This window comes from Nicotiana tabacum, chromosome 10, assembly GCF_000715075.1.
Source record: "Nicotiana tabacum cultivar K326 chromosome 10, ASM71507v2, whole genome shotgun sequence".
Lineage (NCBI taxonomy): Eukaryota > Viridiplantae > Streptophyta > Magnoliopsida > Solanales > Solanaceae > Nicotiana > Nicotiana tabacum.
The window spans coordinates 108,828,700-108,900,788 of NC_134089.1; the positions used below are offsets into that span (position 1 = coordinate 108,828,700).

At 36.8% G+C, this 72,089-nt stretch overlaps 3 protein-coding genes across 3 annotated transcripts; 2 read left to right on the forward strand and 1 right to left on the reverse strand.

Annotated features, from left to right (window-relative positions):
* Window positions 1–28,936: 28,936 nt before the first annotated feature.
* Window positions 28,937–37,344, reverse strand: LOC107822820 (ultraviolet-B receptor UVR8). Its single transcript, XM_016649391.2, has 6 exons — window positions 36,365–37,344; window positions 35,136–35,345; window positions 34,032–34,142; window positions 29,955–30,323; window positions 29,715–29,822; window positions 28,937–29,467 (listed from the first exon to the last, which is right to left on the reverse strand). The coding sequence occupies exons 1-6, from the start codon at window positions 36,701–36,703 to the stop codon at window positions 29,159–29,161; spliced, it is 1,446 nt and encodes a 481-aa protein (XP_016504877.1). The 5' UTR covers window positions 36,704–37,344; the 3' UTR covers window positions 28,937–29,158.
* Window positions 37,345–38,354: 1,010 nt separating this feature from the next.
* Window positions 38,355–47,804, forward strand: LOC107822822 (uncharacterized). Its single transcript, XM_016649392.2, has 5 exons — window positions 38,355–38,653; window positions 45,466–45,666; window positions 45,883–45,933; window positions 46,595–46,646; window positions 47,254–47,804. The coding sequence occupies exons 2-5, from the start codon at window positions 45,538–45,540 to the stop codon at window positions 47,445–47,447; spliced, it is 426 nt and encodes a 141-aa protein (XP_016504878.1). The 5' UTR covers window positions 38,355–38,653; window positions 45,466–45,537; the 3' UTR covers window positions 47,448–47,804.
* Window positions 47,805–58,743: 10,939 nt separating this feature from the next.
* Window positions 58,744–61,874, forward strand: LOC107831864 (nuclear/nucleolar GTPase 2-like). Its single transcript, XM_016659664.2, has 4 exons — window positions 58,744–59,544; window positions 59,811–59,944; window positions 61,198–61,312; window positions 61,414–61,874. Exons 1-4 carry the CDS (start codon window positions 59,298–59,300, stop codon window positions 61,515–61,517), a joined length of 600 nt encoding a protein of 199 aa, XP_016515150.1. The 5' UTR covers window positions 58,744–59,297; the 3' UTR covers window positions 61,518–61,874.
* The last annotated feature ends 10,215 nt before the right edge of the window (window positions 61,875–72,089 follow it).

The following is a 72,089-nucleotide window of genomic DNA, read 5'->3' on the forward strand; positions in this document are numbered from 1 at the left end:
GGAGTTATTATGGACCTTTAAAAGGTTATCAGACTAGTTCAGTATGATTAGAATCAGTTTGAAGTCAGTGGATAGATTTAATGTGAATAATGGCTCTATATCAGGCCAGATGTGTGCATTTTAGTAACGCGGTCCTCATGGAGGAGTAGTTAGGTTGATGTTTCGTTGTCAGATATTTCGCGTAGTGATGCATTGCGCCGTGTGAGTTATGAGACAGCTTGAGAAATTGCTATGTGTTGAGAATCCGCGTAGGAATGACGTTATATGAGCATCTTGGCTCTTGAAATTCAGACTGTACATCGCACCTCAGTTGTGCTTGAGTTTTGTAGCTTATAACGCTATATGTCCCTCAGAGATATTATTATGCACTTAGCATGCTTACGAATGATACTCGGTATTTTGTTGTAATGAGCAAATTTGGCTCGATGTGCATCTCCTTATGTGAGATCTATGTGTGCATCGGGTGGCACGCTACCATGGGTATGTTATCTAGATCGGGTTGCACGCCGCAACAGTGTGATGTTGAGTATAGATTTCTATATGCTATTTTGTATGCCTTGCTTCCTGTTTTCTAAGGAAAGTCTGTATTAGTGCGTGGGATTGGTAATTCCTTCCAGAGTTCGTTTTCTTTTTTGTATCGCGTTCGAATTGGTAGCCTATTGGCATATTAGGGCATCATATGCGGCTTTTGATTATGTCTGGGGTGGCTTACTGCTTGAGCAGTTCGTAATGGGTGAGACGAGATCATTGAATTCGAGATCAGTGCAATCTGAGTATATGAAGTAAATTAAGGGGCTAAGACCATTGTTTGGTTCATAATGGGGTGATAGTTCTTGCCAGAAGTACAGACCCAATGAATTGTTGATTCGGCGGTGTTATGAATTTATACAGATCTCATCCGTCGTATCGGTATTGTAAGAATTTGAACAAGACCTATGTATGTCATGCAGAGCATGGGATGTGTAATGATTTTTATTCTATATGGGATCAATAGAAGTTCTGGACTAGTTGAGTACGTAAACGTTCATGGTTCGGAAAGGAGGTGAAGTCCTCATGTTACCTTAGGATGGTATGGTATATATGATATGTTGTGAAGGGTTGAGATTTGCGTGTGTAAGGTTACAGTTCAGTTCTGAATAGAAATTCATAACATTCTTAGGCGGTACGGGCAGCTTTAGGTGATTAGAGAAATGATCTTCAGATGATTAGAGTGAATGATCTTCAGATGATTAAGGAAATGGTATTGCTAATTGAAAGTGATTTGATGAGAGTATATGTCTTAGAAAAAGGTAATGTGATTAAACTGATGATATTTCGGTAGTATTGCGGCATGTTCTTGGTAGGTCCACTGGTGGTATTCGGGTTTGCTTGGTAGCAGAGGGAAATTTTGAGTATCTGTCGTGGAATGATTGGGTATCAAAGGTGTGCATGTATTCGCACGGTGAAAACTGGAATCAGGTATGATGATTTGTGTGCCATATGGAGTTGGAGACTGGGAGTTCTCATGTACAGGCTAGGTTGTGGTGGTGGATCGTGTGTATTCGGCACAGTTTAGCGGCAATCGGGATTTGGAGGCTCGAGTGATCTTTGTTTGCTAGTATGTTAGATTTTGGATGTGATGTCGGAATTCAGACTGGTTGTCTTAGTGTAGAGTGATTCTGAACTATTGCGCTACGGGCAATACCGAAAATGCCACGGGTTGAGTGATGAAGTGCATTGGATTATGTTCTAGCAGAATGGTTTATATTTCAAAGGACCAGCGGACGGTTGGGAAGGATTGCTTTCTTAATTGGGCATTCGTGATGGATGTTAGTGCAAAGGTTGTCATCATTAATTCAGTTCCGGTGTTGGGGGACTTTTTAGATGAGTTACATATGGCTAGGCATGTCGCCGGGCGAGGTTGTTGATTTCGGTATTAATTTGGTGTCGGGCACCAGATCGTCTGGCTCCGATAGGAGTTGTAGTAGTGGAAGTCGAGCGGGATGAGTAATTGGGTGTTGCTCGGTGAATAACGTCCCGATTATGTTCTATCAAGTTTGCGTGGTGTGTGTTATTTGTTTCACCATGGGTGTAATGATTTTCTTTGGCTCCAGACATCAATTGACCATGGTTGTCGATTTCAAGCATAGTGACTTGAGGTGTTTCCTGTGGAGTAGTATTTGGATAGGAACGCGCGTTGCAGCAAAGCTGTGTGGAAATATGACATTGCGGGTCAAATTTGTGTGTCCTGTTTCTATGATGTGAGACAGGGTCTCAGCCTTGTGTTGTGGCAGTACTGGTGAGTTTGAGGTACAGCTCTCTCAGTTGAGTTATTTTTATGAATTAAGTATGTTCGGTCCGTTTCTTATTGGTGCACATATTATGCAAGTTGTGGCTTAGGCATGTATTGATGTATCATGTCACCTGAGTAGTGTGTTTGGTCAGAAGAGATCATTGAAATCATTAATGAATGGGAACGGATTCGATTTCAGTATGTGTGATGGGTAAATATTGAGGTTCGGTTCAAAATTTGCTATGGTAATTACCAGGAGAGAAATGACTTCATGAATGGTTGACATAGGAAATGGTTATGATTTATTGCGTGTTTCCTTTATCATTGGCAGTATGTGAAAGTGTTGGAATGAGGCATTAGTTGTTAAGAGGTTTCCTATCGATATTCGATTATTATGTGCAGCTACTGTGAATAGAAATTATCATTTCGAGTGTTTGAGTTCTGTGGTATATCAGATAATTGCACCTGATGTTGCAGGTATGGGTTATTACAGCTGGTTCGGGCTTATTCTGAGTATGGATGTGAAGTTCTAATCTTGTGTATGATTTCGGAAGGTGCAGTGTGGTTCTATGGTTTATGGACTAGATGGATTGTGAAATTTCAGCTATGTTGTGTTATCGGACCTATGCGAGATAGGGTAGTGTGGGATCACCCACGGGTATATTCTTGGTAAAGTCGTTCAGCTATTGGTTGGCTTCTAGGACAACTCTGGGTACGCTCGAGGACGAGTGTTTGTTTAAGTTGGGAAGGACGTGACGACCCGACCCGTCGTCTCGTGAGTTACCGCCCCGTTTTCCCCATTTCCTATTTCTTTATGCTTCATTATCAGTGTTGGGTGTGAACGAGTTGATTTGGATTGGTTTTAGTAGGAAATGAGACACTTAGTCTCTTTAAGGAAGGTTTGTTTTGGAAAAGTCAACCGAACGTTTACTTATGTGTTAGAGGGCTCGAATTTGAATCCTGATGATTCGGTTAGCTTCGGGGGATGATTTGTGACTTAGGAGTGTGATCAAAGTAATTTTGGAGGTCCGGTGTAGAATTAGGCAAGAATTGGCGAAGTTAGAATTTTGGCGAATTCCGGTTGATAGGTGAGATTTTGATCCGAGAGTCGGTATGGAATTCCGAGAGTTTTGTAGCTTCGTTAGGTGATTTGGGATATGTGTGCAAAATTTCAGGTCATTCAGACGTGGTTTGGTCGGGTTTTTGATCGAAAGTGTATTGGAAGTTTTTAGAAAATTAGGCTTGAATTCGATGAGTTTTGGGTAATTTGATGTTGTTTGAGGTGTTTTGATGATTGGAAGAGGTTTTAATAATGTTATGAATTATGTTGGCATGTTTGGTCGGGGTCCCATGAGGCTCGGATAAGTTTTGGAAGAGTTTTTGGAAGATTTTTGTCGTTTGAGCATAAGCATGTAATGATCCAAAGGTCCATTTTTAGTTCTAGAGATCGAAATTTTATTTCGAGATTTCCAGAATTTAAATAATGAATTATAGGAGTGATCTGGAAAGTTTGGTCTAATTTCATCAAGTCGCGATTGGGTTTTTGACACGAAACATGAGTTAATTGTTTAACGAGCGAAATGGGTCTTGAACTGAGCAAATGAGCTCCAAATTTAGTTTCGACTAAAGGGCTATGTTTGTATTATTATTTTTGACTCATAGGAACAAGAATCATCGAATTCCGAGGTCCCAGACCCGAGAAATGAATTTTTGAGTAAAATTGCTTTCTAAAGCTTAATTCTTGGAAGAATTCTTGGATTTTAAAGCTTAATTCATGGTATATGACGTTATTTTGGAGATTTGATCGCACGATTAAGTTCGTAGGATGTTGTTGAGTTAGTGTATGTGCTTGGTTAGGAGCCCCGAGGGCTCGGGAGTGTTTCGGAGGTGTCTCGGAGTGATTTCGGACTTAGTAAAATTGGAGAAAATTGTAGAAAAAGTACCACATGAACAGTACCGTGTACAGTACCCCGTGTACAGTACCATGTAGAGTACCCCGTGAACAATACTGTGTACAGTAACACGCGTGAACAGTACTTCCGAAAAATTCTGGGCGGTGAGTTTATAAAACACTTCATCCGCGATTTTGGGTCATTTTTCCTCCATGATTGATCATTTTGAGAGCTTCTTGGTGGAGATTAAAGATGGATTCAAGGGGGAACGACTTGAGGTAAGTTTCTTCGACTTAGAACTTGTTTTTATTGTGAATTCCACCTAGAGATTCATGAAATATAAGCCTACAAATCAAGAACTAGGGCTTGAATTTTGAAACCAAACAATTAGGATTTGATGGGTCATTTGAACTCAGATTTGGGAGTTCTTGGTATGTATAGACTCGTAGCGAGACAAGGAATCCGGTGATGTTAATTTTCTGATTTTTCGAGATGTGGGCCCGGGGCTCGGGTTTTGCCAAATTCGTGAATTTTGGTATTTTTCGATTGCTTTCGATTGGGTATTGTCTCCTTAGTATTTTGTGACATATTCGTTATGATTTTGGGCAGATTCGACGCACGTGGAGGCCAATTCGAGGGGCAAAGGCGTCGCGAATTAAAGAAATAGCCGGTTTGAGGTGAGTAATTGATGTAAATGATGTCCTGAGGGTTTGAAACCTCGTAATTTCACATCATAACGCTATATTGAGGTGACTTGCATGCCGGATAACGGGCGTGGGGTAGAGCACCATTGGGGATTGTGACTTGGTCCGTCCCAAGAGATATTTTTACCGTGTTTTCTACTTGAACTAAATTGAGAATCATCCTTACTTGGATTTAATTGTTACATTTGGGCTTCTTGCCAATTATTTGAATCCTTCAGGGATTGATATCACTACTTTCGCATATTTTGCATATCATTTGACCTCAGTCCAAGGTTTTAAATACTGTTTTGCAAACTCAGTCATCTTTCTAAGATTTGAAAACTTAAATGATATTTCTAAATGATATTTCGGGCTGAGAACTACTATTTTACAAATGCCCAAGGGGCTTATGATGATTTTTGGACTGAGCATGGATCGGGTTGCGCGTCGCAGCAGTGTTATATTGATATTGAGGCCCTGGTTGATTACATTGATATTGAGGCCGAGAGCCTGGTTGATTACATTGATATTGAGGCAGAGAGCCTGGGTGATTATAATGAGATTGATATGAGGCCGAGGGCCTAGATTTGATGCCACGAGATGGCTTGATATTGCACTTGGGCTGTAGGAGCCCCTCCGGAGTCTGCACACACCCCCAGTGAGCGTCATCGACGATAAATAAATAGATGGCTCGGGCTGCACACCGCAGTGGGTACTAGAGTGTACCATCATATGCATTGCATTGCACTCATGCATTTGTTTTTATCAGTTATACCTGTCTTAGTATTTGGTACTCTGATTTAATTGACTTGTTGCTTCACTATTTGTTGTTCTAAATTGCCAGTTATAGTTTACTTTGTATTTTCCCATGATTTCTTATTCTCAGCCTTTATTTATGTTTATTACTCACTGGGTCGGAGTACTCACATTACTCCCTGCACCTTGCGTGCAGATCCAGGTACACTACAGGCTGAGTGAGGATTTGTTTAGCTGAACAGCATTATCCGGGAGTATTGAGGTAGCTGCATGGCATTCGCAGCCTTGATCTCTCCCCTCTATCTCTATTTTTTATTCCGCTTTTTTCCTAGACAGACTTGTAATAGGTGGATATTCTGTATTAGAGGCTCATATTCGTGACATCGGATTCTATTGGGCTATGGTGTGGTATTTTAATTGAACTTCCGCAGATTTTATTATTAATTATACAATTGAATGAAATGACTTAGTAAATTCTCTGTGATATTTATCTATAATATGAATAAGAATTTGGGATAATGTTGTTGAATGGTCGGGCTTGCCTAGCAGTGTGTTGGGCGCCATCATGACCGGGGTTGGGGTCGTGACATGGACCAACACTTGCAACATGTTTCTTCTTACATTGAAGATCAGGTGTAGGAGAAAAGTCATACGAATCCTCTCCCGACTTGTCTGAATGAGTAGGAGTAGGTCTGTTCTCAACATCAGCGCCTATAGGAGGAATATGAATAACGGCAAGATCTATATCGCTTGGATGGATGTCCTTGTAAGCAATCTGAAAAACGAAATACAATCAAAGTCTTACTACAAACATACACATGCAGATCTGGAATCAAACTGAAATTTGTATTGAAATTAAGACAACACTAATAATAATATGCAATTGTATGAAGAATTAATAATGAAGGCTACAGCAGTTGTATATTGTTGTATGCATATGAATGCAAATGTATGCAGTAGCTGTATTTAAATGTATGCAGTTTTTATATGCATTTGTATACAAGTGTATGCAGCATATTTATGCAACTGTATACTGCTGTATGCATCCCCTGCAAATGTATGCAGTCTCCTGTATGCAAATGTATGCAAAATCTGTATGCAATTGTATGCAGCATATATGTGAGAATATGACAGCAAATATTATAGCAGAAACTACATCAGAAACTACAGCAGGTATTAAAGAATAAAAAATGTATCTGTATGCAACTGTATACTTCTGTATGCAAATGTATGCAGAATTAATTATTAATAAAATCTAAACTAGCCATGATACAAATTGTATATTACCATGTTTTCGTTGTCATTGAACATGCCTTTCATCAGATAAGCAAAGTTTGGTTGATTTCTGGTGGTTCTCCAATTGAGTATTTTGGGGACCACGTCATCAAGTCGGAGTGCATTTTTGGGATCAACATACGAACAGCACTCATAAAACCACACTTGCATAGCTAGAGGCTTCCCAACTATCCTGTAATACTTCTTCTGTGCATCCATCTTCTTGCTAATCGATTTTGTCAGCGTTTCAAATGCTTTTAAACTCCAATAATATTCAGAATAACGCCCACTCTCTATCAAGTCAAAATGTAGCCTTGGTATGGTTGTACTGTTCTTCTAGGATGAAAAAATGAAGGTGTGTATGAAATACAACAAAGATATCGTCAAGGCATCACCATCATTGTCGGGACCCCAGTTCTTGTACAAAGCATTTCATCAAATGTTTCTTCTTGACAAGATTAGCACCTCCAAAGTAAGTCTCAATAAGCCGGTTAGGAACCTTTTTTACTAAACTCAAAATCAGCATCATTACCAACACATTTGAGGCCAGTCACAAGCGCAAACTCCCTTAATGTGAAATGTAATGAAGTACCATTGACGTGTATTGCAAATACATTATTAGGAGTTCCTTCTAACTGGAGAGCCATGAAGCATCTGAAGAGTTGATGTTGGACTTCACAACGCTTCATTTGAAGAAAATTTCCAAAGCAAGTATTACCCAGTTATTTGTACTGCTCTGGAGTAAGGTTCTCTTTTAGCTCGGAGACTATGTCAGTGTTAGTATATACACTGATATGCGGTGCAAATATTGGCTGGTGTTTCACAAAAAACTTAATTCCCTGCATTTAACAAGAATAAATACATATAAATACAACTGAATACAACGCATATTTCATAGTAAATTTGACATGAATGCATATGAATACAACTTCAAACACTTAAAAGTATAAATATAACTGAATACACAACATATTTAACAGTAAATATGATATGAATACATACGAATATAACTAAATACACTGACAAGTCTAAATACATATAAAAACAACTGCATACAACACACATGACATAAAATATAACTAACATGAATACATATGAATACAACTAAATACATACTGGAAAATTAAACATTTGCAAACAACAAATAAATACATTGAAAGTAGAATAAAAAATAGTGATGGGAACCTTGAAAATCCTTAAAAATACAACTATAAAAATGCATCAGAATACATATACATACGCATAAATACAACTGAATACATTAATAATAAAGAAGAATACGTCAGAAAATTACCTTTTCTTCAACTTTATCTGAGCTTTTACTTGCTTCAACCTCCTTCCCCTTGACAGATGAAGCTTCAGAGATATGGTTTTCCTCTTTTCCGTTTTCGTCATTCTTGTCTCCTTCATTGATTTCTCGACTTGGGTTTCTTTGAGATTTTCATGTCGAGCTTTTGTTCTCTTCTCCAAAGCCATATTTTTGGCTAAACCTGCATCCAATTCCCCTTGAGTGATTTGCAATGAGAAAGAGGGACCATCGAAATTGAGAATTTTAGTGGGTACACCTTTAGTAATCAACTTGCAGGTTATACTTTCAGATATTGTGAGAATACGACTTGGGTACTGTTGATTAGATACAATTTGGTAAGTAGAGATGTTGAGAATAAACAAAAATGGCGAAAATCAAAAAAATAAAATTGCTTACCGTACTACTTATAGAAACAAATTAGTACAATGAAGATCGAATTAGGGTTTACCCGAGATTGGGGAAGGAGGAAGCAGCGTTGTGGGTGAGGAGGATTCTGATTTTTAGCGCGATTACAAGGGGATTTGGAATGAAAAATATATTGTATCAATTTAGAGAGAGAGCGTGAACTTGTATTGAGAAGTTGTATGGAAAACAGGTGTCTATGAGAGAGAAAATATGAGAATAGAAAGAGGGTAATAAAATATAGCGTGTAAAATGCTTAAGTGTAGGAGATACCCAAAATTAAAAATTTTGCTATAAATCATATAACATATCTATAGGAGGTAATTTATTTAAATGATATCTATTTTAAATAAATAGGGGTTAACCTATTCTATAGGAAGTAGGAAAATATGAAGAAGTAAAAAAAATCACGGTTTATCCCATTTTTATGTGCTTATTTATATTTATTTATTATAACTCGCTCTCATGCTTTACTTGTTTCATATACTCTAGGAATTCACATCAAAATATTTAATTGCTTTTATGTGATTATTTTTTTTAGATATAGGATTATGAATCTACCTAAAAACTAGTTTTATTCGAGCATATAGTACTTGACATCTAGTTTAAAGCCCTAAAATCAACTAATTGATAATTTTACAAAGCTGCTTATTGGTTACTACTTGCTATCTTGAATTACTTGCTACTGTTGGACTTTAAGTCATTGGGCTTTAAAGTAGAAGAAGTGTAAATTGGAAATGGAGGGAAATAAAATGGAGGGAAAATAAAAATTTGAAGAAGTGGACTTTTGTCTTGCACTTTGTCCCTCATTGGTGAGGGACAATCACATTTGTGTGCTTATATATAGATTCACTTCTTAAAGCTCTTAAAAGGAGTTGAAGAGAATGAACTTTCGCGCCGTCGTCGTCGCTCGCTCGGCTTCGGCTTTGGCTTCGGCTTCGGCTTCGGCTTCGGCTTCGGATTTGTCAAATTATCGATCGATGAGATTATTTTTTGGACAAAATTTATTTAATAATTAATTAAATGCCAAGTCACAGTTGAAAATACGCCAGAATCGCGATTCTGTCGTGGTCCACCGCGGCAGGTTTATTTAGAGAGCCTCTCTGACCCTCGGTTCTGCCGCGGTCGCGGTAGAACCGCGGCAGGCCGCGTATTTTCTGAAAAGGCACCTTTCCAGACACCTCTTCTGATATTTGCCTATAAATTCTGAGGCAAGGCTGCATCTTCTAGACATGAAAAAGACTCCAGAACTTCTTTCTTTCTGAATAAACTGCATCCAAATTCGCAGTCTTTCTCTCTCAAATTCGTAAGTGTGATTTTGCTCCGTTCTTTGAGTTTGTTGGTATCCTGCAGTTTGTATTGCCACTGTTGCAGGAAGGTTTATTCCGCTTTATCCTGGGAGGATTTAATCCATTACCTTGGCAACGTTGAGGGGGTTAAAATTCCTTAAGGACACACAAGAAAATTGTGGACTCGGAATAATTCTTTATTGTTCTTTCTAGATTTCTTTGTTATTCTAACAGTTTTATTTTCTGATTTTTTAACATAGTAACGCACACAAGTTTAAGGAATTTTACATTACTAACGTTTCTGTGTTGATTATTAAACTGTTTTCTATATACTTTGTTGGAGACTAAAGCCTTGTTGTTTTCTACTCCTATAATTGTTTCTGTCCAGTTTAAAGTACATAAAAACTTTGCCGGAATAATAAACGTATGGGTTTGAAGTATATAAAAACTTCACCATTGTTACGTGTTGTATGGTTGGTTTGGTATTCAGTTTGAAGATATCAAAACTTCACTGATTTAACAAGTTCTGTATTGTTTTCAACTTTACAGAAATATGACGAATGAAAACCAAACTAATAGAAGTGTTGCGGGAATGGTTGCTACTGTTACGAGTGTTGCTGCCTCGTCATGTCGTTCTACTCCTGCTCATGCTATGGAACCGGCAGAAAAACCCGGAAAGTTTTCCGGTATTGACTTCAAACGCTGGCAAATGAAGATGCTCTTCTATCTTACTACGTTGAGTTTGCAACGTTTCATCAAGGAGGATCCTCCGGTCATGGCTGAAAATACTCCGGATGATGAACGACTTGTTGTAACTGAAGCATGGAAACATTCTGATTTCTTGTGCAAAAACTACATATTGAGTTGTTTGGAAGATGGCTTGTACAATGTCTATAGTGTCATGGAAACTTCAAAAGCGTTATGGAATGCGCTTGAGAAGAAGTACAAGACTGAGGATGCCGGACTTAAGAAGTTCGTGGCTGCAAGGTTTTTGGATTTCAAGATGATTGACACTAGGTCAGTCATAACTCAGGTCCAAGAATTACAAGTCATTGTGCATGACCTCCTTGTTGAAGGTATGACCCGAGTCAATAATTTTATTAATAAGATTTATCTTATTACTAATTATGAGTTTTTTATTGAAGGTATGGTCATAAATGAGGCCTTTCAAGTCGCTGCTTTCATTGAGAAATTACCTCCGTTGTGGAAGGATTTTAAGAACTATCTTAAACACAAGCGGAAGGAAATGACACTAGAAGACTTGATTGTTCGTCTGAGGATAGAAGAAGACAACAAAAATGCTGAAAAGAAGTCACGTGGAAACTCAGCAATTGTGGGGGCAAACATTGTTGAGGAGGCACCACAAAATAAGAAAAAGAAGAAGGCTTCTGGACCAAAGAATTACCCAAGCAAGAAGAAGTTCAAGGGTAATTGCCACAATTGTAGAAGAACTGGGCATAAGGCAGTGGATTGTCGTGCGCCAAAGACTGATAAGAAGAAAAAGAATCAAGCCAACATGGTTGAAGATGAAATGGAAGACTTGTGTGCCATGTTGTCTAAATGCAACTTGGTAGGAAATCTGAAAGAATGGTGGATAGATTCTGGAGCCACCCGCCATGTGTATGCTAACAAGGAGTTATTTTCTTTTTATGCCCCCGCAGGTCTCGACGAGACAATCTTCATGGGAAATTCATCTACGGCCAAAATTGAAGGAGTTGGTAAGATTGCGTTGAAGATGACGTCGGGAAAAATAGTGACTCTAAATCAAGTCCTCCATGTTCCAGAAATTCGCAAGAATCTTGTGTCTACCTCACTTCTTGTCAAGAATGGATTCAAATGTATTTTTGTTTCTAATAGTGTTGTACTTAGTAAGAACGATGTATATGTAGGAAAAGGTTACCAAAATGAGGGCCTTTTTAAGCTAAATGTAATAGCAGTTCCTATCAATAAAGTGAATGTTTCTTCTTACTTACTTGAGTCAAACACTTTATGGCATTCGCGTTTAGGTCACGTAAACTTCAAAACATTGCGGAAGATGAAAAATCTAGAAGTATTGTCAAAATTTGATTGCATTAATTCCAAATGTCAAATATGTGTGGAATCAAAGTATGCTAAGCATCCTTATAAGTCCGTTGAAAGGAATTCAAGTCCTTTAGACTTAATTCACACAGATATTTGCGACATGAAGTCAACACCATCTCGCGGTGGGAAAAAGTATTTTATTACTTTTATTGACGATAGCACGAGATACTGCTATGTTTATTTACTTAATAGTAAAGATGAGGCAATTGATGCTTTCAAGCAATACAAGAGTGAAGTTGAAAAGCAACTAAACAAAAAGATCAAAATGATAAGAAGTGATAGGGGTGGCGAATATGAATCTCCTTTTGAAGAAATTTGTTTGGAAAATGGCATTATTCACCAAACAAATGCCCCTTACTCTCCACAATCTAATGGAATTGCGGAGAGGAAGAATCGAACATTGAAGGAGATGATGAATGCATTGCTAATAAGTTCTGGCTTACCACAGAACTTGTGGGGGGAAGCTATACTTACAGCTAACCGGATAATCAACCGTGTATCTCATAGTAAAACACAATCAATTCCTTATGAAAAGTGGAAAGGAAGGAAGCCTAGCTTGAAATACTTCAAAGTGTGGGGGTATTTAGCTAAGGTACAAGTTCCTAAACCTAAAAGGGTTAAGATAGGTCCAAAAATGGTTGATTGTGTGTTTATTGGATATGTAACCAATAGCAAGGCATATCGTTTTCTGGTTCATGAATCAGAAAATCCTGAGATTCACATTAATACGATAATAGAATCAGATGATGTTGAATTCTTTGAAACTATTTATCCGTATAAAAAGGAAAGTGAAGTGACCTGCCAAAAGTCAAAACGACCTCGGGAGGAAATAACAGATGGTATGCCTAATGAAGAAAATCCAAGAAGAAGTAAACGTCAAAGGATATCTACTTCATTCGGTCCAGATTTTCTGACTTTTCTGTTAGAAAATGAGCCTCGTACCTTCAAGGAAGCAATGTCTTCCTTAGAAGCACAATATTGGAAAGAAGCTGTCAATAGTGAAATAGAATCCATATTGAGCAACCATACCTGGGAATTGGTTGATCTTCCTTGAGGTAACAAAACGTTGGGTTCTAAATGGATTTTCAAGAAGAAAATGAAGGACGATGGTACTATTGACAAATACAAGGCAAGACTTATTGTCAAAGGATTTAGACAACGAGAAGGTCTTGACTATTTTGACACATACTCACCGGTAACAAGAATTACATCCATTCGGATGCTAATAGCATTAGCCGCCTTGTATGGTCTTCAAATTCATCAAATGGATGTAAAAACAGCATTCTTAAATGGTGATCTTGAGGAAGAAATTTACATGAACCAACCTGAAGGGTTTGTGGTTCCGGGAAAAGCAAAGAAGGTGTGTAGACTTGTCAAGTCCCTTTATGGACTAAAACAAGCACCCAAGCAATGGCATGTGAAATTTGACCAAACAATGTTGTCAAATGTTTTTAAGATTAATGAATGTGATAAATGTGTTTACATTAAGAACGTTCCAAATCATATAGTCATTATTTGCTTATATGTTGATGATATGCTAATAATGAGCAAAGACATTGCCGACATTCAAGCTACTAAGCGTATGCTTGCTAGTAAGTTTGATATGAAAGACTTAGGAGTTGCCGATGTAATTCTAGGAATTAAAATCCAGAGGACTCCTCAAGGTCTAGCTTTGTCTCAATCACATTACGTGAAAATGGTACTGGAAAAATTCAAACACTTGGAATTTAGAAGTGCAAGAACTCCAATTGACTTAAACCATCATCTTATAAAGAATAAAGGTGAAAGTACGTCTCAATTGGAGTATGCTCGTGTGTTGGGAAGCTTAATGTACATCATGAACTGTACACGACCTGATATAGCTTGTGCAATAAGTAAACTTAGTCGATTCACAAGTAATCCCAACAAACATCACTGGGTGGCAATGAAACGAGTTATGGGATACTTGGAGTATACCCAAGACTACGCTTTGCACTACAATAAATATCCTGCGGTTATCGAAGAATATAGTGATGCAAATTGGATAACCGGCTCAACAGAAACAAAGTCCACAAGTGGATATGTTTTTATTGTTGGTGGAGGAGCAGTATCTTGGAAATTTTCCAAACAAACGTGTATCGCTCGTTCTACAATGGAATCAGAGTTTATAGCTTTAGATAAAGCCGGTGAAGAAGCTGAATGGCTTCGAAATTTCTTAGAAGACATTCCAATCTGGACAAAGCCTTTGGCTCCTATTTGCATACATTGTGATAGTGAGGCTGCCATAGGACGGGCAGGGAGCGTTATGTACAACGGAAAGTCTCGTCATATACGACGAAGACATAACACCGTTAGACAACTACTTTCTAGTGGAATTATCACCATTGATTATGTAAGATCAAAGGATAATGTGGCGGATCCGCTTACAAAAGGCTTATCTAGAGAGGGAGTTGAGAAATCATCTAAGGGAATGGGACTATGGCCGAGGACAAGTCAACATGGCGGTAACTCTACCTAGAATTTTGGATGTTCCGAGATCTAGGTTCAAGGAGCTCAAACAAAGTTATGATTGACCGGTTCAACATTGTCAAAATAAAATCTTTGGTCCATTCTCGTGATGAAGACAATGTTCAGTAACAAGGATAGAACTTTACACGTTCTTTAATGATTACCAAAGTTTGATGAGGTATCTATCAAATAGTGTCTATCTAAAGGATTACACGTTTAGGAATCACCTACGTAAGTGTGAAGTGTAAGCCGCTTCAAGGAGAATTCTGTAAGGCCAATTCTCTACGCACTTATGAGACCATGCGGTGTTCATGGCTAAAACGAACACAACAATGAGAACCAAAAGACGGTTAAGGGTTGGTTGTGTGACATATGGCTGTCTAGGTATACACTAAAGTTCGATGGTTCAAAGATATCAAATCTACCGATTGACCGAGTATATCCGACATATGTTCACTACGGAAAATTCAAAGGGAAACCTACTTATCCAGATGCAATTAATCCTTACTTGCAAAATCACATAGCTTTCATCTATGATCTTTCTTGATACAACCATTCCCATTCATGTGGGGGATTGTTGGACTTTAAGCCATTGAACTTTAAAGTAGAAGAAGTGTGAATTGGAAATGGAGGGAAATAAAATGGAGGGAAAATGAAAATTTGAAGAAGTGAACTTTTGTCTTGCACTTTGTCCCTCATTGGTGAGGGACAATCACATTTGTGTGCTTATATATAGATTCACTTCTTAAAGCTCTTAAAAGGAGTTGAAGAGAATGAACCCTCGTGTCGTCGTCGTCGCTCGCTCGGCTCGGCTTCGGCTTCGGCTTCGGCTTTGGATTTGGATTTGTCAAATGATCGATGAGATTATTTTTTGGACAAAATTTATTTAATAATTAATTAAATGCTAAGTCATTGCTGAAAATACGCTAGAATCGCGATTCTGCCGTGGTCCACCGCGGCAGGTTTATTCAGAGAGCCTCTCTGATCGCGGTTCTGCCGCGGTCGCGGTGGAACCGCGGCAGGTTCATTCAGAGAGCCTCTCTGACCGCTATTCTACCGCGGTCGCGGTAGAACCGCGGCAGGCCGCGTATTTTCTGAAAAGGCACCTTTCCAGACACCTCTTCTGATATTTGCCTATAAATTCTGAGGCAAGGCTGCATCTTCTAGACATGAAAAAGACTCCAGAACTTCTTTCTTTCTGAATAAACTGCATCCTAATTCGCAGTCTCTCTCTCAAATTCGTAAGTGTGATTTTGCTCCGTTCTTTGAGTTCGTTGGTATCATGCAGTTTGTATTGCCACTGTTGCAGGAAGGTTTATTCCGCGTTATCCTGGGAGGATTTAATCCATTACCTTGGCAACGTTGAGGGGGTTAAAATTCCTTAAGGACACACAAGAAAATTGTGGACTCGGAATAATTTTGATTCTTTATTGTTCTTTCTAGATTTCTTTATTATTCTAACAGTTTTATATTCTGATTTTTTAACACAGTAACGCACACAGCTACGTGATTGTGTAAGTCTAAATCCGTTTTATTTGGATTACATGCTCAAATCCTTATGAAAGTTAAATTGCTTTCTTTCACTTATATATGAAACTGTATAATGTATATTGAGTGGTGTCTGTACCTTTTCCTCAATTGAATTTGAACTCTAACCTAGTTAATAATATAATTAGCATCGCTACTAGAAGAGGAGATGGAATAAGGAAGTAAAAATAGCACAGTATAATCAGTTTTCGGACTAGTCATTCAAAAATAGTCAGCGTTTACGAAGTCAATGAAAAATAGCCACTATTTTGCTGCAACAGAGACCGGTCCAGCATAATATACTGGAGTTCGATGCACCTGTATATGAACTCCAGCATATTATGCTGGAACGGTATACTTTGCTGATTCCAGTATAATATACTGGAGACTGGAGCATTGGTGCTCCAAACTCCAGTATATTATACTGGACAATTATACTTGTTGGAACTCCAGTATATTATACTGGAGTTCTAGTTTACTTTTGCTGGAACTCCATCATATTATGCTGGAGTTCTATCATACTTATCCTGGAACTCCAGTATAATATGCTGGAGTTCAAGCATACTTATGTTGGAACTCCAGTATAATATACTGGCGTATTTTCCGAATTTTGAACAGTATTTTCGCTCAGATTTATTTTTACATAAAAAGTGGCTAAATTTTGATTACTTTTGAAATTGGGCTATTTTTTAATGACTAGTTGTAAATCTGACTATTTTTTGAATTTCAGCAAAAAAGAGTGAGATGGGCTAATACTTCTTGCTATATTTTGCATTTCAATTTCGTGTCATTCTTAGAGAGACAAAAACATTGAGGAGACTAAATTAGTTTTCTCTTCAATTTAGCTGTTTTACATGTGTTAATAATACAATTACCTTACTGCAAATTGTAGACAATGATCTTTTTTCAACAATCAACGCAAGTGTTTGTTGAAACTAAGGGTGTTTATCGGGCGGGCTGGGACGGGCTGAACGGGAAAAATCCCAGCCCGTTCGGTTAGCGGTCGGGCTGTTAGCGGGCTGGGAATAACGGGTTGTTATAGGGCTGGGATTTTTCGGGTTTTCGTGGGCCCGTACGGGTTAGGGCTCACAAAGGCTCGGGCGGGCCGGGCTTAATTCTTTTTTCTTTTTTTTTAATTTAAATTTTATTTTTCTTATTCAATGTTATTGATAGTTAAGTATTTGCAAACTTTTAAGGGTTAGAATTAAACTTTGAAGTTTAAAGTTTAAAGTTTTAAATTTGAAATTTGTATTTTATAATTATAAAATTGAAATTGGAAAGTAAGTGGCTACAAAAAATTATTTAATAAGAGTATAAGACCAATAGGCAAATGTAAGGAACAAACTCTGAAGGCTTTCATTTATATTTTTAATATTTCAAATTAATTTGCAAGTTCTTTTTTGATTTTTTTAAATTTTTGAACTTGCAAATTAAAACTTAAAAGTTTACAATAATTATAAAAAATAAGAAATAGTACATCACATGCTTTCCATCATTTTTGTAAGTTCTTCCATGTCAACATGAGGTTCTTGGTTTCCGGGATTGGTTGAATCGGAACCATAAACCATTATATCTCTAATTTCTTGGTCATCCTCTTCGTCTACCTCGTCACGCCCTTGATTTTTCCGTTCTGATCTTATCCAATCTCTGATGCACACTAGAATTTCCAAAGCGTTGTTGCCCAATGAATGACGGGTATCTCCTAGCTGCTGTCTTGCTTGGTTAAATGCGCTCTCTGATGCGACTGTTGAAATCGGCACATTTAGCACGTCTCGAGCCATGGCCGAAAGAACATGAAATTGATTTGAGTTGCTCCTCCACCAACTCAGCGATAGAAAATCTTTTGTGAGGGGCTCTGGTGACTTTTGCAAGTAGAATTGTAGTTCATCAATATTCCTGCTACTGGTTTGTTGATGCTCTCCTAGTGTAGACCAAATCTGATAATCTTGAACACAATCATCATCATCCATAGTTGTTCCAGATGTTGAAGGATTAGTTGAAGGAATATTTGCATCTACAACCGAAGAAGCATCAACAATGTTAGCATAATAATTATATAAAGTTTGTAAATGTGTGTAGCTCAGAAATACAAGTGTCAATATCAGGAGTTTCAGTTGGGCCAACATCCATATAAGTATATAAAGCTCTAATTAATTGGCGACACTTTATCATTTTGACAGTAGGGATTAAAATAGCACCAATTAGGTAAATATAGGGAATTGGGTAGAAATACTTTTTAAACTTATCTAGCATAGATTCAACAACAGTAGCATATCCTTCTTTCTGCTTCAAATTATGTAGTAAAAGAGAAATTTCAGCAATATGAACTAAACCATTTGAAATGGTAGGATAATAAGCTCCAGAAAACTCAAGTGTAGCCACATAAAAATTTTGTAAAAATTGTATAACATCATGAATGACTTCCCAAGTTCTAGATGTTAACAAACGGTTAGGATCGGTACAATGAGAATTAGCAACTTCAGTTATAGGCATTCTATATTTATAACAACATATTAAGAACAAATAAGTATAATTCCACCTAGTAACTATTTCTTCAGGCATGAGTCTTGGTTTTAGTCCATAGTGTACACATTTTTCCTTAAATGCATTTAATCTAGTACTTCTATTATTTCCTTGAATTACACCAACAGCTCTCCTAATTAAAGTAATTTCATCTCTAAATAATTCAAGGTCACTCTTCACAATCAAGTTATAAATATGACATGCACATCTAACATAAAATATTTCAGGAATTGGTGGGTGTAGATGCAATTTTAATATTGTAATAGCAGCAGTTTTGTTAGAAGTATTATCAAATGACATACACAAAACTTTTTCTGCAAGATTATAAAATATAGCAACTTCATGTATAGTATTACTTATAAATGCACCAGTATGACTTTGATCTTCATCATATTTAAAAGCAATAATACGTTTTTGCATACAAAAATTATCATCTATCCAATGGAATGTAACAGTCAAATAATCATTTCCATTCACAGCACGACCAATATCAGAAGTAAGAGAAACTTTACAAGGAAGGCTTGCGAACAAATAACGTATATATGTCTGATATTGTCCAAAAAGCCTAAAGATATCAGCTCTACAAGTACTTCTAGGAATACCTTTAAACATAGGGTTATAAATTCTTTGAATATAAGTAATAAGATACGGTGAAGAAGCAAAACTAAAAGGTAAACAACCTAAAACAATCATTTTAGCTAATTCTTCCCGATCTTTCTTAATATCGTATTTCCCAAATAACCCACCAGTACTCGGGTTAAGTCTCTGTTGCCTAGATAACTCATCTACTTCCCATTCAAGAGGGTGTTTCTCTTCCATATGCCTACGAAGTTGACCCGTTCCCCCTCCTTTACCGGGCTCATGTTTATAATGTTCACTACAAATTTTACATTTTACATATTTTTTTTGATCTTCTAGTCTTTCAAAAAACATCCAACACTTACTTCTTAATCGTCGATTCTTCTTAATAGGGAGAGGAGGCCTACTTGTTGCACCTGCACCCCTAACATTTTGAGTTTGACTAGCATTACCAGGTGTAGGTTGGTGGTGTGTCAAGATTATCGGGTGATTGAATATCATCTAACAAAGCATCTAAATCATCATCTACACCATAATTTTCTTGCATTCGCTCATAATCTACATTTAAATTTTCAGGTGAACTTTCAGAAATATGTGTAAAGCTACTAGAAGAACCAACACCACCTCTTGTTCTTTTTGAAGTTTTCTTACTACCACCTCTAGTGCACGCTTTTTTGGCCGCTCTAAGTGAATCCATTATATAAATTAAATTAAGAAATTAAATTAAGAAATTAAATTAAGAAATTAAATTAAGAAATTCAAGTAAGAAATTAAATTAAGAAACTAATTAATAAAATAAGTGTACACCAAATAAGAGAAAGAGATGGAACGAGTGTACCGGGATTCCTTATGCCGCACTAATTTTGAATTTTTGATATCAAAATTCAAACTTCAATTGATAGACCGAAACTTGATAGTTGATAATACTTGAATACTTGATAATTGATACCACACTTTACTTGAATAATTGATATTTGATAATAATAATTTTGTAATGGCTAAACTAAATAATTGATGAAATTTGAAATAATAAATAATTGAGAATTTGAGATTTGAGAATTTAAGAACTATAATATCAAGAGAGAATTGAGAGTTTGATAATTGAGAGAGAATTAGAGTAGTAAGAGAGTGAATTTGTGAGAAAAAATGAAGAAGAAGGGGGGCTATTTATAGATTTTGGGGTGGGAGGGCTATATTATTAATGGGGGGCCGAAATTGGCCATATATGCAATTTCTGGCCGTTCCCCAACGGTCATTTCTGAATTTGACCGTTGGGAACGGTCCAATTTAATTTTAAAAAAAAATCAAACGTAAACCGGGCTGCAGCTCGTGTTCAGCCCGTTAATGAAATTCGGGTTTAACGGGTTCGGGGCACCGTTAGTCTAAACGTGAACGTACACAACCCGGCCCTTGGCCCAACCCGTCCCAACGTGAACAGTAGCGGGCTGAACCGGGCTGATCCGGGTTAAAGCGGGCTGAAAACGGGTCAGCCCAGCCCGATAAACACCCTTAGTTGAAAAAATGAAGCTGTTATCACGAATATGCCTCCAAATACAACATAAATATAACAACTTTAGGGTGTGTTTGGTACCAAGGGAAATATTTTCCAATTTTCTCATGTTTGGTTGGTTTATTTGTTTTGGAAAACATTTTCTTTATGAACTCATTTTCTTCCAATTGGAGGAAAATGTTTTCCTTATCAAGAGAATGGAAAATATTTTTCAAAACTCCTTCTCAACCTTCCCTACCCTCACCAACTCACCCCACTCCCTTCTCCAAAAAAGACTTTTTTTTTTCAAATTTCAATTTTTTTCATTACCACCCACCCTACTACCCCACCCCAACCCCCACCCCTCCCGCAAAAAAATTATTTTTCTTACCTTATTTATTTTTTGTAATTTCAAATTTCTGTTTTTTCGTTTTTCTGCATCACCCCCTCCCCCCCCCCCCCCCACACACAAAAAAAATTACTTTTATTCGTAATTTCAAATTCTGTTTTTTCATTTTTCTGCCCCCCCACCCCTAAAATATTTTTAAAAAAATATATTTTTCAGTTTTAGTTTTTGTATTTATCGATTTAAAGGTTCAAAATTTTACAAGTTCCAAAGTTATGTGTTCGGAAGTTTACATGTTTAGAAATTATAAAGTTTACGGGTTAGAAATTTCGTGGTTTCGAAAGTTTAGCGGTTCGAAAGTTTATGAAAAATGTGAGTTCGGAAGGTTGTTGGTTTGAAAGTTTATGGCTTCATGTTTATTATATCTAAATTATTTATAAATACTCTTGAGAAGTCATTCTCCTTAATTTGCGTACCAAACACCGGAAAATGAATAAGATTACTACTTGTTTTCTAAGAAAATATTTTCTTGAAAAATATTTTCCACGAAAAACATTTTCCGTTATACCAAACACACCCTTAGTGTGCGAAACTTCGTTCTTACTATACACGTTGCTTTTAACTTATAATTGTGCATACTCGTATATGAACAATAAAATTTGATAAGCTATATGATGAGAAATCTCAAATTCATAGAATCATTATAAACTTTTGCACTTAATAAGAGGAGTATTCGCTTTACATTCAAATGTCGCTTTTGTTGAAAAAAGCTTGTCATCGTAGCAATGCAGCTTTTAATCACCAAGTACTAAAGTGCTGAAACTGGTGTTATAAATAATCATTATCGAAAATAAGCAGTTGATGAAGAAGTGTTGATAAACTCATTTTGTATTAAAATGACTTAAAAGCGCCCTTAAAGTTACTAACACTTAAAATAAACTAATTATTGCAAAAAAAATTCATCAAAATGTTCTACACTTCACATTCGAGGTGAATTCTGTTGGCTATATATACATATATTTTCTCAGCTCAACGGGATTGTTCTCACCCCTTTCAACACTCTCCAGTTGAGACTGTGGCAGTTGGTTGCTATAACAACGTCAAATCCATGGGAAAATTTAACTTTCTTTGATCCTTAGGGGTCGTTTGGTAGGGTGTATAAGAATAGTGCAGAATAAGGTTTATTAATAATGCATGGGTTAGTAATGCAAGCATTAGTTATGCAGATATTATTTCTTATTTACTGTTTCGTGTGGTGTATTAAAATTATAATGCATTGCATAATTTTTAAGAAAAATAGTTGTTTACAAAAATGCCCTCCATATTCTCTAGCTTTAAGGGACTTTAAGGACAATTTTGTGTTTGACCATACTAATACATGCATTAATAGCCTTGGTATTACTAATGTCATGGTTTTCTATGCATTACTTATACATAAGGGTCGTTTGGTATGAGGTATAAGAAGGTATAAGAGTGGTATAAAAATTTAATATCACTTTAATGCTCTGTTTGGTTAGCAAACCAGGTATAAGTTATCCCGGTATTAATTTTAACACCGGATAACTTATGCCTTATAGAAGGTGGGGTAATTAGCACCGGTATAACTTATACCTTCTTCTTAGAAATTATGTAATTGTCATTCTTAATACAACGTACTAAACAATGAATAAACAACAATCCCAACATAACTAATCCCAGCATAACTTATCCCAATATAACTTATATCGGCATAACTTATACCGGTATAAATTGTATTCCAACCAAACGACCCCTTAGCGGTTCTTTCTTTCTTTAAAGGGTTAGTTTATAACTTTAAATTTGTTATGAATAGTTTGTACATTGGATATTACTTTGGATACTACATTGGATGCTACATTGGATGTCCATGTTGTGAATAACTTAAAGATTAAATTTCCAACTTTATGTCCATCATCTTTACTTTTTATACCTATAAAAGGCCATGTAATTGCAATGGAAAAATACACCAAAGTGAAAGAAGAAAACACTTCTCCCTTCTTTCTATCTCTTCTTATTTACATTTTACCGCATTACTTTTATTTTACAACACGTTATCAGCACGAAGCTCTAATTTTATTCTTAACTCCCGCTAAGTTGAGCCATATTTTATTAAGGTATGTATCATTATAATCATCTTATTTATGGCAGTACATATCATATGCTCACTGTTTGCAGATTACTTGTGCGCTTGGGCATCTTAAATAGTTTAAGTACATTGCAGTGATTAAATAACTATTTTCTTCCGTGCTCAACTCTTAGAGGACCTCAAAGTCATCAAACTAGCTATGCACTAATGTCATGGACTCCCTGGATCAAAACATATCTTTAAGGCATTTTGAAGAACTGTGAGAAATGAATTGACAAGCAATAATTTTTTTAATTACTTTATATTTATTGGAACATATAAATAATGTTAGTCACGTTCAATTCTATAACACATATATATCAATAATATAAAGTGAAATGAAACAAGTATGTAATTTCTACTTTATGGCAAGAATAAAATGAAATAGTAGATTGTTAACATGATATAGCTCTATTTTCATTTCTTTTACCTTAATCGTTTTGTTTTCATTAATTGTTTATTATTATAATTATTTCTCTAACTTATTCATCTTTTATGACAGTTTTCACTATGTCAAATTTATCAAAACTTGAATTTGTGGCACTTGACATCACCGGAAGGAACTATTTATCATGGGTTCTTGATGTTGAAATTCACCTTGATGCTAAAGGTCTTGGAAATACTATTATACAAAGAAATGAAGCATAAAATCAGGATAAAGCGAAGGCCATGATTTCCTTCGTTATCATCTACATGAAGGGTTAAAAACTGAATATTTAACCGTAAAAGATACACTTGAATTATGGATTAATTTGAAGGATCGATATGACCACCTAAAACTTACGGTATTACCGAAAGCTCGGTATGAGTGGATACATTTAAGGTTGCAAGACTTTAAAACCGTAAGTGAGTATAATTCTGCTATCTTTAAAGTAAGTTCTCTATTAAAATTATGTGGAGACACTATCACAGATGAGGACTTATTGAAAAAAATATTTTCTACTTTTCACGCTTCAAATGTGGTGCTACAACAACAATACCGTGAAAAAAATTTTAAGAAATATTCTGAGTTAATCACATGCCTACTTGTGGCTGAGCAGAATAATACTCTATTAATGAAAAATCATGAAGCTCGTCCCACCGGGTCAGCTCCATTTTCGGAAGTGAATGTTGTAGCAAGATATGATAAGTTTGAAAGAAAACAAAATAATTACCGTGGTCGTGGACATGGTCGTAAACGTGGACGTGGCAGGGGGCGAAACAATTATCGTCATTATGGTGGAAATAAATTGGAGGACAATAAGGGTTCTCAAATTAATCATTCAAAAGGTAAAGCTAGTATGTGTCACCGATGTGGTATGAGAGGTTATTGGGCACGCATTTGTCGTACGCCAGAACATTTTGTCAAACTTTATCAAGCCTCCCTCAAGAAAAAAGAAAATAATGTGGAGGCACACTTGACCTTTCAAAATAATGATGATGAAGTAGGTCCCTCAAATAAATATGATTCTAAGGTACATCTTGCATATAAAGATGATGATTTTGAAGGCCTAACAAATATTACTCATTTAGAAGTTGGAGACTTCTTTGAGGATATTGACTGAAGAACTAATCATCTTAATGGGGAATGAAGCTATAAAAGTTGTTATTTTTATGTTTGCAACTAGTATATTTTTTGAGTGTATTTTCCTAATGCATCATGTGTTGCTAGTTTTTACATTCCTAATGTATTTCTTAATATTTTTTTCCGCTTGTCTTTCATATTTCTTATGATGTATTATTTGTTTTCTTTTATGAAAAATATGAAAATTCCCCAGTCTTCAGTTGGACTCAAGATTAATAAAGAAGATATATGTCTTCTGGATAGTGCTACAACACACACTATTTTAAAAGATAAAAGATATTTCTCTTATTTGGTAATGAAAGAAGCGAATGTTAATACAATATCTGGTAGTACAAGATTAATTGAAGGTTCTAGAAGAGCCAATTTATTACTACCAGGAGGAACAAATTTGGCTATTGATGAAGCACTATATTGTAGTAAATCTCAAAGAAACTTATTAAGTTTCAAAGATATTCGCCAAAATGGCTATCATATTGAGACTACAAATGATGAAAAGATTGAATATCTTTATATTACTACAATAATGTCCGGTAAGAAATATGTGCTTGAAATGTTACATGCTCTTTCCTCCGGCTTATACTACACAAGTATTAGCAGGATTGAAACACATGTCATAGTAAACGAGAAGTTTACTAATGAAGATAATTTTATTATTTGGCATGACCGGTTGGGCCATCCTGGTTCTAATATGATGCGTAAAATAATTGAGAATTCACATGGACATGCAATGAAGAATCAGAAGATTCTTCAATTTAAGGAATTCTCTTGTGCTGCATGTTCTCAAGGAAAATTAATTATTAGACCATCAACTATTAAAGTTAGGATGGAATCCCCTGCATTTCTGGAACATATACAGGGTGATATATGTGGGCTCATTCACCCTCCATGTGGACCATTCAAATATTATATGGTTTTGGTAGATGCATCTACAAGATGGTCACATGTGTGTTTACTATCAACTCGCAATATGGCATTTGCGAGATTGTTGGCTCAAATAATAAAGCTAAGAGCACAATTTCCAGATTATGCAATTAAGACAATTCGTCTTGATAATGCTGGTGAGTTTACATCTCAAGCCTTTAATGATTATTGTATTTCAACTGGGATAACAATTGAGCATCCGGTTGCTCATGTTCATACACAAAATGGTCTAGCAGAATCATTGATCAAACGCCTCAAATTAATTGCTAGACCAATGCTTATGAGAACAAAACTTCTCATTTCAGTATGGGGTCATGCTATTTTGCATGCAGCAGCACTTGTGCGGATAAGGCAAGTTATCATAAAGTCTCCCCATTGCAATTGGCTTTTGGTCAGGAGCCAAATATTTCCCATCTTAGGATCTTTGGTTGTGCGATATATGTTCCAATTGCTCCACCACAACGCACAAAGATGGGTCCTCAAAGAAGGTTGGGGATATATGTTGGATATGAATCTCCTTCTATTATAAAATATCTAGAGCCGATGACTGGAGATTTATTTACGGCAAGATTTTCTGATTGCCATTTTGATGAATCAGTATATCCAACATTAGGGGAGAAAATAAGCAGCTGAAAAAGAAGATAGATTGGAATGCATTATCACTGTCTCATTTAGATCCTCGAACAAATCAATGTGAACAAGAGGTTCAAAAGATTATTCATTTACAAAATATTGCAAATCAATTGCCAGATGCATTCACTGACCTACCAAGGGTGACTAAGTCACATATTCTAGCTGCTAATGCTCCAATTCGAGTTGATATCCCGGCAGGACAATTAATTAAAGCAAATGAGTCTAAGCCATGCTTGAAACGTGGTAGACCAATCGGTTCTAAAGATAAAAATCCTTGAAGAAGAAAAGGAGCAAGTGATCAAAGTGAACATAAGACAGAGGTAGTGGCTCAAGAAGAGCCCCAAGACGTAACAAATGATAAGACCTTAGGAGAGGTCCAGGTACCTGGAAATAATGAAAATAAAGAGATATCAATAAGTTATGTCTCAACCGGGAAAAGATGAAACCGAAATAATATTGTTATCGATAACATTTTTGCTTATAATGTTGTTGTTGAAATAATGCAACAAGATGAGGATCTTGAACCAAAATCTGTCAATGAATGTAGACAGAGAAATGATTGGCCAAAATGGAAAGACGCTATCCAGGCAGAGTTAACTTCACTTGGAAAACGTGAAGTCTTCGGACCCATAGTTCGAACACCTGAAGGCGTAAAGCCAGTAGGGTATAAATGGGTTTTTGTGCGAAAACGAAATGATAAAAATGAAGTCGTTAGATATAAAGCGCGACTTGTGGCACAAGGGTTTTCCCAAAGGCCTGGAATTGATTATATGGAGACATATTCTCCTGTAGTGGACGCTATCACCTTCAGGTATCTCATAAATATGGCAGTGCAAGAAAAACTTGATATGCATCTAATGGATGTTGTTACAGCCTATTTGTATGGATCATTAGACAACGAAATTTTTATGAAAGTACCTGAGGGGTTTAAAGTGCCAGAAGCATATAAAAGTTTTCGAGAAACTTGTTCAATAAGCTTCAGAAATCTTTATACGGATTGAAACAATCAGGTCGTATGTGGTACAATCGCCTGAGTGAATACCTGTTGAAAGAAGGGTACAAGAATGATCCAATTTGTCCTTGTGTCTTTATAAAAAGGTCTGGATCTGAATTTGTTATAATCGTCGTGTATGTTGATGATTTAAATATCATTGGAACTCCTGGGGAGCTTCCAAAAACTTTGAAGAAAGAATTTGAAATGAAAGATCTTGGAAAGACAAAATTTTGTTTTGGTCTACAAATAGAGTATATGAAAGATGGAATATTTGTCCATCAATCAAAATACACCGAAAAGATTTTAAAGCGATTCTATATGGATAAAGCACATCCATTGAGTACCCCGATGGTTGTGAGATCACTTGATATAAAGAAAGATTCATTCCGACCTCATGAAAATGATGAAGAGCTTCTTGGTGCCGAAGTACCATATCTTAGTGCAATTGGGGCATTAATATATCTTGCCAATAATTCCCGACCAGATATAGCTTTCTCAGTAAGCTTATTGGCAAGATTTAGTACTTCATCAACACAAAGACACTGGAATGGTATTAAACATATATTCAGATACCTCCAAGGGACCATTGATATGGGTTTATTTTATTCAAATGAATCCAAGCCATCATTAATTGGTTATGCAGATGCAGGATATTTGTCTGATCCACACAAAGGTCGATCTCAGACATGCTATTTATTTACAAGGGCAGGTACAGCCATATCATGGCGTTCGAAAAAACAAACTATGGTTGCTACTTCTTCAAATCATGCAGAGATAATAGCCATTCACGAAGCAAGTCGAGAGTGCGTTTGGTTAAGATCTATAACTCAACACATTCAACAAACATGTGGTCTTTCTTTGAAAGAGAATATTCCAACAATATTGTATGAAGACAATGTTGCATGCATAACTCAATTGAAAGGAGGATATATCAAAGGAGATAGAACAAAACACATTTCACCGAAATTCTTTTTCACTCATGATCTTCAAAAGAATGGTGAAATAGATGTACAACAAGTTCGTTCAAGTGATAATTTGGTTGATCTGTTCACTAAAGCGTTACCAACCTCAATTTGAAAAGCTGATATATAAGATTGGAATGCGTCGTCTTCAAGACATTAAGTGATTTTTCATCAGGGGGAGTAACTACACACTGCACTCTTTTCCTTAACCAAGGTTTTGTCCCACTGAGTTTTCCTGGTAAGGTTTTTAATGAGGCAGCAAGCAATGCATATTATAAATAACTATGTACATCCCAATATTTTGTTGTAAGTTTTTAATGAAGCACATTATCTTACATGGACATCCAAGGGGGAGTGTTATGAATAGTTTGTACATTGGATACTACTTTGGATACTACATTGGATGTCCATGTTGTGAATAACTTAAAGATTAAATTTCCTACTCTATGTCCATCATCTTTACTTTTTATGCCTATAAAATGCCATGTAATTGCAATGGAAAAATACACCAAAGTGAAAGAAGAAAATACTTCTCCCTTCTTTCTATCTCTTCTTATTTACATTTTACTGCATTACTTTTATTTTATAACAAAATTCACATTATAGCTTACCTTGCAATATATAAAGTCACTTGGTTCTCTCTCTCTCCCTCTTCTGTAATCTCAAGATTCCTATGCATGAATGTGAGCAGTACTTGGGGAAAAACTTATCATTTCCAAAACTCCGTAAACTCCTGCTCGACTAAAACAAAACTCTATTCCACTTGTCCTACATATTGAGAGTTGTCCTATGTGTATGAAACCATATCTTTACTTTTGGCTAAATTATGCAACAGTTCCTGAAAACTCCTCGTACAAGAAAATTTTGTTTTTGTGCAAAAGCAAGCTCGCTTCAGCATAATAAAAGAATTCCAGACTAGTATACCTTACACAATATCAAGCACTAACCAAAAACTAAACAAGAAATAAATAAAAGACCAGCAAAATATTTTTACGTCAAGTTGGAAATTATTCTTATGCCTCAGCTTCATTCACGATTTTTCCATAAAGATTTCAGTAGGTTTAAGGCATCCCCTAAGTGCATCATGCCCGAGTTGGGCTCTTTCATTGTCTCCAAATCCAAAAACCCGTCCACGATTTGTGACAACAACAGTGTGGTATAAGCCAGTGCTAATTTGAGATATGTGGTGAGATCTCAAACTCTCGAGGATCCGGGGCCTCAAAACTTTATCTGATGCTCCTCTATCAAGGAACCCGAGGCTACCAAAACCCATCCAACCAAAGCCATAAACAGAACCGTCCTCCACCAGGACAAAAGTTTTCCTCTTACTTGCACAAACCTACCACAATCAACAAATTTAATAGAGGTCAATGACTTATAAAGGGTGAAAAGGGGAAGACGCGGCAGAAAAAATAAAGCTAGGCCAAGGGCACTGTTGTTTACTTGACAAGCCTTGAAGTACTTGTCCTAATAGCCATTTAGTTATTAGTCGTGTTTCACACTAGTTTGAGATATTTCATATTAAGTCGTGCCTTAACTATGCTGATCGTGTAATATCAACTTGCAAATGTAAGAGAATGCCAGACCTGAACAGCTAGTTGGCTCTTAAGGCTGGTCAAGAGTGATGGAGTCGTCTTATCAATCTCATCTCCATGCCCCAATGCACCACAGTAACCTTTCCCCCAAGTATACACCTGCAATCACCGAAGATCAACAGTCAGTCAATTAGCAACTTCCTTTTTTGGGTTTTAGTGATAAGTCAATTAAATTTTAGCATTGATCAAATGAAATTAAGCTACCGTATGATTTTAGGTACAATGACTTACATATCCAGTGGAATCCAGTGCCACAACATGCTCAGCGCCAGCAGAAACACGAGCCACATAAATGCCCTGCCTACTAAACGACTGGATTGCACGTGGCTGAAGTTCATTGTGCTGTTCTCCGTGACCAAGGCAGAAATTAGTACCCGAACCAAAAGAGTAGAGTGTCCCATCATCACAAACTGCAAGTGCATAACTAGGACCAGCAGCAATCTGAACTACAGAACCCATAGATGCCAGTAATTCTACACATGTCGGTGTTGGCCTATCCATTGTGTCACCATGACCAAGTTGACCAAGTGAATTTGTTCCACATGTGTAAACATGACCTTGCCTTGTGAGAAACATGGTAAAACTGAGACCTACAGCAACCTGAACCAGTTCCAACAGTAGTGAGCAATGTAGCATTCAAGATAGAAGTTAACAGCAAAATCCCCCATGTCAGATAGTGCAGTGGTTTTGTATGAGAAACTTTGGTGTGTGGCAGGCCACTTTATACATTCGTAAACAAATGGCACAACTGGAAAAGATTCAACTGTGTAAAATTTAAAACTTAAAATTGCAAGTATACATACTTCTTCTATTGGATGTTAATAGAGAAATCGCAATGCGTGCTTAATGCTTTTCTTTCTAACATGCAATTTTACATAGCACAAAATTAAAGTGCCCATTAATTAAGGTCAATTTAAAATGGCTAAACTTTTATTACACCAAATTGGACATTGGATCAATTCATTAGGTGATGACTGGAATCCGTTGTATCAGTAATTTGGCATTTTAAAGTTTATTAGTTTTTTAAGATACTAAAGAAATTAGCCCAACTCTAAAGACAGACCAGAAATATTTCCCGACAAAGACAAAATGCAGAAGAGCATCAATTCACATCGCTGGGAACTGATCGGCTCGGCATTAGTTCCTAAACAACGGTTCTCCCAATTTGCAATTAAAATTAGTAGACATTTTGTAGGTGTTGTCCATGTCCAACTTAATCTGTTTTTCCCTTTTCATAGTCGTATCGGAAAAAAGAGTATTTATACTTGTTATATGGGGTACTTCTGATTTTGAATCTTATAATACCTTTGGTTCCACTTTTAGCCTTCATTTATTCAAGAGTGGCTTGTTGAACCATTTTTATCAAAAGCATTTGAAGAAAAAGGCACAAAATTTATTGCAACTAAACTGCCCCCAGGGCCTAGCTCAAGTGGCAAAGAGTGGTGGATTTGTGTCTTAGGTCACAGGTTCAAGCCCCCACACCATGCAAAGCAAAACCTGGTATTTAAGTGGAGAAGGGTAGAGGGGCGGACCCATTATCTACCGAATTTCGAAGGCTGCGGCTGGTCCAAAGGATCGGCCCCAGACGGATTTCTCGGTCATCAAAAAAAAAAACTAAACATAGGAGCAAGAAGCTAAATATGTCGGGTGGGAATTTGGATGGTGAAGGGCAAGTTTGCAAGCTTCTGATAGAGAAGAGAAAGGATTTTCATTGGCATGCCGGGATTGGGTGGTGGGGCAGGAATGGAGTAGGAGAAGGATGGATGGGAACGTGTTGCCTGGTGAAGATAGGAAAGATTTGGGATTGGCGGGCCTCGGATGACTAGATTAGAGGGTGGCATGGCCGGATGACTAGATTAGGAGACACTAAGGGAGTGTAAGGCAGTGTTATTAAAAGCGCTCGCTTCTCTCTTTAAGCAATGAAGCGAGGCGAGGCGCAGTGGTAGCGCTTTTCTGGTAAAAAGGCGACTCACATTAGAAAAGCGAGCGCTTTTCTCGCTTAAGCGAGAAGCGACGAGTTAGAAAAAGCGAGAAAAAACTCGCTTAAGCGAGCAGAAGGCATCAACTAGGGCTTTTTTAAAAAATTTGGGCAAATAAACATACGAGCAGAAGGCATCTGTTACCAAAACATACGAAGGTCTTCTTCGCCAGCCCAGCGAACTCCAGCGACGACTTCTTCTTCTTCTTCTTCTTTTCTTCTTCTTCTTCTTCTAGTCTTCTTCTTCAGTTCTTCTGTTCTTCTTCTTCATGCTCTGTTTTCTATCTTCTTCTAGTCTTCTTATTCAGTTCTTCTCTTCTTCTTCATGCTCTGTTTTCTGTCTTCTTCTAGTCTTCTTCTTCAGTTCTTCTTCTTCATGCTCTGTTTTCTGTCTTCTTCTGTTATTCTTCTTCTCTTCTGTTCTTCTTTCAATTTGTTTCACTTTTTAAGCGCTCATTTTTTGCCCTAAACGACTTCTTTTTCTTCTGTTATTAAAAGTTTCTTCTGTTATCATGATACGACTTCTTTTTCTTCTGTTATGCTCTGTTTTCTTCTATTACGCTCTATTTTCTGTTATTAAAAGTGTTCTTTATGCTCTTTAACCATTTATCTATGCCTATTTTATTTTTTTAATTTATGTGTTAAATTGCGCTTCACAACAAAAAAAGCGCGCGCTTCGCTTCGCGCTTCTCGCTTCTGTGAAGCAAGGCCTCATCGCTTTTTTGCGCTTAACGCTTTCCAAAACACTGGTGTAAGGGAGGCAGAATGCTCAACTTTTTCTTTTTTCTTTTTTTCCTACTTTAGTTTCTAGTTTCATTATCCCACTTTTTTAATCAATTCTGTCACGAGTATGGTTACAAGTAAGCACGAAAGGTGTTCCAGTCCCTGTTTTGGGTTGTTCCCTGAATTTCTCCATTATTCTCTGAATCTCTGGTTACGGCATATCACATTTTATTATTTTGGCCGTTAAATTAATAAACCTCCCTCAAAACCCAAAGATTTGGAACTTGTCTGTTCAGTTGTAAAGAATTCTTCAAATTTGGGCCAAAAGTGCCATTTCAGATAATGAAGGCTATGAGTGCGACTCGAAGTATCACAGGAACCAAAATGGGATTTACCCCCATGGCTCCTTAAACAAAGGCTAAAACTATTATGTTTCCAATTTGTATCTTAATTGTGAACGATCCATTGTTTACTAAGTCTTTTGATAGAAACTAACATTTATTACCAATGTACCAATATTTTATCTTGGTCAAATTACAAAAACAGTTCAAATTACGTAAATTTATCTCAAGAGAGGGCCCAAATATATAACCAATGCTACTTTATGACTAACTTTTGAGTAGTTCAATGTTGGAAAGTAACAAATAGTTAAGATAGACAAAAAAGCAAAAACAAAGAGAAGTGTCTAGCCTGGTTGGATGCTATAACCTTTAACAACGTGCTAACTCAACCAATAGAGTGGTTAATCATGTTGATCTTTAACCTATCAGTTTAGCTTATCTAGCCTAGTTCTGATGACAAAGAGACAAGGTTATAAAGGCTTATTAGTTATTTCAAATCTTTGAAGACTGCATATAACAAGTATCACAAGATTGTAATCAAATTAGTAAAACTTGATTAGAAATTAGACGAAAAACACTTTTGATAATATAGAAAGAGTTAACAAAAAATGAATTACAAATTCTAGAGTGATTTGGTCAAACAGGGGACATTGGTCTGAACCACCAATTCAGACCAATTAGATAAATAAATAGACGTAAACTGTGACATCATTCTGGCTATTTCATAAACTCAAAAATGGATAAAAAGGCAAACAATTTTCCCTATAATAACATTGGTTTATTTGTCTGTTACTTATTCTTTCATTCTCCATATTTTTTGTAACTGGACTTGATAAGAGAAGTCCACAGATTCCTGACAGTTACTGATATCCTCCTAGGTTCATGACTTTAAGTTGCAAATATTTCAAATCAGATTTGCAGCAAAGGAAAAAGACTTCAAATTATCACATCATTTTTCTTTTCCCAGTTCTCCCCCAACAAAAAAAGAGTAAATCTTGAAGCACTATTATACTTCAACTTATCAGGAAAAAAAAATCATGAAAGAGTATCATTTATTCCCAAATTGATCTAGCAGTATAATATGATTGACTTTTTATTTAATCGTTAGATGTTTCTTCCCAAATTTTTCTAGAACTGGGGATATCCCGATCTTCTTTGTTTTCCTTGTGGCAATTTAGTTGTAAACAATGTCTGGAATTTGAATCTCCATCCCTGTAACGAGGTAATCTCGTCAATTAGTTGGTTGACATATAAAAAGAAATTTACCTGCTTGCAACGAATGTTTTTCAATGCTTCAACCATCCTAGGCCTGAAGATTGGGCGTCCGGTGTCTATATGCCCACAACAGTATGCAGAGTTGTCTCCACATGTGAACACCTACACCAAGAATTTTAAACCTCGTGAATGATAGAACATTCATTCCTATACAAAATATTTTATTTACTGTAGCAAAAGATAAAATGCCAGTTTTTAGCATATCTCCAACAGAGAAAAAGAATCTCCAGCTAAAATGTTCTTTAAGGATTTAAAACAAAAACATAAGAGTATGTAACAGACATTGTATGAGCGATGAACATTCAAGAACCAATACAAATTAAATGGAATCACAGCATGTTCTTTTTTTATTTTTTTCGATAGACAACATAGAGCAATCACTCATGGCTAAAGAGAATATCAGCCTTTAAGGTTAATATGTTTGTCTAAGGGTGATTGAATTGTTACAAGGAGACACTTGTCTAATACTGGTAGAAGGTTACTTCACTCTATATGTGCATCGTCATTACTTGAGGGTCATATAGGACATCAGCTAAGATAAGCAGCTTATGCAACCTACTGCAGTAAAGGGATGTCTAAGAAATAGGAAAATTAAGAGTTTTCTCATTACGAGGACACCAATCCATGAAAAGGTTCTCTTTCTATATTTCTGTTTTCCTTTTTTCTCCTTTTTATTCTTTGGATGTTAGAATAATGTAGGAGACTTATCCTCAACTCTCATAGTTTCTTCCCTCTAAATTAAATCTCTTTCTTTTCATTCTCTCTGAGCAGAGAGAGGCATCAAAAAGGAGAGCAAACTAGGTAAAAAGACACTATGGTTAACAGAGTAGATAAACTTGCCACAAACAACATAATGTGAAACACACACACAAGTCATTATTTGAGGCAAACAGGTTCAGTATAATTAAACCACCCTTAAACAAACATATTAACCTTGAAAATATTATATCTAGCTCTATTTTAGTTTTATACTCGCAAGCAAAAAGAATCAGAGTAATCTTTACATATCATGCATGCAAAAAACAAAGTACATATACAAGGTAAATTGCCGTTACAGAAATAGGAGAAGTTGATGATATATGACAGTTTTCTAACCTGTCCAGACCCTGTGACAAAAGCAGCATGATTATGAGAAGCTGAAACTTGGGCGACTTGTACAGGAAGAGGAAAGCTAATTCGAGTAAATTCCACACACTGAGTTGTTTCAGGCCCATGACCGAGCACGCCGGATAAACTGGAACCACAAGAGTATACTTTTGATCCTTTGATTAGCAATGTGTGATACCTGCCACTCCTAATTTGCATCTGCCAATAACGCGTTACAGTAAGTAACCACAATAGATGAAGCCCCCGCCCCATATTATCCTAGAAAACTGATTAGCTAAAATCTCAAGATATTAAACTTAGAAAGATAGAAATCAACCAGCCAATCCAACTAATCCTCAAACATAAAATAGTTAGGTCGGCTCTATGATTCATCTATATCCATTCCGCTCTATCCAGTCCAATTTATTTACACTACTAAATAATTTATCTAAACCTTCCATACAAGTCTCTGACCAAACTAAAAGGACACCCATCAGACACAACAGCACCTAGTATTGACTGCTATATGTGAAGCAGAGAAATCATGTACTCCTTCCACAAGCATATCTGACTAACATAAAACTAGTTCTTAAAATATTCCATCGATCCACGCACTCAAGGGTGCGGCCTAGTGGTCAATGAAGTGGAGGTTGAGAACCATGAAGTCTCAAGTTCGAATCTCAGCAAAGGCAAAAAGCATAGTAGGTGATTTCTTCCCATTTGTCCAACCCTTGGTGGACAAAGTTACCGAGTGGGAGGTACAGGTATTCCGTGAAGTCGAAGTGCGCACAAGTTGGCCCATACACCATGGTTATCCAAAAAAAAAAAATTCCACCGATCCATATGCCTGTATGCCTCTGTGTGTGTACTTTAATAACTAATACTCCATCCATATATTTATTAGTCCAGAATAGGAAAACAGCATTCAATTCAAGGAAGTGATACTTAAGCTAATGAATTACTCCCTCCTGTCCAAAATAAGTGATTTTTTTTTTATGTTTTCACACAAATTAAGAAATCCACCTTTTAGCATTAATTAGCAATGGAATTGACCATATTAACCTTTACTACTCACACAAACGCTCCTAACACATATTCCATCACTATTTAGTCCAAGGAGGAAAAAAATAATTACTTTATTCTTGAAATCTGGAAAAATCACTTATTTTGGACCACAACAAGGCCAAAAAATCACTTATTTTGGACCGGAGTAAGTATAGTTCTCCAAGAAATAGTACATTGCCTGCAGAGGTTGCAACCGTATCAGAGGACTGTTCCAACCCTTGCAAGAACCTCAAAAGGCGCTTCCAATTGTCATTACAGCGTCCGAGAAGCTCTTTCTGAGCATCACAATGCAGAGAGGCATAAAAAGGATGCATCCAACAAAGCTGAAACACAGCATAATCAACCAAAGACTTAAACTTTTGAGGAACCAAACAGTGGGTTCCCCTAAAAGTCCTTGAAGTTAGCTCCAAACATATTAAATCAATAGCACCTAATCGACCTGACGTCAATATTTCAAGAATCAAATGTACTGGCAAATCCTCCATTGATGCTGACCTCAAACGATCCCCCATTTTAGCCCACCACAAAAAGAGAAATGACTCTGAATAGCTTAAAGATCAAAGTTTCCAACGAAAGCGGAAACAATTGAGACAATTTATGAAGAAAAAATCAGATTTAAGAAAATTGATGAAATTGAGTAGGAAAATGAGGGATTAAATGTTAAAATCTTATTACTTAAGTTGAAATAAATCATCAGAAGTGAGAACCCCAAAGCTCAAACTTGAATGAACAAAACGAAATCAAATTTTTTTCTAGCAAATTACTAAAAAACCGCCAAGATTGAAACTTGCTCAACCTAAATTTGAGAAAACAACGGATCTAATAAAACTGAAAGAGAGAAAATTGTGGGGGCAAGAAATTTAAGGCGAGTAGGTAAAGAAAGAGTCTAATAGTGGAATCTTTAAATAGAAGTGGAGAAAGAGGAAAGCGACTAGTGAAGCTTTTTATATTCGGTGCTAATTAACTTAGCCTTTAAGTCGAAATGCTGACTGAATAATAGTAATAAAGAATTGAAGATTAACAAGCAAGGTAGAGAAAATGTCCAACTTGGAAAGACAAAAGTTACAGGCGAAAGCTTCTCTTTTTCTTCTGCTTGCTTTATGGCCACATTTCCACTCTGATTTTATTCTTTTCTTCTTTTATTTATTTATTTATTTATTGTTTGTTTGTTTTGATTTGGTCAAAAAAAAGCTCTGAAACTATTTGATTGAGAGCTGGTGCTCTTTGTTATCATGTTATGTTGTCGTCATATTTTTTCTACGTGGACAAACCACAGCATCCCACGTAGGATATTCTGTGTCAGTGGATATTGCTTTGGAAGAGAAATAGGTGTATATGACAAGAGAAGAGAGACGCGAGAGCTTCAATTCAGCTGGTGTTACTTCGGACTTGTCTATAAATAATAAATAATATTGTCATTTTCAAAATGGAAAAATAAAAAATACGTAGTAATCAAGTGAGTATGTTTATTAGCTACATTTTTTCAATAATAACTAGCTATGATGAGTAATGAAAAAAAATGAGCAGAACAAAAAAATATACAGTAGAATATCTGCTTGTATCAGTAATATGAGCACGTAATTTTTGTCCATATGTGAAAATAGTCCAGAAATAGTTTTAATTACTTTTATAGAATTTAAAAAAAAAATTCTCTAGCTTAATTAATTTGTTTTGCATTTTTATACATATTTAGAAGCACTTTAAATCACAAAAATGTAAAAAATATTTTATCTTTTCATGCTATTGCATTCTAGCATAAAAATTACAAAATGCATTAATAATTTTACATTTTTTGTTCGAGTCATTAGTTAATTTACTAAATTCACAAGTTCAATTGTTAGATAAAATAGGAAATTAGGTTAATTTTGCAAAATTTGGTTCAAAGTTGGACTGTCTAAATAAGTGGCCAATTTGTGAATTCACAACAAGGAAAAAAGGAAAGGCTGATAGCCATGTTTTGGCATTGGGCCAATTTTTGAACACGCCCAATTTCCTCTCAACCTCGCCCAAACCCAAGCCTTTTTACCTGATCCAGTCCACACACTTCTGAAAAAGCCGAACGACGCCGTTTAAATCCAAATTGATCTCCATCCTTCATCTCATCCAATCGGACGGCTACAGACCCTCACGCTGATCTTCATACATACACCCATTCAGGGAAGAGAACACCCAATTCACTCATTTACTCCTTCACTAACGCCTATACACACACGCACTTTGAAATGCAAATTTGAAACTCAAAAGGTAGATTAAAAATTATGAAATAAGGGTTGAAAAGGTTTGAGGTAGGGAATTCAACTTCTGCTATTTGAATTGCATTTCTGGGATTCTCAAGGTTTAATTGGGCTGGGATTACTCTGTTCCTGCTGCTGCTTTGCTCACAACTGCTTTTAAACTCCATCAGTTGTGTTATGGCCTTTATTTGGCAATTGCCTTTGGTTAGATTAGCTCTTGTGCGTTAGGTATGTACTGAAACTCCACATTTTCTTCCATATCTGTTCTAGTATGAAATTGTGTTCGTCCTCTGATTTATTTGTTGGTACTGTTTTGATTTATTAGCTTTGACCTAGTTTCGTTGGTGGATGAAATGCTTGTAAATCTGATTGAACCATGGTTAGGGATTAAATTTGAACTCATAAATGTAAGCGACTTGTTTAATTTGATGCTGGTCTCTTCTAGCGTCAATGTTTGAAAAGGAAAGTGAATTCGAATGAAGGTAGAATTAGTATTTCATGGATTTAGTTATTTATTGTTCATGTAAAGGGATGACAAATGGTGCGGTGCGGTTGCGGATCAAACCCGCATAAACCCACGAAGACTTCAACCCGCCCTGCATAGCATAATTTATTGCTATTAACCCGCCCCGTCCCACACCGCATAAACCTGCACCGCCCCGCACCGCACCTCTTAACTATTTTTTTTATTGTTTTCTTCCAAATATATGATATTAAATTGTGAAATTTATAAAATTATTTGTTTGAAGTTCAATTCATTTGTTTTCTGTGTACGAAATTTCTAATGCAATAATTGTTACTATAATAGAAGCTATAACTCTTAGAGCAGTATTAATTATCCCTAACGCTACTGTAAACCAAAATTTGGGAGGAAAAGGATTAGTCCTGCATATGAAAGTGCATTTCGATTTGCTTTGTCTTGCTCCTCTATTTTGTAAGTAGTATGTGAAAATTTAATAAGCAGAATAACTTGCCACCTTTCTTATAGAATATATTGCATTTACTTCTCCTTTTGTGCCAAAGTTTGAACAGATATTGTTCGAACCAGAGATAGTAGGTATCTGTGTATGTACGTGTAATAGATTCACATGCACATTAAAATTTCGTAACAATTATTGCACAAAGATACCAAAGATAATTAATGGTTGATATGATTTAAAGAAAAAGAAAATTAAAAAAAAAGCTTGTCTAAACCCACATAAACCCGCAACCTGCCCCGCCCCGCATCAGTTTTTAAAAGAATGGTTTACACCCGCCCCGCACCCGCTCGGCATAGTCTTAAACCCGCACCGCCCCACATAGCCTTAAACCCGCACCACCCCATTTGTCATCCCTATTCATGTAACAGTAAGAGGTCATCATGTTCATCTCATGCGTTAGGAAAAATTCATGCTGAGGATAAGTGGGAGAGAACAAAAATTAGAAAAAATTAGAGGACCTAAGAATTTCCTCTTCTTCCAAAAAGGAGTGGGCAGCCACACCAAAAAAGGGGAGTCATCTTTTTCATTTGATGTAGATCAATAGCAGTTGATAAACCCATCTGCTACAGCCATAAAATCCACAAAAACAGCCGCTAACTTCCATTAGAAACACCCAAGGATCCCAACCTAAAAACACCACGAAAGAGCCTTGAAACTCCATAAAAACTAGCGAAAAAGAGCTCTATTTCCTCCACCAAAACAGCTGCTCAAACAGCCATGAAAATACCTCTGTCTCCATCAAAAACACAGCCAACAAAGCATAAAAAACCAGCTGCAATCAGTCACAAAAACAGCCTCGAAACAACTCTAAACCCAGCTCTTTTCCCCCGTAAAACAGCCCAAAACTCAGCTGAAAAAAGGCAGCAAAGTAGCCATGAAAACCGAGCTGAAAACCAGCCAAAACTCACCTCAAAACTGCCGCAAAACAGTCACAAAACCACCCCCTGTTTAAATTCTTTTTCTCTGGTTCATTTGACTAGTTCTAGGTATGGTTTAGTCATTTATTAAGATTTATTATTGTATATTCTGTTAGTTTCGCTCTTCAGTTTGAATGTGGTTCTCTGGTTCATTTGAGTTGCTTTTATTAATTAATGGGTTGTTTGGTTAGTATTTAAGCTAGTTGGGCCATTTGGTTGTCTTAGAAAATCAGAAAATTGTATTAGGCTTAAAAATAGTATGGTCTTTTAGTTTGGGCCAATTTGATAAATGAATGGTTGGGTCAAATAAATCCTCCGCTAGTCCCACTTTCCTGTTAATATGTTGCTGTCCCATTTCTTCTTTAATTATAAAGCTAGTACCTTTCCATAATTAACCCACTTCATGCTTTTCCACAACTATTCCATAATTCATGATCTTACAATAATCTCAAATTAGCTTTAGGAAAATAATTCAAAAACATCGTCGCTTGCTTTAGGCGCGATTAATAAAATTATTGTGACTATGGGTACGGTCCCCGTGGCATAGTCATGATACATAATTCCAAATCCGAGTGCACGTTTGCGTGTCTTGGCTAATAATAAAATTAAAATATGTCGTAAATTGCGGGTGCGTTTCACGTGGCACGATTTGCAATGTGTATAAAACAACAAGTGTACGACATTGTAACTTGTTTAAAATAATTCCATAAATACTAAAATATATAATAAAGGCGGTAAAAGGTAAAAACGCACAAGGCTTAAAGCGTGTAATACTCAGATAATGAAGCCGAGTATAATTGTAAAGCGACCATGCTAAAATCATGAAATTCGGAATTGCTTACACCTTCTCCCGAGTTAACAGAATTTCTTACCCGGTCTTTTGGTTTCGCAGACTTAAACAGAGTCAAAATTTTCTTAATTTGGGATATAAAATAAACGGTGACTTGGGACACCTTAACTAATCACTCCAAGTGGCGACTCTCTCAAAAATTAAAATAAATAGTCTCATTTCAATGATGTCACTTAATTTGGAAGAACTCTTTTCCCCGGAAAAAAGGAGGTGCGACAAGTAATATTATTAATAGCAATAAAGCTCAAAGAATATTTTCACAATTAAAAATAAGGAGGGTGAGGATATTATAATAATTTACTCAATGTAGGTAATACAGAATATTATTATAAAAGTAAAGGTAGATTTTATAATAAATTTCTAAAAGATTATTATTTATAAAACAACAACAACAACCCAGTAAAATCCCACTAATGGGGTTTGGGGATGGTAGTGTGTACGCAGACCTTACCTCTACCCCTAAGGAGTAGAGAGGCTGTTTCTGAAAGACCCTCGGCTTAAAAAAATAAAAAGACAAAAGGAGACAATATTAGTATCACCATAGAAATCATAATAAAATAGGAACAACATGAAATCCAGAAAAAAGATGCAAAGCAAAGCAAAAGTGATAGCTATTAAATAGGTCATGCACTGAAAGGCGAAATCATAGGTAAGATTATTATTTATACTTTAAATAAATTTTAAATTATTATTTAGAAAATATTTTTATTAATGACAATCAAAATTAAAAAAATATTTACATAATAGAGAGTAAGAGAGAAAGTGTAGGGACGAAGCTAAAGGGAGGTAAGCGTGTTCAATTAAATCTCCTTATTCAAAAATTGAACATTACAAATAGGCAAAAATAACTTCTTCTTTTTTTATACATAAATTGTACAATCTGCTTGACAAAAAGAAAAGATACTAGTATTGTGGTAAGAGATTCCAATATTATTTTTCAAATCTAGGTGAGAAAATATAATTTGAATATCTTTTTATTTCATGTTATATTCACGATTATCTTTTGTAACAAAATCATAAAAGTATTATTCTATTTATAATTTATAATAAGGTATAAGATCATTTAGATTATAAATAACATACTTAGTTATCATATATAATAAAAGACTCCTATTACATAAAGGAGAAAATAAAAATAGCAAGGGCAAATAGATATTTTGTAGGATAAAGGGGGAATTTGTCAATAATCTATATCTATATAGAATAGGAGAAGCAAATCAATGTGATGATGTCAAGTGTCACAACAAAAATTCAACAAGTGTTTAATTTTAGGTCAAAATTAGTTAGGTTAGTTAATAATTAGTTACTCTTTTTGAATTTGAATTTAAAATAATTAAATATCTATATATTTTTAAGGAAACTATTACAAAAAAGAAAAAAATTACAAATATATATTTTGAGATGAGAAAGTTTTTGAATAATTCATATGGTCATGCTATGTGCTATATGGATACGATAAAACTAAAGACAAAAACATAAACAATAATTTCGAGAAATAAATAAAATGTATAAAGATATAATTTTCTTATGTAGTAATCTTAATTAAAAAATTAAACTTTCATATTAAATACAAACGGGAAGAAGAATTCAATCTAATTTCTTATTGAAAATAATACAAAAATAATAATCATTACAATTATTAGTAGATTTATGACATATAACAAAAATAAACTTTTATGCTTAACCTTTGAACTAATTCTTCACCATCCATTTAGAAAAATAATACAATAATATTCGTATTACATAAGACTAAATGAAAAAAATCAAAGTATTATAGAACAAAAACTTATGTATAAAGAGGAGAATAGATATAATGTGATTCTATCGACACTTTAATTTTATTTGATAAATTTAAGTAAATAAATAATACTCGAAAATATTATTGATAAATTTAAATATCGAAATAATTATGAGAAAGTCAGGTCTTGGAATATTTGAAAGCTCTCTTACAGTCTTACTTTATGTTCATAATAAATGGATCCCTCTCGACCAACTCCTAATAACAAGAAATATCTTAATAAGGGAAGATAGAAATCATTTGGATTTGAGGCGAAATCAGTGGCGGAACTAGAGGCCAAAGCAGGGGTTCGGCCGAACCCAATGTATAGCTTTTGCTCAAATAATAGAGTAGAAAATACTTGTTTGCTTCTTCTTGATGTGTTCATGTATATGCATTAGGTTTGTGTATATATAGGTACGAAAAGGAAGAAACCGTATCCAAATTTACTAAGGAATGTGGCTTTTCTTCTTATTCTTGAATCTTGAGCTGATTCCTACTTGAACAAGCTTGTCTTTTTTTTTCCAACTTAAAGTTCTTGACCAATGAGAAATCAAATTACTATGACTCTTTTTCACTGTAAAAAGGAAATGGATTTCTCTTAACGCATAGAGCAACGACTGCGCTCATAAAGATTAACTAGAGAAGTGGACGGGCCCGGCAATTTTTTACGCACGCATTTCTGATTAGTTGCATACTACTATATGCGACTTATAAGTCGCATTTTGTTTCTGAAACTTATAAGTTGGCGTATAAATCCGAAATTGCGTTCATAGTAGAGAGGGTAGAATTCTCCTGGACAACCTTTCCCCCTTTCCCCGATCAGAAAAACCGCATATCGCCCCCTCCGCCATAGCAAGCGATTTTCGATGTTTTTGAGTGATTTTTTGTAGCAAATATTTTCTACATCCAACAACAAGCTCAAACCTAGGCTTCGTTGAAAAATCCCTAAAAGTGAAATCAACTCCACTCTTTTTGTATTCGAATTTCACTACGAAAGAAAGGTATGTTCTCCTCTGATATTCTAGAGTTAATTTACTCTTAATTAGGGATAATTTTGTTAAAACCATTGCTGCTCGACTCGAGGATTTCTGTTCTTTTTCTTCTACACATGGCTGTCCGTATAGATTTCTGTTGTTTTGAGTTATCATTTTGGTTTTTATGTTGTGGCTTTGAATTGTACTTTGTTGGGACAGTTAAATATCCTTACTCGAATTATTTAGAGGACTGAAAATTTCAAAGTGCAAATATATCAGTTGTAGGATAGTTATAAGTAGCATTTTTCCCAGTAGGTAACTCTAATTATTGGTTTAAATTAGCATTTTCCACTACTTAATGACAATCTTTGGTTGAAGAAAAGCATATCCTTGTTTAGGTTAAGTCCATAATGTTCAGGGTATTTTGGAGGGGATGTGTTTAACTTATCTAAAACCTATCAAAGATAACAATAAAACACATTATGAAATGCAATTTACAAATCGACTGCTCATATGCCACTGCAAAAAGGCTGAGAACTGTACAATTTGATACGCTGAATTGACTAGTAATTTCATATAGTTGCAACTCGTGAATGCGTCTTAGTACAAAATATTCTCTGCATGTGAGGAATCTAAAAGATAAATAGCAGGCTGTGAATGTTTTTCATTAATCGCAATTTTGAACTGCACTTAGAGTATGAATATTCTCTGCGACATGGTCAGAATCTTGGAAATAGTAAAACACAATCATCCATTGAGACCTACAAGTCGCTTTTGGCAATTGAGATTCATAAGTTGCCTTCCAGCATTGAGTTTTAATAAACTCATTTGACCAGTGCGATTTGAGCTAGCGCCACTGCCAGACGGCTCGTTAGCTCAATTAACTTAGGACATAAGCAAATTGCAATCAAATCGCATTCCATGTATGTGTTTTGCATATTTTTGGTTTCTCACAAAAACAATACTTCCCTTTATTGATGATCAACGCACTATCTCTCCTCCTTCCCTGCTTCTAAACTTTTCACTTGTTCATTCAGTGTTGCATTTAGTACATATTTTCTTGACAATTTTATTCACTTTGTATTATGTGCTTTTATTACACTTTCAGTAAAAGAGAAATCATTTTATTCCCACAAAAGCAGCAAAAGAGTGCTAAGAGAGGTTTTTTGAACTCCAAAGAGCTAAAATTATCTGCGGAAACTTTCTAAGCCATTAAAATTAATTCTGTTGCTCTCTTCATCCAATAAAAAAAGAAAAAGAGAATCCTTGCAATCAAGAGGTTTGTCGAAAAAGTGTTGGCAATTAAGAGTCATGTTCTATGAGGAAAAAGTATAAAATAGTGCACCAAACTTCAAGTAGTATAGCAAAATTTTAACTACACCGGTGGACATATTTTTAAACTTCAAATCTGTATTTTTTAGGTTTTGCATTGAGCTCGGCATGGACTAGCCACCACTAGTGTACATATAAAGTTGTAGTAGAATGAAAAATTAGGGTTTTCATCGTCATCTGTTTACTCTTTGTATTTTCTCGTTTCAGCTTTTCTCTTTTGCTGCGGCTGCGTGTAACATCCATTGCACTTCTTGGTGGTGTTATTTCTGCTGGCGCTGAATGATGGGAAACCAATCACTCTGTGACAATAACATGGTGGTGGAGGAGGAAGCAGAGTATGTATTGCTTGATTTGGATGGCATTTCCTCCGCAGTTCACATTCCCCCAAATGCACCATATGTTCTCTCTGTACGATTTTCTAGCCCAAGTTTACTTTTTAGTTAATTGCTTTAATTTTTCTTATGGATTCAAACCAAAGTGTAAACCCCTTCTTTTTATTTCTCTTCACTCTTCAGATACCTATGGTTTTCAACTGTTCCATAGTTCTTTACAACTGGGTTTTTTTGTGGTGCTTTAATGAAAATATTACAAATTGATTATTTTCCTTCAAATTTTTTTTCTCAGGGTCTCGACACATTGAATCCCATCCTGACCATTGATGGCAAAATCAAGCTGGTGAGTTGATGGTTTTGGAAACTGCTTAGTTTTCCCTTTCTGTGACATAATAATTTATCTGCACCAGTATAGTTGGCTTCAATGGCTGAGTGAAGTCCAAAACTTGTGTGAACTTTATAATCATGCTCACCACATTCTTATCAAGTTCTATATCTTTGTAGTGGCATTAGTCGTTACAGTGGTCAAACATCTTGATGCCCACTGACACCCTTACACCACAGTAGTGCGCCACACTTACAGACACTTTATTGTCTCATTGTTTCTTGCAAGATAGTCAATATTGCACTTAAGTAAAACCCTATAAGTTTCAGTCCACACAGTTGTGTCTTCCTTCCATAAGGGGATACAAACATATTTTATCTGTTTCAACCCCACTTATTTCTGGTGATTCTTTAGTTGTGATCATTCTAGAGAAAAAGAGTTGGTGAGGGAAAAACAAAGTAGATATAATGGATTGTGGGTGTAATATTTCTGGTTGCACATTACAAAATGTTGCATCTTTTGAACATGTCATTTTTGTAAAACATTTGTTCCATCTTGACATTGCGATCATAGTTCTCAACTTTTCTCTGTGTATATGCTATTTCAATTGTGGGATTACACTGGGCCGTTGTTGTTGTTGTATATGCTATTTCAATTGGTCTTTATTTCTGTTTTGCAGATTGGACAGTATGATGAGACTATTGGGACATGCCTTGTATTTAGTGAAAGTGGTGAGCCACACTCCTCTGTACCAACATATTTTATTGACAGTACAATAGATTTTTGAAAATGTTTGGAAGGCATGAGATATGTATCTGATTATCTTAATCTAGCTTCAATGTTGTTGAGGCTGTTGCAAAATCTGAACATATTCCCTCCGTCTCATCCACAACCACAACCACAACCACAACACCCCCCCCCCCCCCAAAAAAAAAAAAAAAAAGTTTATAATACATGAATAGTGGGTCTCCATTGCCTGTTTCTACCACACAGCTGCTTGGGTGCAGATTAGGTTAGTGTTTCCTAATGTGATGTATTGGGATGGAACTCTGACTCTAGCTGCCCCTGGTGTATATGAATGTCAATTTGAGACAACATTAGGCACATTGCGGACTGTGAACCTTGGAATTTTCTTTCTTGGGTACATATGAATTGAGGAGTTTCTGGAACTTAAGCCTCTTTTGCATGTCATAGATTTTCCATGGGCTTTCAATTCCTGCTGGAAATCTAGATGCTCAAACATAATGAATAGATGGTCAAATTAGCTGGAAGAACAAAAAACACAAAATATTTGAATCAATCTGGAATTTTATCATTAAGCTAAACTTCTTTTTGCAGATGCTCCCTCCATGGTTCATGAAGACACAGGACCATCTGAATCCAACCATTTGCCAGGAAGACGCATATTAGACCCTAAGGAAACCGAGTCCAAGCAAGTCAAGCCTGTAACACAGCTTCATAAGATACTTAAGTTCAGGTTGTTGCAGGATACTGAAACTGAAGATGCAAGAAAGAAGCCAAAAGAAGATTAGGTAGCTCAGCTTTTGACTAAATTAGAAGATATGTTTGACAATGTATAGAGGAGTCGAAGCAGAGCCATTACAACATAGCATTGCTAGTACATAAACGAAATACTAGCTTCAGAAACTCAGATGTTTCACAATGGTTAGCAATTAGATATGGCAGATAGAATTGGTAGGTTACAAAATGTCATTTCTTACTCTGAAGCAAAGGGAAAAGTGCTCTGACTCGCAACTACATGTTGCATAGATGAACCAGAATTGCTCTGGAGTTTCTCCTAGCATTATCTCATTCCTATATCCAATATAGTCCTTCTGATGCAGAAAGGGAGGAAAAAAGAGTGAAATCTATCGGCAGATTAGAATAAATTGTTAAATCTAATTTCTGTTCTTACCAATAACTGATGCATGAAACCTTTAATTTGAGAAATTGAAACAGCAAGTATTGGTGATTTTGGTGCTGCAAGCATAATGTGGGAAGCGAGTCAGCTAAAAAAAAAACAGTTTTATTGAAAATTGTGCAAATCCAAAAGGCAAGTCATGTCCCACCCGAGAGAATTCCAAAATAAGTAGTATTTCAACTTGTTATGAACTCAATTGCCAAGTATATTAACATGTTTCAGAGGCAAAATAGATTTTTTTTTTTTTAAAACAAACGTGAATTCTGTTTATTGCACATTGTGAACCATTCTATAAGATAAAAGAAAAGGGAGGATGGGAGGATGAGTTAATGAAGTTACAAGATATCGTGCTCGTGTTTATTTTTCATTTATATGAAAACCAAAACCATTCTATAACCATTCTGTTTACGAATTGACAGTGCTAAAATACGCCGTGCACACTAAAAAATACAGCAAATTCCTTCGAAACTTTCCAGGAACTTTCCGGCAAAACAAAACATTCTTTTTCAGCAAAACAAACATTAAAAGCTTTTTCGTTTTCCTTGATTTTGGTTTATTTTCGTTTTCGTTACAGTAGCTCAAATTGAAATCGGCGCTTTTCTTAGATCCCCGAATTCACTGCTTTTCTTAGACCCCCCGAATTTTCTTCTCCACCCACGAACCGCTAGCAGGTATTAACCCCCCGGGTAACACCCATTTCCATTTTATTCTGCTTTTTGTGCTTTATATATTCATAATTTGAGTAGAATCTGATGCTGCAATTGCTTTTTAATTCCAAAAATTAGGGGTGTGTAAGTTGTTTTTCCACATCGAGATCGTGTAGCTTTCTGGGATGTTTAGTAGGATCGAGTTTTCTTGCTCATTTTGAAGGTTTTATTACTTGGGTACTCGTTCATTACTGATTTTGGGTTTTTTTTTTGGAATTTTTGTTTGTTAATTAAGTTCAAACCATAAGTTTGCATAAACCGTCTTCTTTTAATATTGCATAAGTTTCAGAACTGAGCATTTGGTCAATTCCACTCCTATCCGATTTTTTATATGAGAACTTCTGAAATAGCCGAATCTCCTCACCTATTTCAGAAGCTTGCTTGTTGTTTTTCTTCAGTTAATTTCGGCTGCTAGTTACTTTCGGTGCTACACCAGTGGTAGCGGTGATAGCCCTTGTTGGTCTTTGGGTCGTGGTATTTTCTGTGTTTTCAGGGAAATTCTCAAAGTGGTTGGAGACAAGTTGGGCACACGAGCACTAGCAAAGGAGAGCAACCTGGACGAGCATCAGCAAAGGGCGGTGGGAAGCATTGCGTGAGCTTGCAAGTATATCGAGGGCTGCAAATCAACACAGGTTTAGTTCTCGGGAATTGGTACCTCCCGTTCTACTGTTTTCCTTTTGGTGTTAGCTAAATTGATGTTACTTTAGTTCACAATAGTTGAATCATTCAATAGGTGTACAGGTAGTCACTTCTTTCCTTCTAGTTTGATTCGTTGTCCGTGGTGCACTAGCGAGTCTTTTGTAGAGTTGTCGTAGGTGTAGTGGCGGCAGTCTGGGATGATAGATTAAAGGCATGTCCTCAGGTGGGGCAGAGGGAGGGGCAAAGAGTGGGCTCGGGGTCAGGGGGTGGGTCGGGAGGTAGGGGAGGTAGAGTGGGCAAGGGAGCCTATAGGTTGAGAATCGGGTCATGGAACATAGGTTCGCTAACGAGTAAGTCTATAGAGTTGGCGAAGATCCTTCAGAAGAGGAAGATTAATATAGCGTGTGTCCAGGAGACTAGGTGGGTCGGATCGAGGGCGAGAAACGCGGATGGGTATAAGTTGTGGTACTCCGGAGTCGTGAGGGGTAAGAATGGAGTGGGTATCCTAGTAGATAGCCATCTTAGGGAGTCGGTGGTAGAGGTCAGGCGTGTGAATGATAGACTAATGACTATTAAATTGGTGGTGGGTGAGTGTCCTTTAAACGTCGTTAGCGCGTACGCACCGCAAGTAGGTTGTGATGAGGAGATTAAAAGGCGTTTTTGGGAAGGGTTAGATGACATTGTTCGTAGTATTCCGCCTTCCGAGAGGTTATTCATAGGAGGGGATTTCAATGGTCATATTGGGTCGTCAGCAGGTGGTTATACTGAGGTGCATGGCGGCTTTGGTTTCGGGGAACGAAACGGAGGGGGCATATCACTGCTGGATTTTGCCAAGGCATTCGATCTAGTGATTGCAAACTCGAGTTTTCCGAAGCGAGAGGAGCATTTGGTTACTTACCAAAGTTCGGTGGCGAAGACTCAAATTGACTATCTCCTCCTAAGGAGATGCGACAGAAGGTTGTGCGAGGATTGCAAAGTTATCCCAGGTGAGACCCTTGCAACGCAACATAGGCTCTTGGTGATGGACGTTAGTATTATGATAAGAAGGAAACAGAGGTCAGTACGAGGCTGCCCGAGGATTAGGTGGGGCGCCTTGACTAAGGTTAAAGCCCAGGAGTTGGAAGGAAGGTTGTCGGCAATGGGAGCTTGGAGAAGTAGTGGGGACGCAAACACTATGTGGTCGACGACGGCGGACTATATAAGGAAGGCGGCAAGAGAGGTGTTAGGGGTATCTTCAGGCCGCACTTGTGGTCACAAAGGAGACTGGTGGTGGAATGCAGTTGTACAAGGTAAAGTGGAAGCGAAGAAGGTGGCTTACCTGCGGTTAGTGGGGAGCACTGGAGAGGAGGAGAAGAGAGCGAACATTGCAAGATATAAGGTAGCTAGGAAGGAGGCAAAGATGGCAGTGACGGAGGCAAAGACGGCAGCTTTTGCTCGTTTGTATGAGGAACTAGGGAACAAAGGCGGGGAGAAGAAGTTACTCCGACTCGCTAAGGTGAGAGAGAGGACGGCTCGGGATTTGGACCAAGTGAGGTGCATAAAAGATGAGGACGGCAAAGTTTTGTTGGGGGATGACCAGATAAAGAGGAGATGGCAGACCTACTTTCATAAGCTTCTAAATGAGGAAGGGGATCAGGATATTGTACTAGGTGAATTGAGGAACGCCGACAGCCCCCATGAACTAAGTGATTATCGGGACATTGAGGTCGATGAGGTCATGGAGGCAATGCGTAAGATGAGAAGGGGCAGAGCTACCGGACCAGATGAAATTCCGGTTGAGCTTTGGAGGTGTGTGGGTAGAGCAGGCGTGGAATGGCTTATTAAGTTGCTTAATGTGATATCCAAGACTAATAGGATGCCCGAAGAGTGGAGGTGGAGTACTATGGTCCCGTTGTATAAGAACAAAGGCGATATCCAGATCTGTAACAACTATAGGGGTATTAAATTACTAAGTCATACCATGAAAGTCTGGGAGAGAGTGGTAGAAATGAGAGTGCGAAGGACGGTGTCTATTTCAGACAACCAGTTCGGGTTCATGCCGGGGCGATCTACCACAGAAGCTATCCACCTTATTAGGAGGACGATGGAACAATACAGGGATAAGAAGAAGGATCTCCACATGGTGTTTATCGATCTAGAGAAAGCGTACGACAAGGTTCCTAGGGAGGTCTTATGGAGATGCTTAGAGGCTAAAGGGGTCCCGATTGCCTACATTAGGGCGATTAAGGACATGTATGATGGAGCTAAGACTCGGGTTAGGACAGCAGGAGGCGATTCAGATTATTTTCCGATTATTACAGGATTGCATCAAGGGTCTGCGTTCAGCCCTTTCCTATTTGCCCTGGTGATGGATGCTATAACACATCATATTCAGGGGGAGGTGCCATGGTGCATGCTATTTGCTGATGACATAGTTCTAATCGACGAGACACGACGCGGCGTCAGCGAGAGGTTAGAGGTTTGGAGACACACCCTTGAGTCCAAAGGTTTCAGGTTGAGCAGGACGAAGACGGAATACCTTGAGTGCAAATTTGGGGCAGAGCCGACGGAAGCGGGAGTGGAAGTGAGGCTTGATTCTCAAGTCATCCCTAAGAGGGGTAGTTTCAAGTACCTGGGGTCGTTTATTCAGGGGTCCGGGGAGATCGACGAGGATGTCACACACCGTATAGGGGTGGGGTGGATGAAATGGAGGTTAGCGACGGGAGTCCTGTGTGACAAGAAAGTGCCACTGTTACTGAAAGGTAAATTTTATAGGGCAGTGGTTAGGCCTGCTATGTTGTATGGGACCGAGTGTTGGCCGGTGAAGATCTCACACATCCAGAGGATGAAAGTTGCAGAGATGAGGATGTTGAGGGGGATGTGCGGGCATACAAGGAAGGATAAGATTAGAAATGAAGATATTCGAGAGAAGGTGGGTGTGGCCCCCATGGAGGACAAGATGCGGGAAGCAAGACTCAGATGGTTCGGGCACATTCAGAGGAGGAACACTGATGCACCGGTGAGAAGGTGTGAACGACTGGCAGTGGTGGGTACGAGGAGAGGTAGGGGGAGACCTAAGAAGTATTGGGGAGAGGTGATCAGGCAGGATATGACGCGACTTAGGGTTACTGAGGACACGGCCCTAAACAGGGAATTGTGGAGATCGAGCATTAAGGTGGTAGGTTAGGGAAATTGTGATGTCTTTGTTACAGCGCACTAGAGTGAGACTAGCCAGTTAGGAAGTAGTCTTAGGATGCTATTGATCAACTACTGATGATGGGCTTTATCTCCTGTGTATTAATACCTTACATCTTTCTCGTATTTCCTATATCTCTTATATTGTTGTTACTTTGTTTTTATGGTATTTATGTTATGTTATGGATTTTATGGTACTTTATGTTGTTTTATTATGAGTCTATTGATAGTACTAATATAGTGTCTCTTGTTGCCTCTTTGAGCCGAGGGTCTCCTGGAAACAGCCTCTCTGCCCCTCGGGGTAGAGGTAAGGTCTGCGTACATATTACCCTCCCCAGACCCCACTTGTGGGATTACACTGGGTTGTTGTTGTTGTTGTTGTTGTTGTTGATAACTTACGAAATATTTTCGTGCCCTTTCTTGTACAATTCTTTCATTGAATGTAAATTTAAGAAAATACTTAAAATATCTTAATTTGAAAAAAATACAAAAGTATATTGTTAACTGTACATGAATTTTGATTGCAAAGAAAAACAAAAGATATAAATAGCAATAAGTTTGTAAGAAGATTTTTATCACTCCGATTATGAGCATTCCATTTGTTACCTTTTTTTTTTATTTTTTATATTCTCATGTTCCCCTCATTTGATTCTATTGATTAGTAGTAATTTATTTCTCCAAAGTCGAACAATTTCAAAAATCAGGTATCCCGAGAAAAAAGAGCAAATTGTTATGAAATAAAGACTATAAAGTAAAGACAAGTATAGAGAGAAACTGATATATTATTCGAATTCAAACTGATGTACATAATGAACTGAAATCTCTTCTATTTATAGAAGAAAGGAAGCTGCTCTGTAAGCTGCTACTACAAGCTGCAGTGTAAGCTACTATAAGCTGTTGTGTAAGCTACTACTACAAGCTGTTGTGTAAGCTGCTACAAGCTGCTGTGTAAGCTGCTGCTGTACCAGATATGGATAATCTTCTACTGAGAGCAATATTTATCCATAACGGAGTACTGAATGGATAAGCTTATTATATCCGGTATGGATAATCTTCTACTGGGGGTAATGTTTATCCATAACCGGGTACTGAAAAGATAAGCTTATTATACCCGGTATGGATAAACTTCTACTGGGGGTAATGTTTATCCATAACCGGGTACCGAAGTGATAAGCTTCTTCAGGAAGCTTATTTCCAATATAGTACTAAATAGATAAATATATTTACGGTGGAGTCCCATATGGATAAGCTTCTTCAGGAAGCTTATTTACAACAGAGTACTAAATGAACATCCATAATATAATATATTTATAACACTCCCCCTTGGATGTTCATTAAAAGATAATGTGTCTCATTAAAACCTCACTAGGAAAAACCACGTGGGAAAAAAATCTAGTGAAGGAAAAAGAGTACACATATTTAGTAATACGCATTGTTAGGTGCCTCATTAAAAACCTTATAAGGAAAACCCCATGGGAAAAAACCTTAGTAAGGGAAAAAGAGTGCATTGCGTATTTTACTCCCCCTGATGAAAACCTTGTTTCAAATATTTGAGTCTCCGCATTCCAATCTTGTATACCATCTTCTCAAAAGTTGAAGTTGGCAAAGATTTAGTGAATAAATCTGCTGGATTATCACTTGAACGGATTTGTTGCACATCAATGTCACCATTTTTCTGAAGATCGTGCGTGTAGAATAATTTTGGTGAAATGTGCTTCGTTCTATCTCCTTTTATAAATCCTCCCTTCAATTGGGCTATGCATGCAGCATTGTCTTCGTATAAAATTGTGGGTCTTTTCTCACATTCCAAACCACATTTTTCTCGAATAAAATGAATTATTGATCTCAACCATACGCACTCCCTACTTGCTTCATGAATAGTTATTATCTCAGCGTGATTTGAAGAAGTAGCAACAATAGATTGCTTTGTGGAGCGCCATGATATGATAGTACCTCCATATGTAAATACGTAGCCGGTTTGAGATCGAGCTTTATGGGGATCAGATAAATAACCTGCATCTGCATAACCAACAAGGTCTGCACTATCTTTGTTAGCATAAAACAAACCCATATCAAGAGTTCCCTTTAAATATCGCAATATATGCTTAATCCCGTTCCAATGTCTCCGTGTAGGAGAAGAACTATATCTTGCTAGTAAATTAACAGAAAATGCTATGTCAGGCCTTGTAGCATTAGCAAGATACATTAGTGCACCAATTGCACTGAGATAGGGTACTTCGGGACCAAGGAGTTCCTCGTCCTCTTCTGGAGGTCGGAACAAATCCTTATTCACTTCAAGTGATCGAACAACCATTGGTGTACTCAATGGGTGCGCTTTGTCCATGTAAAAGCGTTTTAAGACCCTTTCTGTATAGGCAGATTGATGGATAAAGATCTCGTCTGCTAAATGTTCAATTTGCAGACCAAGACAAAGTTTTGTCTTTCCAAGATCTTTCATCTCAAATTCTTTCTTAAGATATTCAATTGCCTTTTGGAGCTCTTCTGGAGTTCCAACAAGATTTATGTCATCAACATAAACAGCAAGTATAACAAATTCTGATGTCATTTTCTTTATAAAAATACATGGACAAATAACATCATTTATGTAACCTTCTTTCAGCAAATATTCACTAAGGCGATTATACCACATACGCCTAGATTGCTTTAAACCGTACAAAGATCTTTGTAATCTGATTGAATACATTTCCTGAGATTTTGCTTCAGGCATTTTAAATCCTTCAGGAATTTTCATATAAATTTCATTATCAAGTGAACCGTACAGATAAGCTGTAACTACATCCATTAGATGTATTTCAAGCTTTTCATGTAGTGCTAAACTGATGAGATATCGAAATGTTATGGCATCCATAACAGGTGAATATGTTTCATCAAAATCGACTCCAGGTCGTTGTGAGAATCCTTGTGCAACAAGGCGAGCTTTGTATCTTTCAACTTCATTTTTATCATTCCTTTTTCGCACAAAAACCCATTTATGACCAACTGGTTTTATACCAGCAGGTGTTTGGACTACTGGTCCAAAGACCTCTCTTTTAGCAAGTGACTTCAATTCCGATTGAATTGCCTCTTGCCATTTTGGCCAATCAGATCTTTATCGACATTCTTCGACAGATCGAGGTTCAAGATCCTCACTATCTTGCATAATATTAAGTGCAACATTATATGCAAAAATATTATCCACCACTATTTCAAATCGATTTAAATTAATCCCATCACCGTTTGAACTTATTAAAAGTTCCTCACTCACATGAGCTTCAGGTTCATTGATTTCTTCAGGAATCTCATAACTAATCAGATTTTGGGTCTCTTCAGGGGATCCCTTCATAGTATCGTTTTGATCATTTGTCGATTTTCTTTTTCGAGGATTTCGATCCTTAGAACCCAAAGGCCTACCACGCTTCAGGCGTACTTTAGGTTCACTAGCTCTCATGCTAGTAGATGGTCCTACTGGGACATCAATTCGGATAGGCACATTCTCTGCTGGGATATGTGACTTAGTTATCCTTTTCAAATCAGTAAATGCGTCTGGCATTTGATTTGTTATATTCTGTAAATGGATGATCTTCTGGACCTCCTGATTACATATAGGGGTACGGGGATCAAAGTGAGATAATGATGAAACTTTCCACACAATTTCTCTTTTGATTTCCTTTTTCTCTCCCCCTAATTGTGGGAAATTTGTTTCATCAAACCGACAATCTGCAAATCGAGCAGTAAATAAATCTCCTGTCAATGGTTCAAGATAGCGAATAATAGAGGGTGATTCAAACCCAACATATATTCCTATCCTTCTCTGTGGTCCCATCTTACTACGTTGTGGTGGTGCTACTGGCACATATACAGCACATCCGAAAATTCGTAGATGGGCAATATTTGGTTCATGACCAAAAACTAATTGTGATGGAGAATATTTATTATAATGTGTCGGTCTAAGACGGATAAGTGATGCTGCATGCAAGATAGCATGGCCCCAAACAGTAGTGGGCAATTTTGTTTTCATAAGTAGTGGTCTTGCTATCAATTGCAAGCGTTTAATAAATGACTCTGCAAGGCCATTTTGAGTATGAACATAAGCTACAGGATGTTCAACTTTTATCCCAACGGATAGACAATAATCATCAAAAGCTTGAGATGAGAATTCTCCAGCATTATCAAGGCGAATAGCCTTTATAGGATAATCTGGGAATTGTGCCCTTAATCGAATTATTTGGGCTAATAGCTTTGCAAACGCCAGGTTGCGAGATGATAGTAGACACACATGAGACCATCTTGAAGATGCATCTATTAGGACCATAAAATATCTAAACAACCCACTTGGTGGGTGAATAGGTCCACATATATCCCCATGTATTCGCTCTAAAAAGGCAGGGGATTCAATATCAACCTTCATTGGTGATGGTCTAGTGATCATTTTTCCTTGATAACAAGCATCACAAGAAAATTCGTCATTTGTAAGAATCTCCAGGTTCTTTAATGGATGCCCACTCGAATTTTCAGTAATTCGTCTCATCATTATTGATCCGGGATGGCCCAAACGGCCATGCCAAATCACAAAAGTATTTGAATCCGTAAACTTCTGGTTTACGATAGAGTGTGCTTCAATTGTACTAATTTTTGAATAGTATAAGCCAGAAGATAAAGTTGGTAACTTTTCTACAATGCATTTCTGGCCAGAAATATTCTTTGTAATACAAAGATATTCCCTGTTCATTTCATCTATTGTCTCTACATAATACCCATTTCGGCGGATATCTATAAAACTCAACAAGTTTCTTCGGGACTTGGAGGAGAACAATGCATTGTCTATAATAAGTTTTGTTCCCTTAGACAGAAATATTATGGCTCTTCCGGAGCCTTCAATCAAACTTATATTACCAGAAATTGTTGAAACATTTGCTTTTTCCTTATGCAAATAAGAAAAGTATTTCTGATCGTTGAATATGGCATGTGTTGTTCCACTATCAATAACACACATATCTTCATGATTTGTCTTTGATCCAAACATAATTTGAGGGTTATCCATATTCTTCAAAATAACATAAATAAAATATATTATAGTAAATATCATTATCAAAGCATAACTTTTATTTATGTACAATAATTACATAACCATACTATTTATTACAAACAACAAAAATTAAAATATTTACATTTCTACAGATTCACTACCGATTACATGACTTATTTCTCCTTCTGGGAGTGCAAAGTAATCAGCTACATCCAAATGCATGAAGTCTAAATTATCTTCAGAAATAAAATTTGCTTCAGCATTTTTCTCTGTCTTCTTCAGAGAGGCTTGATAAAGCTCAACCAGGTGCTTTGGCGTACGACAAGTACGTGACCAGTGCCCTTTTCCTCCACATCTATAACATGCATTTTCTGCATTTGGCGCTTGCACCGCTTCATGCTTTTGTTCCTTCCTTTTCCACTGCTGGTGGTGAGGAGGCTTCTTTGGTGCATTATTATTACCATGATTGGGGTTTCTTCCCCGACCACGGCCATGACCACGACTGGGGCCACGACCTCTTCCACGTTTAGCTTGGTGGAAGTTCGTCTCATTCACTTCAGGGAATGGACAAGAACCAATAGGTCGACTTTCATGATTTTTCATTAATAGCCCATTATGTTGCTCTGCTATAAGAAGATGTGAGATAAGTTCAGAATACTTTTTAAATCCCATCTCTCGATATTGCTGCTGCAGGAGCATATTCGAGGCATGAAAAGTGGTGAAAGTTTTCTCCAACATATCATGATCAGTAATATTATCACCACATAATTTTAATTGGGAAATAATTCTGAACATAGCAGAATTATACTCACTGATAGATTTAAAATCTTGTAGCCTTAGATGAGTCCAATCATAACGTGTCTGTGGAAGAACGACCATCTTCAGATGGTCATATCTATCTTTCAAATTATTCCACAGTATGACTGGATCTTTAATAGTGAGATATTCCATTTTCAGGCCCTCATCAAGGTGATGGCGTAGGAATATCATTGCTTTGGCACGGTCTTGGTTTGATGCCTGATTTTTATCCTTGATGGTGTCTGCCAGACCCATCGCATCAAGATGAATTTCAGCATCAAGCACCCAAGACATGTAGTTTTTGCCTGATATATCCAGGGCTACAAATTCAAGTTTAGAAAGATTTGATATTATTTAGGAAAAGAAAGTTCTTACCTTAGATACTTTCAAAATATTTGCTCGAGATGGTAGAGCTTCGTGCTGATAACGTGTTATGAAATAAAGACTATAAAGTAAAGACAAGTATAGAGAGAAACTGATATATTATTCGAATTCAAACTGATGTACATAATGAACTGAAATCTCTTCTATTTATAGAAGAAAGGAAGCTGCTCTGTAAGCTGCTACTACAAGCTGCTGTGTAAGCTGCTACTACAAGCTGCAGTGTAAGCTACTATAAGCTGCTGTGTAAGCTACTACTACAAGCTGCTGTGTAAGCTGCTACAAGCTGCTGTGTAAGCTGCTGCTGTACCAGATATGGATAATCTTCTACTGAGAGCAATATTTATCCATAACGGAGTATTGAATGGATAAGCTTATTATATCCGGTATGGATAATCTTCTACCGGGGGTAATGTTTATCCATAACCAGGTACTGAAAAGATAAGCTTATTATACCCGGTATGGATAAACTTCTACTGGGGGTAATGTTTATCCATAACCGGGTACCGAAGTGATAAGCTTCTTCAGGAAGCTTATTTCCAATATAGTACTAAATAGATAAATATATTTACGGTGGAGTCCCATATGGATAAGCTTCTTCAGGAAGCTTATTTACAACAGAGTACTAAATGAACATCCATAATATAATATATTTATAACACAAATATAAAAGATCTAGGATGCAAAATATAAATAAGCCAAAGGTAGAAGCGCTTTGTGTAATTTCCAGAACAAAATGAATAACCTCCGTATATTCAGTTTGCATTCCCTTCGCAGCGGCATAAGGGTTACAGAAAGTCTCATTTTTATTTTCACAATCAAAATGGCGAAGAAGAAAAATCAACGTAGTGCTGCCACTAATCGGCGGCTGAAGATGTATAATAGCAGGCCGAAGCGTGGCCATAAGGGAAAAATCATAAAGCACGATCTACAGTCGAAGAAGCTTCCGTCAACGCGGATACAGCCTGATCCCCGCTGGTTCAGTATGTTCTATTCCCAAAAAGTTTGCAATATATATATATATACTGTTTATCTAAATCTGGTTTAAACTATTGAATTAACTCTAGTATTGGTCGAATTGGCATTATTAGTGAAAAGTTCTACATTAACTGGCATGCAGGCAGTATTAATGTTTTATATATTGTTATACATCTGGCGGATTAATTTGCTCATAATAGATATTTTGTTTCGTGTATGAAAGAATTATATTGATACGTCTGAATAAGGATATGATTTTCGGCCTTTACAGTCAATACTCGGGTGATCAGTCAGAAGAAATTGGAATTGTTTAGAGAAGAGATCCAAAACCGGCTTTCCAGTAACTACAATGTTATATTGAATGATAGGAAATTGCCCATGTCCCTTTTGAGTGATCATCTGAAGGTATGTCTGGTGTCTTTTCCTTTAGCTTATTTGTTTAAGAACCTTTACTCTTCTTTTTTATTTTTAATGTTTGACATATATTGTATCTTAATCGATATAAACATGAGTATCAAATGCGGAGTCAGGATTTCAAGCTTATGGGTTCGGAATTCTAATCATTTTGAGTTAGTGAGTTCTAAATTAATAGTTTATACATGTTCAATGAAGTTTTTAGACAAATACAGAATTCGACCAAAGCTACTAGGTTCGGCTGAACCCGCTCCCCGCGCTCTAGCTCTGCCCCTGATCAGTATTCGTCGCTAATTATATCTCGAAATAGCTAGTATCCTCTCTAGAAATTACCATACTAAGGGGTCGTTTTTGGTAAGCTAGTATATGATCCGTGATAGGAGTGTGTGGATGTCAAGGATTAGGATAGAAAGTTAGTAGGTAGTCGAGCGATTCTCCTTTTCGCCCCCCTTACCGGTAGTATTAGTGTTAGTATGGTATTCTTTGATTGTTGAATTGTTATTATTACTTGATGTTTGATTGTATCTTTTGCTTCAGTTTTCTTAATATCTTGTTGTTATTACTGCTTGTTGCCACTGCTTTGTTTCTTATTTTCTTTAGTTGAGGGGTCTACCGGAAACAACATCTCTGTTCTCCTAGGGTAGGGGTAAGATATGCGCAAACACTACCCTCCCCAAACCCCGCTTGTGGGAAACCACTGGCTATGTTGTTGTTGTTGTTGTTGTTGTTGTTGTTATGCAGAGATTATTTCTTATCGACTGTTTGGTTTGGTGTATTAAAAATAACATGCAATTACATAATTTTTTAAATTTTATTTGTTGCAATAATACCCTCCACATTCTTTAGAAAGAATTTGAAAAAGGTTTTGAAAGGGCAGTTATGTCTTTATACATGCTTATTCATGTATTGTTAAAGATATGGTTTGCTATGTATAACAATAGTACTGAATAGAGTTTATAACTAATACATGTATTAGTTAACATAGATTGAAAAATACTACCAAGCAAGGAATTAATAATAACAAAGCTATAATACATGTATTCTTTTTCCTAATACGTCCTACCAAACTACACTATTGAGGCGTAATAGTAGTAGTAGTTGTTGTTTGTTGTGATATGGTGAATTTCCTCATATTTATTGATGAGCTCACAAGAAATTAGAGCACGAGCTATCTTGCTATACTCATGCCTGATTCTGCATTGTGTTTACTACTACTAATTTAGTCATCTTTTATCTTTGTAAAGAAAGGAAGAGTTCATTCTCTCGACAGTGAGCCTATTGCTGATGCTTGTGGACCTAAAGCGAAGAGGAAATGCCCAAAACATATTGAATCATTAGCCAAGAATGACTTGTCTGAAGGTATGAAATAAGAACGCAAAATGTTAGTAATTAAAAGGGTGCAAAATGTCTGAATCTGTCTGGTATCTTTTCATCTGACTAAACAAAACTTCTTATTGCAGATGCCGTTCTCGCGGTTCATGAAGAGACAGGACCATCGAAACCCAACATTTTTACAGGAAGACGCACACTAGACCCTAAGCAAACCAAGTCAAAGCATTTTTGAGGTTTATGAAACTGAAGATGCAAGAGAGAAAACAGAACAAGATTAGGTGATTGAGTTTTTTAGTATATATTAGTGAAGATATTTCAGTATATTCGAGAATATTAGTGGAGTCAAAGCAGAGCTATTATAACAAAAGCTAGAGAACCGATGTGTAATAGTTCCCACAATGCTGCTAGAGTATGATTAACCATTTCTGTTGACTTTGGATTTAGAGGAAATAACCGGTGGCGGAGCCAGGATCTCCACGAAGAGGGTTCAAAAATTTTTTTTTGTAGCTAGTGGGAATTGAACCCATGACCTTATGTAGATTTTGAACCCCCTTTACCACTAAATTACACTTTTGGATTATGTTAAGTAGAGGTGGGCATCGGTCGGTTCGGTTCGGTTATGAATATTATCGGTTTAGCATATCGGTTATCGGTTTACAAATTTGATAAACCGATAACCGAATTGATAAGATATCGGGTATCGGGTATCGGTTAATCGGTTATCAATCATTATCGGTCCGGTTATCGGTTTACCCAATAAGATAACTCAATCAAGAGTTAAGCAAAAAAGAAAAGACAATTCACCGGAGTTAAGTAAAAAAAAGAAGAATTCACATATAGCATACTAAAGACTTACGCTAGGAGTAACTAGTAAGGTCTACGAAGAATGAAGATGAAGCAACTGAAGAATGGGGTTGAGAAAGAATAGGAGTGAATGAACTGAAGCCCTAACATTGTATATAATTAAGGATAAAGTCGTAATTTTATTAATTCTTATTGGGTTATCGGTTAACCCATTAACAAAATTGGCAAACTGAGGCCCGAACCTATAACCCAATAGTAAAAAAATTCTAAACCGTTACCGAATCGTTAACCCAATAACCCGATATCGATAACCCAATAAAAAATTAACGGTTCAGGTTATCGGTTTTATCCGATATATGCCCAGTCCTGATGTTAAGGGTGTTCAAAACTTAATATATAGAGATAAAAAATAAATTTTGCCTTATATATACAGTGTAACCCCTAAATCCGCCCCTGAAAATAACTCTGCAACTTTCTTTGCCTTTTTTTTTCCTGATAAGCTAGGAATTTATTTCATTCCCAAACTCTTCTTAGAAGAAAGGGATTTATGCACAAAGAAAGCCTCTAGAGGATGCAAGCTGCTAATTCTAAAAGATTTTGCTATTGAATACTTTCAAAAAAAGCTGAATTGCATAAGCATAAAAAGATCCGTAATGAGTTGGTGCATATGCTTGTCTTCTTTTTCTTAATTTTTTCCAAATTTTCCACTTCTTCTTTCTATAATTTGTTAACCAGAATGTGCCCTTAATTGGAGGCTTGGATAGGCGACTTGTTTATCAATAACTATTTGAACGTTAACTATACATTATTTGCTCGAAAGAACACTTATACATTATTATTAATCTTTAGAACTCAAAAGTGTTACTTATAATACTCTTCGGTGTGTTGATATTATTATTGATTTTTTTAGTATATCTAAGTACTAAGTAAAATGTTTCACTCAACAATCAAATACCTAAAACAGAGAGTTTTTCAGGAAAATATATTTTTCATGGAAAAGAAAATGAGTTCCGTCAAATTAAATTCACTCATAGTATTCATAATAAGGTGGATCATGTTAATTCGTTTTTTTGGTTTGATGATATCTAAATTGGTTTAAGAAAAACAATCAAACTGGTTTTAACTAAAGATAATGATACGACGATATTTATATTGTTAAAAGAATTACTTGACACCTCCTCAAAAAAGATTAACGATCATACCGAATTGGATACTCTCTATGATTTCTCTCCTATGAACCCTCAACCCTATGAATCCTCTTCCTCAATTTCCCCCAAACCACCTAACATTAACCTTCGATCTCCAACACTCCATGATGGTGAAGAAGCTAAAACGTCCTATAGAGACATGGTCACATCTTCAGACAACATGGTTTTTACCACAAATAATAATTAATGCAACATAGAGTTGTCAGAAACTTTTTCTGAAGGAGCAGCAATGGAAAGTTCATTATACTCTCCCACTCAAGGCATTAAATTGATCACTCTTACGGAGGAAGACAAACATAGAATTTATGAACCATGACAATGTTCAGTTATTATCAAACTGTTTGGTAAACGCATGATGCACCAATATTTTTAAAAAAAATCCAAGAGCTTTGGAGACCAACAGAAACCTTCTCCTTAATTGATCTGGGAGAAGACTATTTTATCATCAAATTCAAAAAAAAGGAAAACATGGAGAAAGCACTCCATCAAGGCCGATGATTTGTAAATGGGCATCACCTCTCTGTAATCAGATGGAAACCAAATTTTGTGGCTACCAACGAAAAACTAACTACCTCTGCAATATGGGTTAGATTGCTACAATTACCGACGAAGTTTTATGATGGAAAAATTTTACAAAAAATTGGCAACTCCATTGGTCGTCTACTGAAAATTGATGTTTGTACATCAACAACAATGAGGGGTCGTTATGCTAGGCTCTGTGTGGAAATTCCACTGGACACTCCAGTGCAACCCTTCATCTACATTGTCACTCACAAGCAAAATATTCACTATGAGGGTGAAAATCTACTATGTCTAAAATGTGAAAGGTTGGGACACCCTTCTACCTTATGTAAATTTAGGCAGCAAAACACAAAAGTAATTTTCTGCTCAAATACTACTACACCAAGGCCAAAAGAGGAGGACCAAGAGGGAGAATGACAAACTGTCACCTTCAACAAAAGCAAGAGAAAGAATGTGAAAAATAATCCGGCAAGTAACCACATTCCAAAGGAGAAGCTCCAAGGTCCAGGTATCACTGTAAATCTTTACAATGCTAACACAGGTAAGTACATTGACACTCAAATTTTACAATATAAGTCTAAGGATCCTAATAAAAATACTACAACCAAGAAGATCATGGACAAAACCACTCTTCCGATACAAAACTACTTCACCATCCCAGATGAAGAGCACATGGTTTTGGACAATATTAAATTAAATGAAAAAAATAATACTCCATAAACTTCCCATGCAATTAGCCATTTGGACACAAAAGTAAACGACGTGGCAATGCCAGACTCCTAAGTGTCTATTTCTACTACTAATCAAAACAATGGCATGCTTATAGATATTAACAAAGATATAATTAATCTTAATAAGACCACTAACTCTACATGGCAAGCCACTAAACATACTAATCAACAAACTACAAATCCTTCCATTGCCGATCATACAAGCAACAATCTTTCCCTAAAGTTTGAGAATATCAAACACCCAAAGCATGTCATCCACATGGCTTCAAATGAATCAAATGACAAACAAATGGCCATTACTAGAGATCGTGGCAAGGATATCAAATCCTTTTCTATTCACCCTATAAATCTAAAAGGTAGTCATTCAGAGGCCATGCAGGAAAACCCTCCAATCATTACCACTACCACCAATCACATCCCCTATATTGATAGCCAAAATTCCACGCCTGTTGGAAACCCTTTAAATACCAAATAATCCACTCAAAATGCCAAGAATCTCATCTTCTCTAAGAAGGAGGAACAGATTAATCCAAATAATAAGGAAACTAAGGAATCCAACGATGGAAAATTTACATGAAGCACCACCACAACCAGTAGAACCTCAAGTGATCTATGTCCAACCTCCTCAAGCCCAAGACTACCAATAACTTTCGTGGATGGAAATGGGGCTAATGGGACATGTTGTCTCATTTAGCATCCAGGTCAATGGCCATGAGGCAATAGTGATCCTTCATAATATACAATATCTAGCTCAGCTAATATCGAAGGGGATGGGCCTAGCAATGAGCAACTACCTGAATCAAATTTGGCTCAACAATATTCTGCACCCTCTAGCTCCTTCAATGAACCTCAACCTAGTCCAAACAATGATCCATCAGTGGAACATGTCACCTCACTTCAACTCCATACCACAAAATATCCTCCCAGATCTTCCTTTCTTCCCATTGGAGATGCTAACACATCTGAATCCCATTTTCATGCCTTGGGAAATCAATCACCAACCATAGGAATAACCTCTCAACCAGGGAAACCCTTAAGCAGCAGCACCCCACTCACATGCAATGCAAGAACAATGCCAGACAAAAGCAAAAATGGATGAAGAAGTAGAGGAACCCCTCAACCTAACCTTAGAGCAAGTCCTATAATTTTCAAATCTAGATGGGGTAAATGTATTTCTATTCAGGGAGATGCAGGAGAAGAGGTACGTACTCAACTGTCCCCTGGCACTCTACAAGTGCTCAATGGATATAAGGCCACCACAGGACCCAATTATAGGCAACAGGGCCATGATACTGGTGTCATCTCTAAGAAGGAATCCTATTTTTTGGGGGGAGGGGGGTTGGGGGTGGGGGTGAGGGAGAATGGGGAGGCAGTGAATGAAAATCAAACTCGTCCAATGAATCATCCAACTAATTTTATCATTTGGAACATACGAGAAGGGAATAATGATAATTTTCGAAGGAATTTTAGGGAAATGATTGATACCCATCGCCCATGCATGGTAACCCTACTGGAAACTAGGTTGGTTAATTATGAGCATTGGCTTGAAGACTTTGGTTTTACTGAGCTAATTGAGGTTCCAGCTGAGGAGCAGTCAGGTGGAATGGTTGTCATGTGAAACCATGAGGTGGTTTCAGTCCAAAATTTCACTCGTAGGAACCAGGAAATCCATGTTACTATTAAGGCATTACCCATTCGCAAAACTTGGCTTTTTTCTTCTATTTATGCTAGCACTAATTATCAGTTAGAAATACCTTGTGGGATAACATAGAATACATCTCCAATAGTTATAATGGGCCTTGGTTGATCGGAGGTGACTTCAATGATATATTAAGTTCAAATGAGAAATATGGAGGAAGACCTATTAATAATAGTATGGCAGAATTCCTCTTTTTTAAGATCTATAATTGTAACCTTATGGATTTAGGTTATAAAGGTTGTAAATACACTTGGTCAAATCATAGACATAAAAATAAAGGTTTAATTAAGGAGAGATTGGATAAAGCCCTAGGAAATGAAAAATTGTGTGATCTTTTTCCAAACTATTCTGTAATTCATTTACCCAAAACCAACTCAGACCATAATCCGATGCTAATTGAATTAATCCCTAGAAGTAGACAACAACATATTCAACCTTTCCGCTTAGAGACCTATTGGTGCAAACACCATGACTTTTATAATCTTGTTAGAACTAACTGGATTGATAATGACTATTTTAGGGCCAGTAACTCTTTCATTCACAGTGTTTAAAACCTGGAAAAATAGGACTTTTGGAGATATAATAGGAAAAAAGGAAATTAATAGCAAAACTCCAAGGTATTCAAAACTCTAGGAATTACACTAGTAGTACCTTCCTTCAAAATCTTGAGAATACCCTTAAGAAAGAATATAATGACATTCTCAAGATAGAAGAGGATTATTGAAAACTTATGTCTAGAATCATGTGGCTAAATGATGGGGATGCGAATACAAAAATTTTCCACATATCTTCCTCAAATAGACGAAGGAAAAATAAAATTACCTTTCTTTAGGACGAGGCGGGAAATTGGATCAATGACCATAATTTAATCACTTCTCATGTTTCTAAATACTTTTTAAATGTCTTTACAACCTCTCATACATGTACCAATTGGAAAGACATAGATATAACAAACTCTAGTAGCACTTTAATTGACCTAAAATCCCTAGATACCCCACTCACAACCCAAAATCCACTAAGGGTCGTGATGGCGCCGGACACCGCTGTCAGGCAAGCCAATCATAAATCCTTAACTTAAGCCTTGTTTTAATAATTTTGAAAACTATGATTTTTCCTTCAATTTTACTAGTAAAAGATAACTGTTTCAAGTTAAATAAAAATGTTTAGAAATTAATACAAATACCTCATAATCATCCCAGAACCAGGTGTCACAAGTGCATGAGCAAATTTCTAGGAAATAAAATAAAATACAGTAACTGTCTGGAATACAAATTGGATAGAAATGAAAATACGATACAATACTCTGAAGGAGACTCTGTTGGTTGCAGGTCATCTCGATAAATGCAGCTCACCTAAGTCTCCGTATCAACCATGCTGCGCCAAACTAGGCCACTAGACACACACGAACTTGTGCAATAAAAATGCACAACAAATGTAGTATGAGTACAAAAACAACGTGTACCCAGTGAGTATCCCGTCTAATCTCGAAGAAGTAGAGACGAGAGGTCGACGTCGACACTTACTAGCGGTCCAATAGTAATATATTAATAATGTGAATAATCATGAATTTATTAAAAACGACAGTAAATTCAAGTAAGTCACGAAATAAGTAAACATTCTTTTTTATATTAAGAAATCTCCAAATTCATAATCTATTATTTATCAATTTATCCCAGACCAGGGAGGCAATATCAGTTTATAAATCTCAAGCAAGCATTACAAGCATGCGCAAAACATGTCGAGGTCGTACGGCCCGATCCAACAGGTATTTAAACTGTGCACTACCAGAGGGTCGAATGGCGCGAACCATAGATGCATCTATTTAATCTGCCGAGGCGTTCGGCTCGTTCTAAAATTAAACACACACAGACAGTCAATCAAGAAATCATCAGGGAACAATTATCCAAAGAAAAGCCAATTCTCTTTTAACAATTTAAGAAAATGAAGTTTAATAATTTTAGAAATTTATTTACTAATTCGATGTGATTTAAGCAATTCAAACTATCAATAAGATTACAAATATTCCAAGTATAGCACACCTTTGGGTCCTAGACTACCCGGACTTAAACATAATAGTAGCTATGCACGGACTCTCGTCACCTCGTGCGTACGTAGCCCCCACAAATAGAAACATAAATCCAATAATTCGCCTATGGGGACAATTCCCTATTACAAGATTAGAAAGGAGACTCACCTCGCTCCGAAGATCCATCACCGGCATTCCACGTCTTTCCGAAGACTCAAATTGACGCACGAGGCTCCAAAACTAGCCAGTAATTATGTAAACCCATTATTATATGTTCGATTACTCATTATAACCCAATTTATAACAATTACTAACCTCAATCAAAAGATTGACAAAAATACCCTCAGGCCCACGTGCCCGTATTTCGAAATTTCTCGAAGATAAGGTTTACTCATAACCTCACGAACTCAAATATATAATTTACTCTCAATTTCATGTCCAAAATCGTGGTTAAAATCCAAGAATACTAATTTTCTAGGTTTTCTCTCAAACCCCAAGTTTTCCACAAGTTTTCATGCTCAAATCCATATACAATCATGTATTTAACTCAAAACTAACATAAACCACGTACCTCATGCTTGGTGGTGAAAATGGCACCTCAAAGTTGCTCCAAAATCGGCTCCAATAGAAATGAACCCAGTCCCCGATTTAAAAGAATCTCACTGCCTCTAGCATTTTCGCACCTGCGGTCCCTTGACCGTTTCTGCAGTTGTGCAGGTGCGACCCACTAACCGCTTTTGTGGTCCTCCTCCAGGCCCCCAACTTCCGCATCTGCGTCCTTCCTTCTGCAGGTGCGGTCCCGCTTATGCGGCAAGATGACCTCATCTGCGGTCCCAGTCTAGCCCAGCCACTTTCGCTCCTGCGGCCAAAACCTCGCAAGTGCGGTTACACCAGATAACAGCTGTTTCAGTCCTTCTTCAAATTCCAAATTTGTTCCGTTAACCATCTGTAATCCACCCGAGGCCCCCGGGACCCCAACCAATTATACCAACCAGTCCCATAACATAATGCGGACCTACTTGAGGCCTCAAATCATATCAAACAATGCTAAAATCATGAATCGACCTCTAATCCAATCTCAATGAACTTTAGAATTTCAAAGTTCTATATTCGATGCCGAAACCTATCAAATCTCGTCCGATTGACCCCAAATTTTGCACACAAGTCATATTTGACATACGAACCTACTCCAGCTTTCGGAATCGGAATCCGACCCCGATATCAAAAAGTCCGCTTCCGGTCAAACTTCTTAAAACCTTCAAATTTCTATCTTTAGCCAAATGACTCTAAAATGACCTACAGACCTCCGAATTCAATTCTGATTGCGCTCCCAATACCAGAATCACCATGCAAAGCTATTCCCAAACTCGGAATCCCAAACGGATATCGATAACACTGAAATGCACTACAACCCAATCTATGAAATTCTTCCAAAAATGCTAACTTCCACAATAGGTACCGAAACATTCCCGGGTCTTCCAAAACCTGATCCGAACATACGCCCAAGTCCGAAATCATCATACGAACCTGATGGAACCTTTGAATCCCGATTTCGAGGTCATTTACTCAAAAATCTAACCTTAGTCAATTCTTCCAACTTAAGGCTTTCGAAATGAGAATTCTCTTTCCAAATCAACTCCGAACTTCTCGAAATTCAATTCCGACCATGCGCACAAGTCATAATACTTGATGTGAAGCTGCTCAGCGTCTCAAACTGTAGAACGACATGCTAGATCCCAAAATGACTGGTCGGGTCGTTACAGCCCTCTATTAGCCACAGAGGTCAAGAAAGCCATTTTTTCCTTCAAACCTTTCAAAACACCAGGTCTAGATGGACTTCACCTTTTTTTTACCAGAAGTACTCAGTTACTAAACTTTGCCATGATATTTTCAATACTCAAATAATTCCTAAGGAAATCAATAAAATATACCTTTGTTTGAATCTTAAAGTGCCAACTGCTAATAACATTAAAAACTTTCGTCCTATTGGCCTTTGTAATACTATCTACAAAACTATTACCAAAACCCTAGCAAATCGTCTTAAACCTGTCACAACCCAAAAATTGACCCGGTCGTGATGACACCTATCGTGAAACTAGGCTAGCCGACATAACTCCTGAATCAACCATTATTCAATAAAAGCCATTTTTATATCATTTCTTAATCAATAATCTCATGATGTAAGTCTAAATGAATAGTGTGGAATAAATACACAAGCCCGACATCGGGGTGTCACTAGTCATGAGCATCTACTACAACCGTCTAACAACATCAAGGCCAATATGGCCAGAAAAATCACAAGAATACATAAGGAAGAATAAGGAGGGAGAAAAGCAGGGTTGCGATCGCCAGGCAGCTACCTTGCTAACTCCGATGAACCTGCCACCGAGCTCAGAAATACCTGAATCTGCACACAAGGTGCGGGGAGTAATGTGAGTACGCCGACTCAGGAAGTAATAAAGTAAATGAAGACTGAGCAGTAAGAAATCACGTAAACCACGTCATAGCACCACAATGGTTACAGTATGTTCCCAAAACAGGATACCATTCAAATCATTTTGTTAAATTTCCAACTTCAGTAAAATCCTTTAGAAAATATCTTTCTAACCTTTTCAATAGAGGTTTAATAAAATATATATAGTGAAAGTGATAAAAAATTATAATCGGCTCCTCGGTCAAAACATAGTTCGTATACAGCCCCTCGGCAAACAGAAATTCATAACCATTTCATAACTTAAAAATCTCGGAGGAAGTAACAAAGCCAAATCAGCGACTAAATTCCGAACACCTTGTAAAAACATCAGTTCAAATGAGAGTTGTTTAAAGCATTTGTTCAACATGTTCAATAGAGGTTCGGTCTAAAGATGTGTAAAATTAGTAATTTAATCAACATATTCAACAGAAACTCACTTTAAGGAGGAGTGAAAAATAGTAAGTTCATAAACAGGCCCCTCAGGTAAAGCATCACTCGTATGTGTGTATATATATAGTGCCTCAAGCAAGCCACTCAGTCACTCATGACTCAGCTCTCCGCAATCAGCACTCACGCTCAATAGGTACCTTATCATAACCGTTGCGGCGTGCAACCCGATACATACATACATACATACATACATACATACATACATACATACATACATACATACATACATACATACATACATACATACATACATACATACATACATACATACATACATACATACATACATACATACATACATACATACATACATACATACATACATACATACATACATACATACATACATACATACATACATACATACATACATACATACATACATACATACATACATACATACATACATACATACATACATACATACATACATACATACATACATACATACATACATACATACATACATACATACATACATACATACATACATACATACATACATACATACATACATACATACATACATACATACATACATACATACATACATACATACATACATACATACATATACATACACACACATATATATATTGTTGCGGCGTGCAGCCCGATCCATAAATATATAATACTCACAACCAGGCACTCGGCCTCTCTCAGTCATTAACCTCACAATCAGACCCACAGTCTATCTCAGTCATCAACCTCATAATCAGGCCTTCGGCCTCTCTCAGCCATCAACCTCACAAGCCACCCGGACTATCAGTAAAACAGGGCGTTCAGCTCAAAATATCATTTATAGTATCAAAATTTAGTAAATAGGCTGAGTTAAGAAATCAATAAAACGTAGCATGACTGAGTACAATTATTAAGTCAAAACAGTGAGGA

Bases quoted from the DNA above. Each gene is read 5' to 3' on its own strand.
- LOC107822820 (XM_016649391.2), bottom strand. From the start codon at position 36,703: ATGGGGGATCGTTTGAGGTCAGCATCAATGGAGGATTTGCCAGTACAT. The intron at 34,143-35,135 runs GTTAGAAAACTG...TTCTTGGTGTAG, and splicing joins TTGTCACAGGGTCTGGACAG to GTGTTCACATGTGGAGACAA. The intron at 30,324-34,031 runs GTAAATTTCTTT...GAACTGGTTCAG, and splicing joins AAAACATTCGTTGCAAGCAG to GTTGCTGTAGGTCTCAGTTT.
- LOC107831864 (XM_016659664.2), top strand. From the start codon at position 59,298: ATGAATAACCTCCGTATATTCAGTTTGCATTCCCTTCGCAGCGGCATA. The intron at 59,545-59,810 runs GTATGTTCTATT...CGGCCTTTACAG, and splicing joins GCCTGATCCCCGCTGGTTCA to TCAATACTCGGGTGATCAGT. The intron at 61,313-61,413 runs GTATGAAATAAG...TTCTTATTGCAG, and splicing joins CAAGAATGACTTGTCTGAAG to ATGCCGTTCTCGCGGTTCAT.
- LOC107822822 (XM_016649392.2), top strand. From the start codon at position 45,538: ATGATGGGAAACCAATCACTCTGTGACAATAACATGGTGGTGGAGGAG. The intron at 45,667-45,882 runs GTACGATTTTCT...TTTTTTTCTCAG, and splicing joins ATGCACCATATGTTCTCTCT to GGTCTCGACACATTGAATCC. The intron at 46,647-47,253 runs GTGAGCCACACT...TTCTTTTTGCAG, and splicing joins CCTTGTATTTAGTGAAAGTG to ATGCTCCCTCCATGGTTCAT.